This window comes from Limanda limanda, chromosome 8 (genome assembly GCF_963576545.1).
Source record: "Limanda limanda chromosome 8, fLimLim1.1, whole genome shotgun sequence".
NCBI classification, from domain to species: domain Eukaryota; kingdom Metazoa; phylum Chordata; class Actinopteri; order Pleuronectiformes; family Pleuronectidae; genus Limanda; species Limanda limanda.
In genome coordinates this window covers 18,030,790-18,102,878 of record NC_083643.1, presented here as the reverse complement: position 1 = coordinate 18,102,878, position 72,089 = coordinate 18,030,790, and the positions used below count along the sequence as shown (strand labels likewise).

General features: G+C 40.5%; 3 protein-coding genes across 4 annotated transcripts in view; all 3 read left to right on the top strand.

Annotated features, from left to right (window-relative positions):
- The first annotated feature begins 12,775 nt into the window (after positions 1-12,775).
- LOC133008636 (tumor protein p53-inducible protein 11-like) lies at positions 12,776-54,838 on the top strand. 2 transcript variants are annotated; one of them, XM_061075881.1, is made up of 9 exons: positions 12,776-12,908; positions 17,181-17,218; positions 17,873-17,942; positions 35,186-35,325; positions 45,517-45,575; positions 45,706-45,754; positions 45,970-46,066; positions 48,497-48,598; positions 52,234-54,838. In XM_061075881.1, exons 4-9 carry the CDS (start codon positions 35,197-35,199, stop codon positions 52,365-52,367), a joined length of 570 nt encoding a protein of 189 aa, XP_060931864.1. In that variant the 5' UTR covers positions 12,776-12,908; positions 17,181-17,218; positions 17,873-17,942; positions 35,186-35,196; the 3' UTR covers positions 52,368-54,838. The 2 variants fall into 2 exon arrangements, with proteins under 2 accessions (XP_060931864.1, XP_060931863.1); XM_061075880.1 differs by lacking the exon at positions 17,181-17,218.
- Positions 37,402-40,953, top strand: LOC133008635 (tripartite motif-containing protein 16-like). Its single transcript, XM_061075879.1, has 2 exons — positions 37,402-37,428; positions 39,130-40,953. The coding sequence occupies exons 1-2, from the start codon at positions 37,402-37,404 to the stop codon at positions 40,777-40,779; spliced, it is 1,677 nt and encodes a 558-aa protein (XP_060931862.1). The 3' UTR covers positions 40,780-40,953.
- Positions 54,839-59,438: 4,600 nt separating the features above from the next.
- cd82b (CD82 molecule b) overlaps positions 59,439-72,089 on the top strand; it is a 21,391-nt gene continuing 8,740 nt past the window's right edge. The window contains exons 1-4 of the mRNA XM_061076051.1: positions 59,439-59,546; positions 64,672-64,744; positions 66,163-66,235; positions 71,408-71,532. Of these exons, the coding sequence (XP_060932034.1) occupies positions 64,682-64,744; positions 66,163-66,235; positions 71,408-71,532 (261 nt within the window). The 5' untranslated portion in view covers positions 59,439-59,546; positions 64,672-64,681. The remainder of the gene's footprint in view (positions 59,547-64,671; positions 64,745-66,162; positions 66,236-71,407; positions 71,533-72,089) is intronic.

The window sequence follows — 72,089 nt, the reverse complement described above, 5'->3', positions numbered from 1 at the left end:
GGGAGGTGCCAGGGATTCAGTGTCTTGTTCAAGGACATGTGAGTAGAAAGGACTCCGGCTGAGCCTTCAATCCTGTATGACCAGTTTGATCTCAGCTTATACCCTTCAGCCCAGAGCCTAGGATGTTTTTTTAATATGTGCTAATGCTAGAGCTGCGAATCAGTCAGATAAAAAAAAATTGTTGTGGATACTTATGGATACCCCTATCTATATTTAGATTTAAGTCATCTCACCGAAAGATGCACTTGTTTTAACTTCATTTCCTGTTGATCTGAAAATTCTTTCCGTTTCTTTGAGAACAAGTAGATCCAACATGAACTGCTTCATGGTAACCCTCTAGGGTTTAAAGTGCCAAATATAGAAATACAAAATGAAAAACTTATCCCCTGCCATCTCTCTGACAAAGATACCATCTTTATTTAAGAGAAAGATAAAGTAGTCTCAAACTTTTGGTCTGATAGAAAGCAGTGGGGAAAGAAACCAGCCTCCAAACGGAACACTTTTCAATTTTAACTGAAAAACTGATGTAGTAGTAGTAAATGTTGACAGGATTGGATTTTCCTTCCCTTCTTTATTGGCTTTATTTTTACAATAATCTCTAAATGATATTAAAAAGATCTATAATGTCTGCTGCACCTGGCTGCTCCACCTCTCACCTGAATAATGCAGAGGATTATTTTCTGTTGAGAACGTGAACTCGCTGCGTTGTGCATGTGTGAATGGCAAACTCTGGGTAAACTCTGTATCCAATTTTCCGGACTTTACCCACAGGCCATGTCTGAAAACGGCTTTACTTGCCTCTTGGGACTCCCTCATCTCCTTTGTAGGATTTAATGATATGGTATTTGCAGAGATGAACTGAACCAGAGATGAACTGAACCAGTTCTGAAGCTCTAATCGTTCTGCAACTTCATTTTCCACACGGGCACGATTGGGATCTCTCTCTGCTTTCAACATCTGATGTTTGTGCCTTGTTTTGGCCAAAGATGAAGGTTTCCCATCCCAAACAGAGCGTCATTGTGTTTTTATTATTTTAACAGTGCTGGTTGATTGTTTTCTAACGCTCTGCCTGAGGCACTTATTGATGGATAAACAAACACGTCTCAGCTAAAACAACTATTGATGAGACATTATTGTTGCAGCCAAGGACCCAGTGTTGCTGTGTGTGCATATCAGATGAGCTCACTCATGTCTGTGAGCATTAGCAGTGTCTCCTGTGTCTCACTACACTTCCATTCTGGCAATAAATCAAACATTGGAGTGAGGATGTCAAAGTTGATTATTTCTGTCTAAGCTGTTTAAAAGATGGACGACATGTCAACACCCAAAAGTGAAGCTAAAGCCTTCTGATCTCATCCCCTGGTGGCTGGCTGCAGCATAGGTCATAAACCTTGCCGCCTCCATGTGAGTGGATGGGACATGGCCCAAACTAACAAGTCAGAATACATGCCAAATACATTTTTGTCAAAGATGGTTTGTGTCATTTTAGGGAGTTTTTATCACACTGGTGTTTTGTTTAAAACTACTTTTTCTTCCGGTAAATTCAGTTTTAGTTAGATGCCGTAAAAAACGGGTGAAATGTAATTTTTGAGAGATGAAACTGACTCACGATTGGTCAAGCGAGTGTATCGATGGGACCGGCTCCACCCACTGATCCCTTCTGCACAGACTCTTGCTCAAAAGTTGCAAGATGGCAGCGTATGCATCCGGAATCTTTTAGCTTTATTTCTGCATAGTGGGAGGAGGTTGACATATCATTCTAAGGTACAGATGCATTATAGGGAGACAGTTACTGCAGAAGTTATTGTTGATGAGAGCGTTGTTACACTGAACAACCCCCTACTGGCTAATGTGAGTGGATGCATGTCCTTCAAAAACCAATAAACAAGCATTTCCACAATATCCACAGTTTGGTTATATGGACTCAGTAAGGGTTAGTTTTGCATTTGGTTTAATAATATTGCAGAGTGCCACAGGGAATAATGAAGATCCATTAAGCTGTACCAGTGCAACATGCCTCATCATGTCGATCTCTTTATTGCTGCTGATTAATGAAAAGCTGTAAATGAAACAAGACTATTAACATCCATCTACTGTGTGACAACGTACGTTTTACTGGCGACCGTGGGGAGATGTGTCATCACATTTATCCTCCCACCCACACTGTCAAAATGTCAGCCAGGAGAGCTCTTGCTCTCGCCCCAAGCAAATGCTAAGGCGCTGAACTTCAGTGCGAGACGAAAGGTTTGGCATTTGCACAGCAGCAGCAGCAGCATCATTGTGACTTTGAGAGCTGAAGCAACCTGAGATCATCAGCTCTGCCCAGTGCAATCAGGCCCTTTTGGTGCAGAAGTATTCCACCCTCGATGCTCTCATCTCCAGCCCTGCATTCCCCCTGAGCCTACTGTCGGCTGCCTGGAATCTTTTTCTATCACCCACGTAGAAAGCAAGCTTTACTGATTTCAAGGTAATTGATACGTTACTGTTTGAGCCCACGGATGAAAACGTCTTCTGACATTATTGTTTTTGTGAAGACTTGCACATATTCCAGTGTGGGCATCTTCGGTCCAGACGCTATAAAATCAATTAATCATTATGTATTGGTTGTTTTCATTGGCATTACCTTGAGCAGGCAGTTGCTTGTGGTCTATTGTTATTTTGGTGTGAGAAAAAAAACCTTGAACTATGTTTTCCACTTATTTTCTAATGAATCCCCAAATGAAATCTTACTACAAGACTTTCCTCTGGTGCATTATGAAGTCCCTCAGTTCCCTCCCTCACCCTGTCTTCCTCTCACACTGTCATTTGTCTCCCACGAGCTTTTGCCTACATGAGTGATTTATTCTCATCTCATATTCAGTCTCATGGTGAAATGTGAATTATGTCTGAGTCCCTGCGGGGCAGCTGGCTGCTCCCAACAGAATACAATGTGAGCCCCTTCTCTCTGTCCCTGCTTGTTATTTATGTCCTTATTTTCCTTGAGTATGGCGAGAAACAAAGTTAGCCCTGACTAATGTAAAAACATCAGACTTGACACCAGTGAGGTTCCTGTATATTAGTCATTTCAGTTCTGCAAAACCCATCTAAAAGTTTTACTTTCGGTGTGCTTTGTTATGTAAGTGTGTGCGTGGTGTTTCCTGCAAAAGCCCATCAAAATATTACGAGAGTCTAAATGCATTGGGTGGGATCATTTATGTTAAAATAATGTACTTCACAAAGCACTCGTCAGAATAAACACTCATCCTCAAAGCCTAAATGATAAAGTGGTGCTGTGATAGAGAAGAGTTTTCTATCTTCCAGTGTGGGCGCTTTTAATGTGATACCTTCTGTGAAATTCATGTGTGGATTCTGCTCCGCACAAAAAGATAAAACAGAAACTACATCTTAAAAAGAAGCATTTGTTAAGGAAAAGCTTGACTCTCCGGTTATCTACATTTCAGTAGAAAACACGACCTATGCCACATTCAGTTCACAGGGGAGGGATGATAAAGATGAGAAAGAGTCCCATGTGTTTGCAGGTGTTTATGTTGTCAAGACGATGGCCGTGGAATACACAGTACACAACAGATGAGGCTGATGGCAGTGTCATTCTTTTTTAGTATACAGGCCTGAACCAAATACCTGAAATAAATACATTTAGATCTGAGGACGTAGCTACAGGAAACATCACAGGGTCACCAAAATCATGTAGGGGTCATCCTCAGGGGACCATGAATGACAGAGATTTTCTGATATTTCAGTCAGGTGAATGGTGAAGTAGTGAACCATCCTGACCATCAGGTCGAATTTAAGCTCACCATTTTTTCATTTCTGTACATTTAAATCCCAAAATAATATTGAAACATGAGTTTGCTGCTGCATTACTGCATTTTTCATAAAATCTTGACTCTCAGGATCAAATTCTCAGCTGCTGAGTCTCACCGCCAGTTTCTGAGTGTAGTTTTAACTTTTGACAGACACAAAAAAGTAATAGAGAATTAATTTAGCATTATTTTCTACACATTATCAGAATTATCTACATGAACAGTTCGAATCATTGATATTTAAGATGGTATATTCTAACCAGGCCCTATAAAAATGGAGATGTACAAATAAATAGTATTTTATAACCACATTTGGATTCCACTTTAAATGTCTTTCTTTCTCACCAATAAAATAATGGAATTGTCTTTCTGGGTCTTTGCTAAGAGTCTGGCAACACTACACATATTTCATCTATGTAGCAAAATATAGGCATTGCCCTTTGAATGACAGCATTAACCTGAAACAATTGCAACAACATTTTGAAGGAGCCCATCACACTGAGGTTGCACTTTTAGCTTTTAGCGTGTACCAAAGGAGAACATGACCTATTGTCCATAGACCAAGGACTGGAGGCAGCAGGGTGAAGTGTAAGAGAAGTCGGCTGTCCTTTTACCAGAGAGCTGTCGTGTTATCACCAGGCAGAGCTGAGACTTGAAGAGTGTCAGCCTGGGTCTCATTTCCCTCCTGTTGGACAGGAAAGGGAGGCAGAGCGCTCTCAGTTCTCTCTCGTCTCATCAATCCAATGAGCAGCCTTTCAGCAGGGTATGGGACAAATCAATATTTGCCTTTACATAAGAACGTGTTTGATGAGCTGAGGCTGTCTGAACCGCTCTCAGCTCGATGTCACGGCTCTAGATGAACAAAATGCAGAGTGAAAGACTTTTCTGCTTTGATGTCTCTTAGAAAATCCACATTTTGAGTTGAACACATACTCAAAATATTGCAAAATACTGCAATGCAGGCCAATCACTACCACTGTGTTCCACTGGAGGAATTCTGCCCATTTATTTGTGAGGCAAAGAAAACATCCTCTTTCATTTATTTTTCATGCTCCTGTTTTTCTTGCCTCCGTGGCTGTGAGGTGTTTGTCGAAGCGTGAACCTTGAAAAAGACGAACCCGCACACAGTAGACTCAGCTTTAATCTCTCAGCTTGCTTGAGATTTGGCCCAGGAACTTTAAATCCGCCTACTCTATCATTGGCAGAGTGCTGGACACATTCTGCTGTACACACACACACAAACTCACAAACACACACACACACACACACACACAGCTCCCTGGGCCACAGTTCAAGTTGTTTCTCAATGGATAAATCATACTGTATAGTTTTACACTGGTCCCAAAGGTTTTCACTCAGATTTCTAGGAGTGCTGCACATAGTAAATATCACAATATATGGTCATTGCTAGAATGATTTATTTCATTTCTATCAGGTAGTTCATCCTTTATCATATAATAGCTGTTTATTATTGACATAACAATGATTATAATCAGATTCACCATCATAATTTAGCATTTTTGTGTGCTAAACTTCAGTAATTAGCACAGAATTACGCAGCAACTGATCTATTGAGGGCACTACATGAAATGATTGACTCATCAAAGTGACTGCAGTTTATCATGAGGACATGTGTCTGCAAACAAAACAAACCAAAGGGACAAACTTTGGATTGGACCTAACACATGAGAGACACAGAAATGAAACACCAAACAAATATCTCCTGGGGGAAAAGCAGAGACATACTCGTTGAAGACGTCAAGATGTCAAGAGAGTTTGTGAAGATAAGAGCCGACAAGAAAATCTTGTGATCTCCACTGTGGAGTTAATACATCACTTCCTGCACCCGGCTCCTCTACCGCTCGCCTGAATAATCTGGAGGATTTTGTGGTTGTTGTGAACACCTGTGTGCAAATCTCCCGGTGCTCCAACAATTTTCAAGACTGTCTGAAACAGCTTAAAAATCCACCTCATGGTGGCACTGGAGGAATTGAAGGGAATCCTCCTCTGGGTTTAATGTCTGCACAAAGTTTAATGGCTGTCTATTCAATTTGTTAAGGTATTTTTGTCCACACCAAAGTGATGGACCAACTCACCAGCCAACAGCTAACCTAATTTTTAATAATGCAATGAATAAATACAATTAATTTACTAATAAGATTGTTTATACTTTAAGCTAATTAGTTTTGCCATTAACATATATTTCCCTAAAATATTAAGAGCATATTATATCATGTGTTGTTCTGTTTTAACATTTATAAAATAAAATTATTTCTACTTAACATAGACAGTCTTCTTGTGGGCAAAATAAATTCATGATATTTCGTGCTACTTCATATTGCAGATATCTCAATAAATACTACAAGTCTGTGTTGCACCGGCAAAAGAAAGGTGTATTCAAACTGTGTTCGGTTTGTGTGAAGTCTGCAGTGTGCTCCTTTGTGTATTCTCATGGGTGCAGGAGAGCATCCATCTTCACTCTAAAATTAATCTCCTCCGTGGCTAAGCAGTCTTGTGCAGCCGTGTGCAGGAAGACATATGTTAATTCTAGAGGCTGAGGGAAACAGGCCTGGATCCAAGCACCGAGCAGATGTGGTTGTAATAGAGGCGGGTTTGATCAATCGCCCTTGCATTGATTGGTAAAAAAGATTCAAGCACATGTTGCTGTTTTAAGAATATGCAGTCTTGTGCATCTCGTCAGAAGATGACACGATCAACCGCTCTTTTCATTTTAAATATGAATTGATTAGAATTAATGTGTTTTTCAATTAACCTATTAGCATTTCTTATAACAGGGACTTGTTAGCACTGTTTATGTTTTTTTTCTTCTTATCTATATATACAATATGAGACACCATCCAGCCTGTGAATCATTTATGGGACTTTTATACATAATGTAAAATCTAATTTGGCTCCTGTTGAGTCAAACACTCGGTGCTCGGAGGTGAAAATTTAAAAAATTCCCCAAATCTGCATTACTCTGATGTTTGGGTTAATCATTTTGCTCCTGCTTAGATCAAATAAAAGCAAGGTTCTCAAAATAACTCTTGGCTGAGGCAAGGAGGAAATTGAATTATACTTGAAAGAAAGAGCAGTATTGTTTCTATAAGAAGTGCAGCTTAGGTGCTACATATTTAGTTTGATCCCACGTAGCAGCACAATGTGCCAAAGCCTCAGTGTTCTCCTTCATATCAAACCTATTTACATTTGCTTAATCGTCTAGAATATACCTGATTATGCAATATGTGCAATGTTCTAGAATGCAGATTTCCCCGAGTGCATTTTTAACAGAAAACACCACAAAGAAATCGCTCTCCTTCTATTCACGTATCTGTTCTTCTGTTTTTCTGGAAGTTATTGAGTGGAAAGGTAATTGGATTTGCATCCTGATTGTTATTGGATTAGCGCGTTCTTTAATTCTAATAATGATTAATCTCAAATTAAAGGATGGCCCAAGGAAATGATTAACTGGCTGTGCTCTTTCTGTGGAGTCGGGTTGAGGCCGGGCCGATGAGGCTGCATGCAGACAGAGTGGGGGGGTGACAGGGGCTGCGGCTGGAGTCTACTAATACCTGACCTTTGCTTCCTTCATTTTGAGCAACTGTTGTGCTAAAGCTGAGCCTCATGGGAGTTTCTGGTAAATAAACAGCCAAAGCAGGGTGAACATCTGACTTCTGATCGTCACCGAGCCAGCACCTGCATAAACCTTTCCAATCCTCATCTCTGTGTTTGCATGTGAAAGAGCGGGCGGCCTCATGCAGGACAGTTGATGCTTCCCTCAGAAAACACAGATGTTTATCAACTGGGGTCAAAATCCTCCTCTCCATTTGTCCAAACATCCAGGAATAACCTGTCATCTTCCCATTTTACAGCGTCTGATCCAACGTATCCCTCCACATGGCACGCAGTCCTGGCAGTGGACAGCATTGCTGATGATCCTTGCTCTATTCCAGGAAGTTGTCGTCCTCATCAATTTCACACAGTCTCCCTGTGGTGATGACTGGCTTCAGTTTCCTCAGCCTGCTGGCAACAAGCTTAAATAATCCATTCCTTTAAATGAAACAAATATGACAATCCTGCTCTCCAGCAGCATATCCTGACATCCCCAGGCAAGGGAGGATTAAGAGGATACGATTTTTTTTTTAGTTTTAATAAATGTTTAAAGCCACCTGATTAACACATGTGAGAGATAAGTCATGCTTTAAAAACATCCTGGAATCCTGGGTCGTGAAGTGAGATGAAGAACAGTGGGGGGGCTTTAAGTCCAGTGCCTGGAAGGCTGTCTAACACGATCAGCTGAAGAGGTAAGAATGTCTGTGGAGAGCTGATAACACGACCTTGGTGCCACTGAGGTCCACTGACGTGTTAAATACACCGAGCTGATGACCTGCTCCTACTCTTCATCCATGCTGGGTTCACCTTGCTGTGGAGGATTTGTATTCTTTTAGAAAAGTGCGAGGACACCAAAACCAGTTGGATCCCATATTTGAAGTTGGAGATGAATTCGGCGATGAATTTGGATGCTGCTGGTTGTGCTGCCTGTTGTATGTTTGACAGGTTGGAGTGAGGATGAAGACAAAGAACACATGCCTCCCACATACCAGCCCCTTTTTCAGAGCCTGTAGTTTAGCATGTGCTGCTAACACTTCAAGTGCCGCGTGTGCACATTCCTCTGTCCGCAGGCCAAATATGGTGAATCGTGAAATAATTCTTGTGTCCTCCCTAATGTCGTTTCAACCAAACTATATCTTCTCCCTCCTCATGTGCTCTCATTACACTTTACATGGCGGCTTGCCCGACTTCCTCTCCTTCCCTCGCTCTTACAAAGTACCCCCCCCTCCCCCGCCTGCCGTTCTGTACCATCCTCACCTGTGACATTGACCCGCTACCATCTGTTCCTCTGAAATGTCACTGTTTTCTTTGAGTGTCCAATACCTGATTAACCACTGAGGGGTGGATGTCACGCAGGTGGATGGAAATGCCACTGCAACCTGATTACAGACTGGTCTCCAGTCCAATATCCTTATTTCGGTTATTTCCAGTACTGCGATCATTAATTAACAAGAACACACTTCTCTCAGGGTTCCCCCATATTCCTGCAAACCCTGGAACATTAGAGAGAGCTTTCTCAAACATGGACTCAACCTGGAAATTAATACAAATGACAAAATATCCTCTAAATTTGAATTGTCCTTGAATATCTTTAATGGTACTTTAGCCCCTTACATAAATTAACCACTTAAGTATGTATTGAGTTTGAAGTTTGTATGAGGGAGCTGTTTAAAGTGACTGCCACATTTCAAGTAAGTGATAGTAATTTAAATAACAAAAACATTTACGTCCAACAAAACAAGATCATGGTCGAGAAGTTATATTGAGCAGTCGGAAGTGATGGATCTGGCCATTACCTGTAATCAAGACATTGAATCATCAACCCTGCATCACTGAGAAGGAGGAATTAAATAGGTTGTCGCTTTTCAAAAGAAAGGTCCTGGCACATGATTTCTCAAAAAGAGAGAATCTTGTTATATTGTGCAAGTATAGTCGCTTTCAGACTGAATGTAAACAATTGCTGGAAGTGGACATCGTGGAATACAGAGGACTTTATCTACATCACACATATTCACAGCTCACCCTGTTGAGTCTGTTTAACGTCAGTAAATCTGTTCTTTCATAGATTCTTTCCTCTGGAATTTTGGTGTGATTCACTGCTTGAATCATTAATGATTAGACTGCTCTTAATGCAATTGTCCCCGAGTCATCATCTTAAGTCTTTTTAACTGAGCCGGATGTGCATCAATATCAGTAAAAAAAATTGTAACAGTTAAAAGCATTACAATATAATGTTGAAATGCATTTTACTTCTATTAATGTCACAGCCACATTTTCCAGAAATCCTTCTTTACAGGCTTTTCAAAACCTGCACTGATGATAGTTTCCTGCACATAAGCAACAGTCGTAGAAAGTATATAACACCTCAGTGTCCCTTCAGTGAACCCCCTCATTACAGTTTTACTCAATCTTCACTCGAAACTTAGCACAGAGCTACGAGAATTTCAGTTTTGGTTAAGTACAAATCAGAAGTGTGTCTGTATATATGGACCGTACGAATATACGACAAAAAAGGGATTTTATTTAATGTGTTGTCTAAATGATGTAGAAAATTTGATTTGTTCTTTGTCTCTGTGTTTTTTATTGTGAATGCTGATAAATACAAATGATTTGGTTAATATGGATGATGTGCAAAGACTGTGTGACTGTTAATTAGACATTTCTCTGGAGAAAGCCTGGGAGAAGAGCAAATCGATATGTATGCAGATATGTTCTGCAAAGCTTAGGTTCGTCTGGAATTGCCTTAGATTGTGTGTATCTTCTCTTTTTCTTTTTTCTACATGTTTTGTAAATGGGATACCAGAAGAAGATGTATGTTTTTGTAAATTAGGGACGACTTTTGTGTCATGCCAAATGCATTGGCATGACACAGATATAAAAAAATATGTATGTATGTACACGAAATTGAAAAGCCAAATATGATTTGGTTGACCTCTACCTGCAATGTGAAGTCACCTGTGTGATGTTTCTTCTGGAGAAATGTATGCAGATATCCTCTACTCCATCTTGTCACCAACCTCCAGGTGCTGCTCCTCCCCCTCCCCCTTTCATTCTGCCTCTGACAGCATTCCCTCAGAGGTGCTTCCAAACTCTGTTCTGAGCTGAGGAGCTGGTTTTATTAGCCCCTTTATGAATAAACTTGATGCTGTTACAAAGGCAATCAAAAATGAAAAACCTGGCTCTTTTCTCTTCTGAAGACAAAATGTGGGAATAAAAGGCTGTTGAGCTGAACCCGTTCTTTAATATGAAAAGAAGACTTTACGTTGAAGTACTAGACAGATACTTCAGAGGCAGCTGATTTCCTGAATTATTCATGTTTTTCTGAAAGGAAGAATGATATGAACAGTATGTCAATGAGCCTCATTAGAGTATATGAAAAATCTATATATAGGAACATATTCATATAGGCACCCACAGGATATTTGGTATCTTAGGTTCACTGTATATTTTTGGAGGGAATGACACATTCAATGCATTTCCTCTGAATAATAACTCAAAAAGCCTTAAGGCTCCATTATGCTACTCCGTAATCCGTTACGGACGGACGAATGGACAGATCGGACGGACACTTTTTAATTTTTACTTCTCCGTGTTGAAAACAATTCACCGCCAGAACAGTAGGTGGCGCAACGGAAGACAAGCTTGGAGAAGCCTACCTCACGAGTAATCAGAAGAAGTCCACTCTGTTTATTTACTTACTCCCCACTTGCACACAGTGTAGGCTACGATGGCAACTAAATAAAATAAATTGACACCCAGCAGGTCAAAATGCTGATGTAATCGTTTCTTAGCGCAGCGGTTCCCCGGTCTTGTTACCGAACTGTGTTGCTGATTCCACAGCTTGAAGCTCCGTGTAGCTTGAAGCTATACGGAGCTAGCTAGCTCCCCTCCCAGCTAGCTTCAACCCAGGCTTCCACACACAGTCAGCAGGGACTCCCGACACTAACTACTACCCAGTGTTTGCTTCTAACCTGACTGTATTGTAGAAACAGTGTTATGATAGAAGTGGAATTAAAGTCATGAGGGCGGGTTTTTGCACTGTTACCACCGCAGTTAGCATGGTGGCTAGCCCGCTAGCGCCGTTTTGAAAGCTTGTTATAACCGTATGTGACCGCGGACACATGCCGTCAGTACTCTACCAGCCACCGTCAGCCGGACCACTCCGCTGGCTTAACACACACGTCACATTAATCGTAGAATCGTAGTTGTGTTTGTGTTTATTGTGAAGCAGAAGGTTTGAGGTCTGGAAATGTGAAATCCGGAAATGACGTCGTAGGGAAATTATGTCGTCAGCGGACCAATCACAGGCAAGGGCTGTCCGTGGGGTCTCCGAAATATACACGGACAGTTAGAAAAATCAGAGGTGCACGAAAAGATGTCCGAGGCGCTCGGAGAGGGCGTTCCACGACGGATAGGGCGGTCTTATCTGTCCGTTTTTTCTTAAACGGAGAAGTATAAAGGAGCCTTTATTCAGCACACAAATCATAGTCACATCCATGCTGTGCTTCCAGAAGGGCTCTTCTTTACAGGAATGTCATTCGCGGTAATGTCGGGTTCGGTGTCTTTCCCAAGGACACTTTGACATGCAGATTGGAGGAGCTGGGAATCAAACCACCGATCTTCAGGTTAATTGCCACTCTAATCCTAAACCACAACTGCAAAAAAATTCAGTGATTGATTTTTGCATTGAAACAGATAGGAATAAGATCCTTTAAAAAATTGATTATCAAATCCTTATGTAACATGTTTGAATCTACAGCTCAATTTCATACAACAATATATGCATTTCTGTGTTCATCACGTTTATTGTGCACATCACAAAATGTCCATCACCTGTCATCACCTTTCAAACAAATGTTTGATCAGATTCAGTGGTCTGGTGCGGTCGCACAAAACTAATTCACAGATTCACGAGTAATCTGTCAATTAATTTCGTAACGTGTTCATCAAGATTTAATGTTATGTTGACGTTTGACGTGCAACTTGTCAGGTGGTCAAGATAATAAGTGAGGTCACCACCCTACAAATAGACTGTTTGTTTGCTTCCTATAAGACGTGAACAGCTATAGGATATTGAACCACTGACTAACAGTGACCCATTGTTTCATGAGGTTTTTATAGCAGATGTGGACCACATTTACGGCGCGCTTGTAGTTCACATATTACGGTAAAGGAAGTTGTGTGTGTGCTCTCTCGGGTGTTTACGGTACACTCGGCATTTCTCTCTCTCTCTCTCCCTCTCTCTCTCCCTCTCTCCCTCCCTCTCTCTCTCTCCCTCACCCCCCCCCCCCCCGCCTCCGGTTGTTGTCAGCGGCAGCTCCTGGTTTAGTAGTGATTCCCTCTCTCCCTCGCTCTCTCTCTCCCCCTCCCTCTCTCTCTCTCTCTCCCTCTCTCTCAGCGCTGTGATGAGACACCCTCCTCTCGGAACACTCTCCTCTCCAGCAGCGGACCTTCCTCTGTGAGACGAACTCCGAACACCAGCCCGCTCCCGCTGTGAGTTTCGCACCTTGTGCTTTTTGTTCCTGCGTGTTCCACCAACTCCTGTCTGACTCTGTCGCGCCTGCAGCCATGTTTTGCGTGTGCGTGTTGGGAGAGAGTTCGGTGACGTGTGTGTCAAATATAACGCGAAAGAAAAACAACTCCGTAAACATGTTTGAAAGGAAAACACCACACATGAGGTTATTGTTTGTTCTTTTAAAAGAATCGTTTCCTATTCATTTATTTTCCACCTAAAGTACCATTAGTAAGTTATTTGCTTAATAAGTAAGGTTGGGTAATGATTGTTTTTCATTTATCAGGCTAAACTAGAATGGCACATTCCTCCACTGGGGCCAAACAGCCCCCTGGTGAAAGCATATTTAAGATCACCAGATCTGGATTTTTATTTGGATCTTCACTAAGTTGTCCACCTTCATAAATACCACTCCCCTTCAGGTCGCTTTTTAAAAATCAAGTTCCATCGATTATTCTCAGAGAAAACTAATAAATTATGAAAAAACGCCCCGTCTCACAGTGTTAAAGAAAGTGAAGGGACATTTTCTTGATCCGCAGCCGCACCAAAATGGAATGGGTTCTTTCGTCACCGCTTCCTCATCCTTTCAACAAGTTTCGTAGGAATTTGTCCAGTAAATTTGGGTAATCTTGCTCCCGAACAAACAAACACGGATGAAAGTGTAATCCAACAGCTTGGCCGAGGTAAACACAACCTCCTTGGCAGAAGTAATAGGTAAACAACTTAACAACTGTGTGTGCTCATACCTCCAACAAGGCCAAACAACAATTCTAAAAGTCCAGCGTGTAAGATTTAAGTGAAGGGGATCTATTGGCAGGAATTGAATATGAAATCCTCCTTGTTATGCCTCAACTAGAGCTGCATTTGTGATTAATAACATGATGTAGCCTCCTATAATGAGCTTTAGTTCAACCTGTCTGCACTGACTCTGAGGCCCCACTGTTGTGGAAACATTTGCAATCACCAGTCAATAAAAACATATGGACCTATTTTAATTCGCCATGGTGCACGGAATGTGACTGTGGGCCTTTGTTAGGTGACAGGATGCGTCTGGTGCATCTGGAAACAGAGAGTGATTGAGATGGAGTGGATGTGTTAGCGGCGAGGAGGGACTTAACAAACTAGACATTGTTTGAAACATCCCTAATGCTTCCCTTTAAGGAGAGTGTGTGCCGCACCACAGTGTAGTGTCATTTTGGTGAGGTCTAATTCCGCAAGTCTCAGAGAGAGAGGAGGGAGGGAGGGAGGGCGGAATGGGGACGTCACAAGGTAAATCTGTTAACTCTTTATCACCCATTCTGAATAAATATTTAATTTCATAGGATAAACCTATTTTAAAGGGAAGGATACAAAATATATAACTATCTTTGGCCGTTCAGCTTAAGTTACCATGGTGATTTACCCCGATAAGAAGTGAACAAGCTTCGTAGGACTAAAAACCCTGAAGTAAACCTGAAGTTACCCCAATAACTGCAAATCCTGCTTCGTAGCACAGGCCCCTGGAGGTTTGGTAACATTTGCATATTCCTGCTGACATACAAGTAAAGAGGGAAACAAACAGACACAGGTGAAACCGAAACCTCCTCGGTGTATGGGATAAACGATTCATCATTGTCAAATCTAAATTAGCGGAATAGATTTGCTTATAAGGGCAAACAAAACCCGCAGCTTTGTTTTTCCTATAAACATGGCCACATAGACGGTAGTCATCATCATGAAGTGCAGTATGGCTGCATGGCTTTTGCTTATGAATGGGAGGACAGACACATCTGGGTGATTACTACTTTAATGGTTCACCGTATTGGAAGCATCGCTGCTAGAATTACCCACAGATGTTGCACGGTGCTTGCACACATTTGCCATAATGCTTCCACACAGAAGAGCAAAATGATGCTGGAGGTTCCTTTAACCATTGTCTCTGTTTGACATTTCCAAGACTGTCTAACCGCAGCAGTAGACATTTCATCAGACATATTACTGCAAACTTTCACTGGGTTATTGCCTCAAGGATCTATTTCCCCCATTCACTTTTTTCTTGATTTTTTTTTTTCCTGCACATTCTTAATAGCCCATTTCAAATGAACTGGAAAAGACATAAATGCCCATTTCAAACTAACTGGAAAAGACAAAAATGCCCTAAACCGTGACCAACAAAACAAGCTGGCCAGTGAGCTGTAGTGTTTGTATGAAAATGAAAGACGTTTGTTTCATTTGTACCTTTCCTCTCCATTGAACTTTAAAGCAACATTTTGTCTATCTATCAAAATGAACCCACTGTAAAGGTAGTGAGGACAGTTGGTGGAGTAGGTCATGGCTGCTCTCAAGAGGCATGAAGCCCTTGGTGTGAGAGTGTTCTCAACACCTAATAATTCAGGTTAGTGTTCGACATGTCAAGACTTGTCTAAAGTGCAGTTCAGCAATAATGCAGCGCTCTCATGAACACTCAAGGTGTTGGTGTTGTGAACTGAGCTGTAGCTGTACTGTTCACCAGTCCGCAGGGAAAGTCTCAGTCCCATTTCCTGTGAGGTTAGATGACCGGATGGCTGACATGTACGTTTAACTAATTTTACCACCCCCACCTGCCCAATTTGTTTACAGGGAAGAAGAGACCGTTGTAATTTTCCCTTCAAAATGACACAACTGCCTAATGTACATGAGCTTGCTAATGTTTGTAATGGTACCAGCACTCCAACACACAACAAAGACCAGGCCCAAGGTGCAGGCTTGAGTCGGCCAATAACATGAGGGAGGCAACAAGGCAACAGTGGATGTCTGTTGAAGATAGTGGCTAGAGATGTTTCAGTACCATCTACCCGGACTATGACCCAATTTTAAGTACGAAACTTACATTACATATTTTGTAATTACATACATAAAAGCTGTATGCTACAAACTCTGTATGGAAGTGATGATTGCCATCATTGCTGTATGGCCTGGCTTAGGGTACATCCAAGCTGAAAAACAAATTCATAAGCAGAATTAATGCCATAGAACTTATTATATTATCTATCTGTCTGAATTATTGTCAAATTGTCTACATTTTAGCTAGCTCTGGCGTCTGCTACACTACTGAAAAAACGCCACTAAAAACATTAGTTGCCAGTGGCGGTACAGGGCAACTGCTGTTATCGAGGAGTGAATAAGTAGTGATGATAAGACCAATGTACTTTAAAGATGTGGTATTGGTTCAGTAGATAGATTTGCCTACTCGTCAATGCCCGGAATTTTCATCAGTATCTGAGGCACGTCTGAGGGTGGTATCAGTATCTGAACATCTGTAAAAGTGGCTGCACTGAAGCAGCATCAGCAATTTTCCCTTCTTGTGTATGTGCTCAACAGCATCACTGTCATCTTATTCAAAGCAAGCATGATAAAAACATGAGGTATTTTCACAGAGTTAATACAGTAACACTTCACTGTCAGAATAAAAAAGTGGCTCTGTTAAATGGGTCAGATCTGACCTGATAACCTTTTTTTTACGCTTTTAACGATTGTGGCTGCGGGATATCGTGCTGCCAGCCAACAGTCAGAGACTCTTTTAACCTTTTCTGCAAACTCTTCTTACTAATGGTCCTCAGGCTGAACAACAGCACTGCTGTATGTTTCACATTTACATTAGTAACACCGTCATACAAGTGCACTTTAAATATTACACTATATTATGGCCTCCTTATTCAAAGCATTCACAATCACTGCTGGGTTTTATTGGTGGGAACTGAACTATATTTACTACCAAACGGAGTGAAAATGGATGGAGACTTGATCTGTTCTCAGTGGAGCTGGACTGTGAGGCTGGTATGATCCTTGGAGAGTTAAACAGTAGTACATGAAGATGGTTTTTTGTGGTTTTTGTGAAGAGCCACTGAAGCAAAGACTAGCACTGGGTACAGCTCTGGGAATCCCCACAGGTCTTTCCCACACTCCTGGCATGCTGCATGCTGGCTAGCCAAGCAGATGGTGACCTACTGTTTGTTTTAACTTCCCTGTGTTTTATTAGAGCTAAAAACCGAGCCCACCAATGGCACAACAAACTGTGAGCGATATAATTTTATGTTGACTTTATATTTCAACTCTGCCAATGTACACTTGCAGGCCTTTGTATTGTGAGGGTAGTATGTTCACTGCCTGGGGCACTTGTTCCTGACAGATCAGACACAGTAACACTGTGAGTAGCTGATGAGCATCTTTGCCACAAGACTTTCTTGTTTATTTATATACGATAATTTAATAATGGATATGTTTTTTTCCCCAAGACTCACTACAGTAGGAATCTTCTTCTTGTATTGATTTGGTGAGTATTGCTTTAGATTGAGTCTAAGAATAGAAACAAATATGTTTTAGCTAAGCAAGATGGTGGTCAGCTATATTTAGTTTAATCTTCCAGCACTCGCCGACCTTTGGTCTGTCTCTAAGGACCAGCAATATTGTTCTGCCATGGAGGATGGTTTTCTTCTTGGCATCTTTGCTTTTAATTTCCTACTTGCTAGTGTGACAAGGGTGTAGCTTTAGGCCTTAATGACGACCCCACAGCACACACGCTAGTGTTTATTTCCAGTGGGCAAGATTAGAGAAGCTAAGACCATATGCTGCTTTTCAGACCTTGCTGTTTTATGGCAGCAGAAGCAGCTCAACTCATTGATTGTATCTGGGGAACTGACAGAAAAGCAATTCCAATGTTGAGTGGTGGGACAACATTGTGGAAAATGTCTGTGTATATTGGGCAAGTCATTTCACTCAAAAATGTTATCTAGGATTCATCCTCTTTGATAAACTCTTTCCTTCCAATTGCAATGCTTCAAACATCTGCTGCCTTCTTTCCTTGGACTTGCTCCCATCCACTTTTATTTCCTCAAACAATCTCTGGTTTATTCTTCCAAGAGATTTCAGACCATACGTTTGTGTTTTTCATTTCAAAATATGTTATTATTTGATTTTCATTTGACAGGTGAACTTCAGAGGACGTCGCAGGATCTTTGGAAAAGCAGGAGCATCATCAATTGACGGACCCAAATTAAGTAAGTCAAAGTTAGACATTTAAAAGTGTGTGGGAAAAGGCCTGCAGTCACTGGAAATGAGGAATATACCAGGCTGTGCTGGTCAGCTGGTGAACAAGCTCTGCTGTGGAGACTGGTTGTGAGGAGTCTGTATGTATTCATTCTCACAGTGGAGCATTGTGATTATTTTGACTGCTTCTCTGATTGCATGCACGGAACCTTTTTTTTTTATGGTTTCACATTCTCTCCATTTGCCATTTGGACAAAGTCTCCTTTCATTCCTCCTCAGCATAACGTATAATGCATGCATTATACGTCGGGTTAACTGACCCCATTGGTTAGAAATGTGAATATCTAAGATGTTAAGTGTTAAAATTTAGGTGGCAGCCTTGTCTCGTCATAGATTTACCCCATCAACTCAGAGCCATATGGTTTCCTCATCCTGTTGTCGTTCTGTCCTGTTCATTGACTCACTGATTACACTTCGATTTTGAAACCTAGCAGCAGCTCATCACTGATCATTTGGATCCCACTGAACTGCTGCTACTTTTGCTGCTCTACTGCGTGTTCTTTAGTGCGTCATGGATCACTTCCCGTTCCAGTCAATCTAGAGGTTGCTTCATTAAAGTAGATTATCTGTGACTGGAACAGAAATCCACTGATTTGGTGAGAAAAGTAGTAAAAGGGGGCTCACTGTCAAAGCAGTCTGTACCTTCAGAGCTTGTTTCTGTGATTGAGAGAGAGATATATTTTTTTGTCGTGAGAAGGGTGAAAAGTCTCTTGGTCTATTATGAAACATTATTTCCTTACAGCAAGACGGTTCTTGGTTCAGTTACTGTCTTTGCAAGGGAGAGCGCTAGAAACAACTGAATGCTAAAAACACACAGCACTTAACCATGGACGTTCAGCTACAGTAAACGTTTCAGCATTAGTGTTAATACAGTCACTGAGCCAAGGAGCAGCTGGAACACAAGTCTGTGTTGGGCACAAACACATTGGAACCCGTGATAAGCAATTTATAAGCAGTCTTTCTGGCTGAAAACAAATCTTATTGTGAATGATAGAAAAAAAAACAGCTGAGCTCCAAACAGCAACAGTGAAAACAGAGAGGAGGGACATTAAACTTTAAACTGTCTCAGAAGGTAATGTAAGCTGAACACAGTTGGCCAAATTGCTTACAAACCATGTACCTCAGAGAAGGGTCTCATAGGGCTTTGAAGAGTCTGACATGCACCAGAAAACAGTACAACAGACTCAAAACACCACTCGCCTCTTCTACCTGTCAAACAGTACGACCAATCGACAGATGAGAGCCACAATAGTACAGCTGATTGATTACAACATACGCCGAACTCAGATGGTGAAAGAAGCTTTTGCCTGTGGCACACCATATGGTAAAAAGATCATGAAAACACAGGGAGGTAACAGCTGCTGCTACGACATCCACAAAGATATGGCCCCAATTCACAGAGTTGAGAAAAGATGTGAGTAACGATTTAACTATATGTATCGTTATCTGCATATGAATTCTTATAGGGCTGATGGTAGACTGCAATATGAGATCATATCAGGTCAACTTTATTGTCTTTCATCCACATACAGTACACAGTATATAGCTGAATGAAATAGCGATGGTGATCTTTCGTGTGTGTGGGGGTTTCATTGTGTGTGTGGGGGGGAGCAGTATGTTGTGGATGGCAGCACGGTGTTTAAAGACCGTTTAAACCAAAATCTGTTAATTTATTCTTAACATGCTATTCATGTCAGTAGGTGCTTACTGAAAACATGTGAGAAAAATGGGAACTATGTAGTACAGAATTGTGACATTTGACCGTTTTAAAGCATTCCTTGGTTCTAGATTTTTAGCACAACGTACAGTTTATTGGTCGACATGCATTATGAAGTGCGGCCCTCATTAGCAAAGCTTGCGCCCTAAGTATATAAGAGTTAGCAACGGGGGATCCCCCACTGGATTCAGTGGAGTTGGGGGACTGATGGCACTTGGTGAAAAAGTGATGTCATACACAAAGACATGATCACATGCTCTCAGCAGCGGAGTTAATTCGTCACTTCCTGCCTCTGTCCGTCGCACACGGCTGTCTATCTCTCGGCTGAATAATGCGGAGGATTTGATGCTGTTGTGAACGCGTCTGTGCAGAGAACCTCCCACTGTATTGTGCATGTGTGAAAGGCAGTCTACAGGTAGATTCTGGAGCCAATTCCGTTTGTCATGTCTGAACATGGCTTATGTTACTAATAAAATTCAGACTCGCATACCACAGCTCCTGTTTTCTGCACTTTCACACCTGGTGTGCTGTAAAGAGTAACACTTGCTGCTGGTACCAACACTAAACATCCCTCATACCTCCATCATTCTCCATATACTTAAGGGCAGAGGATGTCACCCCTTGTTAAAGCCCTGTGAGACAAATTGTGATTTGTGATTATAGGGCTATACAAATAAAATTTGATTGATGACCGATTGATTGATACTCACATGACTGTGGATTTCAAGTTTTTGACTGCGAAAATGTTTCTATTATTGGACAAATAGAATAGTAATAAATCACACTTCCTGAAGGATCAAGCATATTTAATGCAAATTAATGCAAATGCATGCTAACAACCCAACCCCACTGTTGAGTTAAATGATTGAAGCCCAGGGTAAAACCCTAATTTAGCCCGGAAGTAGGGTTGCCACATTAGCCTGTGCTACTTGTGTTACACAGCGTGTAGGAACACATGACTACATAACTTGCCCACCAGCCTAACGTAGGTTTATCTTTTTTGTCGGCCCAAACGTCTTTTGGTTTATCGTAACTTATTAGCGGTAGTGCCCTTGCTCTTTAAATAACTTAATTTTTACAATACTATTATTGTTTATTTTAAATAACTGCAGTCTGATCCTGCAGTGATGAAATGAGTGTTTGTCACATCAGATGGTAGCAGAGACATGAAGAGAGTGGACCAATAAGCTGCATGTGTCCAAAGAGCGTAAAATGTTTTGTGGCTGTGGGCAACCACAGTTTCATTATAAAATTGACAAAATGTTGAATGCTTCTCATAAGGTAAAAGATCTATGATCCTGTATTTGTGCCATTGTGTTTGTAGAACCGTGCACGGTGCCTTAATTTGCTCAGTCCCTCCTTGCTGAGTGTTTCCTCGGCAGGCAGGAAGAACATTGCATTGGCAGTCTGTACTTTAGCTGTGCACGTTCCTGTGCCCGGCATGCAGGTCTTGGAGGCGTTGTGCCCAGCGTGCTGAGTGCGTGGGCCCGGACTGTACTCACTGACCATTCACAACAGATACACAGATAGATAGTTAAAGAATCTGAGTATATGGGAAACACACAGTAACAGTTATCCATTATCTGTGGAGGTTTTTGTTGCAAGATCCACTTGCACGTTTGCTTCCTTGCCTAAGGACACCTTTGAAAACACCGAAAAACAATGCCATTTTTAAACACCATTTAATCCAATATTGCTGCACAGAAACTCCAGACCATGCTCACCTTTTCCATTTTAACAAAATCATTTTAATAGATAGTGTTGCTTATTTTCCCCCCGCATTCATGAAATTGAAGACCATCTTTCTAAAACAAAACCTTCAGTACTACGACAACACGAGATTTCCCAGAGCCTTAATGGCTGAGGTAGCCCTAAAAAAGAGCATCTTGAACAAAAACAACACTAGAATTTATAAATCTTTTCTGAAATATTATGTTGTCAAGCTTATTACAGCAAAAGCAAAATATATAATGGGTAGCGAGGTTTAAATTGACACCTTGGAACTAATAGTTGGCCTTTATTTAATTAAGAAGCTCCAGGACATAACTTGCCAACTGGATTGGTTGTGTAATTGTCTGTCTACCAAAGCTTTTTTTAAAGTCACAATAATAATCAATAGATTAATCTGTATCAAATAATTCTTAGTTGCATCATTAATTAAAAACCTATAACTGAATTATTAAAGTGTTTTATATTAGTATAACGTTTCTTTTTTTTATAGAAACAAACAATGAATTATCAATAAGAGTAATTTTTTAAACTATATTGTCCAACCTCTATGTTTGCTTTTGTTTATATGTGGATTTTGTACAATGGCTGACTGTTGAATGATTTCTAACCTTAATGAAGCAGGGAAGTGAGAAACGTTTTGCTGTTGAAAAGATACATTTTCTTTTAATTGATTCAAATCCTCACAACCAGACTCTTGCTGAAGGAATAACCTGAAGTTAACAGGTCCAGGAGACAAATCCTGCCTTTTTCCAGGTGTCTTCCTCATCACGCCTGAACATTAACCATTCTGTGCAGACAACGATTTGCTGTTGGCTAAGGTTGATTCCCTCATTTGTTTCTGTGTAAACTCAGCTGAGCCCTCATGGCATTTGGGTGCTCTACACAAACCTGATTAGCAAGCTGTGTGGGGGCGCGCTCACATTTACCAAGACACAGCCTCAGTATATGTGGGGATGAGTTAAACAATATAGAGAGTGACAAAACTGGCAGTAATGATTATGTTTTAAGGGAAACCTTCTTCTCCTGGATGTAAGTTGGTTCTACCTCACAGCAGAGACATCAGTCAGTAAAAGGCTTTCTTGAGGTGTCGATAAAATTGCCGGAATGCTTTTAGGGCAGAAAGTGTGATTTACGTAGAGAACATCAGAGGCTTTGCACGCATGCCTCCAAACACACAAACATGCCTTGCCAGACTTACGAGATATTTCAGAGCTGTATAGGACAAACACATTTTGCTGCTATACAACAAACAGAGACTTTATTTACGTCTCTCTGCCTTCTTGCAAAGTGAGCTGTGTCTACTGCTTCTGTAAACCTCTAGGCTGAACAAAAACATATGATTTCCCAGAAGAGTTATCATCTCAAAGGAAATGACTGAAATTATGTTGTCAGTTGATTATTTTTGTACAACTTATTGCTGCCCACCAACACAAGTATACATAACCACTGCTATCCCTGTAATTAAAACTAATTAGTGCTGAATGACATGCTGTTAGAGGTTCCTAACATTTAAAGTCTGTTTTATAATTTCTGCAGACAGTCTAGACTAAATGAGGGTTGAGATTTGAGCGAGGTCACAACAGTCAATGTTTCATAACCTTTACTATTTGCACAGTGTGGGAGAGTGATGGACACATAAGTCAGAGTCTGAATAGTAACAGGAATGGTTTGTGTCTGTGCTGCTATGGATGCAGCTGTTTGTATTGCACTGTTTATGTAAGGTGATCTGCCTACTGATAAAGGGCATTGATTCAAGTATTTCTGTCATCGGATCTGAGCAGGGTAACAGAATGGCAGTCTGAGGAAAAGATGAATGGATGAAATGAGGTTTCTTTGTATCAGACAGGGGCCTATGGCTTGGAAACGAGGTGTCTCACAGAAATAAATCTCACGAGAGAAGACTTTCAGCACGGAAATAATTTGAATGTATTTCTTTTTTACAATTTGTATAATGTTGAAGTAATCAGTCCACTAGTTACCTTCTTAGTAGGATTGAAGTGTTAAGTCGGTCTTACAGGTGTAACACAGTGTCATGGGCCCACTGTCAATTTTATTTTCTTTAGTCATAAAACCCAAACAGTTAATTTTTTGCTGTTTAGCTGCAGAAATTGAGTTATCTGACTCAAAGCAAAGCAAAAAGCAAGAGCGCCTATTGGGCAATAATACTGTTTGATAAGGGTAGATCAATGTGATCGTGTAACATGCACCCACCACGCTCTCATGTGCAACCGCTTATAAAGGGAGACAGAGATTGGGGCAGATAGTGCTGCACACAGCTTTACAGTGAAGCACTGGTCTGAAACACAAAGTTAGAGATTCTTCTGTGTTATGAGAAGTGTCAAAACAAAATTGCATCATTATTAAACTGTGGTGTGACAAATTAGACTCTGTCAGACTGACACGGTCTCTATGGGAAACACTGCACGCATTTTCAATTGCATAACAATAGGCTGCTCTATTGAGACAAAATGAGGGCTGAGTAGCAAACTGCAGTGCCTGAGCACTAACCTCATTGTGTCTGTAGTTTTGAAAATTGATGAGTGTAATACATCGAAGGCTTGGTCAGATTCTTAAGTAATTTGACAGAAAACTCGGCGTGGTAAAACAACAGCAAGTGCCTGCAGTGTTGTGGGCGTGTTGTACCAGTGACAGGATGAAATAATATCTAGGAAGACTGGCTTGAGTAGTAAATCAAGGAGTTTTTTAGGCCTCGCTGAAAGAAAGATGTGTTTTCACAAATGAGATTTGGAACACAAAGCTTTTTAAATGTCACGGTTCCTGCGGCGGTCTTTAAATCCATTAAAGCAGAGAACAAACTGTGAAATATCTCTGGCTTACTTGCCTAAGTCTCTACAACCAATGTGTCTTCTAAACTAAATAAATGGCATATCCTGGTAATTGCTCTCATGTATTGTTTGATATTTTCTTCAATTTGTATGCAGTGTGAGGTACACAAATTGTGTTTTTTCCACACAGGCCAATTAGGAAAATTACATGCTAATAAAATGGAATTAGTTGTTCTTGGTCTTATGAGCTTCTGGCCTAACACTTGAGAATTGACGTGTACCTTCAAACTAATGTTGATGTTAGTGGCTTTTAGTGTGGAATACTCTTATCTGCTCATCTGAACTTTATAAGCAAAGAAGTGTGTTTATTGCTGTGTGAACCAACCTCCGTGTGTGTGCATCAATTACCACTATCATGGCTAGAATGATGAGCCCTGGAATATATGACCTGACTTGATTACACATGTTCATGGGAGGAGGTGAGATGGCAAAGAATAACATTTTTATAATGACACCATAAATGGCAATATGGTGGATATTTCAAGGATCTCTTTTTGACCTTTTTATCTCACAATTATTTCCACATGAAGTAATCCCTAGTGACGCAGAATGATCCTGCAAGTGAGTCGTCTTCGTCACTCAGCACGGCTGCCTAGCAACCAGGTAGCACTCCAGCAGGCTGAGCAAGGGTGAACTTGTCATATTGTTGCACCTCATGGATCAGTATTCTCTTTAAGTAACACCGTTTAATTAAAGTTAAACTGAAACTGGTTGATTTGTTCTTAAGACAGTATATCTACAATCAGAAGCAGGTACTTTCACAAGTTCACTAGGGTATGACTTAAAAAAATCTGTGACTGGCTGTATTTCCATTCAATGCTGTTCTTAGTCTTGGGGCTGTTCAATCAGTTGCTTTAACACTTAATTCACTGATATGGAAAGAAAGAAAAATATCCCCAACCATGAGGATTTCCCCTTAGTAACACAAACATGTTTACTCTATTTGTAGAGTTGTAGTAGCAGATTATCCTACTCCCTGATTAGTTCTTCTGTCGTCATAAAGATCAGCGAATAGAAGAATGCCTGGAGGAAAGTTAGAATAACAGCTTAGATTAATTAAGTAGAAAGTTTGAAAACAAAATTACAATGCTTTTATATCATAATATAATAATAACTTTATTTGTATAGCACTTATCTAAACGTGGTTACAAAGTGCTTAGTCATATCGGTCATATACAGTAGTGTGGGACATGGTTTAGAATTATATCTGTGGTCTGCTCGAGTAAACGTGAAACTGGCTAAAATACTTCTCCACTGGCCCTAGAACTGCATAATTCAGTGTTTTCTGTGGGTGAAGGGCACACTGTAACTGTAGGTAGTGTAGAGTATTACTAAATACTAGTTGGATTAAGAACATTTTCAATTGAACAATCTTAAATTTGTATCATTTATTAATCATGCATGGTGTTTTTTTTATTATTGAAACAGAGTGTTTGACATATGGTATAACCAAGCCATGAATATTGAAACACTATATAAATATGGGTCCCACCCAGTCTCTCTATATTGGGATTTTGATCTCATCTTTCCCTCCGCCCTGTCTGCACCTATTTAAACGTGACTCAGTTAAAGCTTGCGGATTTGTTGTTGGGAGTGATTTTCTCCTGTTGTGTGAGATCAGTGCCAGCATGTTGCTGCAGCCACAGATAAGTGTATGCCATTAGGGTTAGTCACAGTACTTGGACCTGTGAGAGTAAAAACAGACCTTCCAACTATCTAAACGCCTGCCAGAGCGAGTCACCAGTATTGGATTAGATGGTTGATTGGTTGTATTGATTACCCTACAAACACAAACACAAACATGCACACACACAGTACTCATCCAGCAGTATATAGAACTGGGGCGTTGGTCTGCCTGCCTGAGCTGCTTGCGTGTTGCACAAATGCCCACAGTGAAGTGTATACAGACTATGCATGCGTGTTTTGTTGTGGTGGGCAGCTGCGGGAAATAATAGCAGCAGAAAAACTGATAAAATACCATCAAAATATCACTTCACACTTTATAGGGATTAGTGCCTGCTGCTAGGTATGTGTATGGTCGACAGTAAGAGTCAATCAAAGAAGTGGAAAAATAAGTTTGATGAAGTGCGTCTACAACAGGAACCCACCAATGGTGACTAAACTCATTTATTTTGATTTGCTAAAGAAGAATTTTACTTGCATTTGGTGAGTGGTGGATGCTAATTTGGACCCTTGTATGTCAGTACAATGTACCTACAGGCCCAGATGTATGGGTCAGAAAGCCAGACAGTCTTTTTGTTTCGTTATTTTCTTGAATCTCTTAACCTAAGCTATGGGCCTGTTGCCCCAGGGTTTTTGTACAGGGATTTTTCAAAGCTTGTTTCTCTAACCATTCCTCAGAAGGTGAGGAAAACAGTTTTTTTTTATCTGCCCACAGTGGGCTGCTTATACATATATCAATGGAGCTGTTGGTAGCAGAGACTGAGTTCCCGGGGAGCTACAGAACACCAAATTATGTTGTCAAATGTGATACAATTGAAATAATCCATTTTTGATTTTTTTTCTTTGCAGCAGAGACACATTAAGAAAAAACACATTTACCACCATTTATAAACAGCAGTGTTCAACCACTGCTGAGATTTAATAATGTTGCTTTTACTGATCATTACCAGTTGCCATCTACTTATTATACATAATATATTTGTCACTGCTCTTATTAAGATGCACTTGTACATTCCATACAACCACATAACCTTAATGATTCCTCTGTTGTTCTGCCAAGCACAGTTACCACCACTGTGTCTGTTGCTAGTGCATTTCAAGAGTAATGCAAGTGATAAGTGTTATTGTGACCTACAAGTGAAAATGTAGAGCATTGTAGCAGTGCAGGTTTAAGCTAAATGTAATTTGCTGTAATCCACAAAGTGCAGTAACACAACCACTTTCACTGTCACTGCACCACACAACTCTGTGATGAAGTGTTTGTGGTTCCCCCTGAAATGTTAAGAAGTCTCCTGTAATCTCCCAGCAGTCCTGAGGGGAAAGTATTTGGGTTTGCAGAGTTTTATCCGCTAATAAGCACTTGTTGTGCGTCATTAAAGAACGCTTCATTAGATGGTATAATTGGTCCTGGTGAACAGTTACCCTGGACGACAAGCTTTTGACATCTGGTATTTCTGGGTTTGACTCCACTAAACCTCCTGTGCCTTCATTGTATGAGACTTTACCCTGCTGAGTTATGAACAGTGTTCATGCTATTAGTCGAATCCTGCAGTTATTCAGTAAATCCTGCCTTAACAAAACTGATGGTCTTGATGACTGGGTGTATATAGTTAAATTATTTAAAGTCCATAGCTTTCAGCTTTGACATGATTTAAAATAATTTGTGAAAGTGTTCTAGCTTTGGTTGATGTGTCATTAATTACAATAATGATGACAGGATCTGCTTTTTAATCAGATTTTCTGTGTAATTGTAATTATCACTCATCTTAAAATCACTGTGACACTGAAGTAACAGACCATGGCAGAGATGAGCAAATCAGATTAATTGTGAGTACATACCTTGCTGATTCTGTTCACTGACTAAAAATCAACTGATATTAGCCTTGACAGACATATTGGTATTTGTGGTTATGTTTACTGATCTGAAAACTTTTATTTTTACTGAATAAACAATGCAGAAAATATGTTTTTATATTTTAAATGAGGGAATAGTTTACTATCTTGATGGTTTTGCTTCTGGGAGGAGATTGTTTACCTCCAAGCTGCACAGCAGCATTAACAGTCTGCTCAGCTTAAGCTCAACATGTCTTCACTGCTTTTGACCTGGCCTCACGGTGAGCCTGGCATGTCAGGATGCCTCCAGAGATGGAAACATCAAACAGTCACTGGCACCCCCACCCCATTTCTGTACCCCACATGAAAAATAAACCACCTGGCTGTTTGACACACCAATATATATATAAGTGCATTGTTTGTAGAGTATAAAGTATAAAGCAGTGTCAAGTCGTACTGCAGTCACTCACTCTATGATTTGTGTTTTTCGTACTGGCTCCTCCAGAACGAGCTTGGAAGTGAAAGTGTTTCAATATGGGTCGTTTGTAGCCTTTATTTTAAAGGTTACCAAGTTTCTAGTGCGTCTAAGTTTACATGTAAGTTTAACACAACTGTGTGCAAACCAGCATAGCAAAAATAGTGTGTTAAATGTGATATTTTCCTCCTAGTGGTTGATGTACAAAGGAGAAGCAGTAATGCCAGGAGGGATGGTGGGCTGCCTTCACTAGAATGAGAGACCCGCAGGGAGTCAACAGAGACGCAGCTGGACTGCAGTCCTGTGAACCCTGTCATTATCCACAATCCTTACGGTTGAGTGGATTGGATAGTGCTTGAAATAATTGTTCAGAGATCCACGTTCTGACTGACAGTATCTCACAGCATCAGGATGTTAATTTTATCATTGTAAAATCATTGTTAAAGCCTTGCCTTCATAGATGCTGTGTTAAGATCATATCCCTGGATCAGTTACTGCTTGTATACTCTGCTTTGTGTGTGACTACCCAAAGATCTTCAGTCATCACTCCAGCAACACGCTGCGTAATCACGTCAGAGTAAGTCAGGCAACAAGAGGGTAAATTCCCTTGGTTTAGTGTGATGTAATAACTGAATATTAGACAGGGAAACTCCTTATCTTTGGATTCATTAGGGCTAGTTCGTCTCATGTCGAACGTCCCCAGATGATTACACAACAGCATTAATCTGTTTGACTCACACGCACAATAATCCATTCATTGATGGTAACTGAGGAGCCGTTAACACAGACCGCCTGCATTTCCAGATCTTTTGTGTTGCGTAGAATACGGTTTCCAGGCCATGTATTGGTGGCCTGTTCAAGTCAAGACCTCAAGACAGGAACTCACTGCCTCCTCCATTGTCTTTTGTTTATTGCCGCCAGCTGTAATAAGCTCTGCTTTCTGTGTTCATCAGTTTTCTCTTTATTTTACCACAACTGAACCTCATTTGTAATTTCCACTACATCAGAGCCAGCATCTGTCAGGCAGGGAATCCATTACTTTAGCTGATTTAATGAAATCTGAGTTTCATCACCCCTGGATAACTGGAAACATCAACAGGATCAATCTCTCATTTTGCATTATCTGATGTATGCTATATGTGCTCACACTCAACTATGCTGTACTGATCAAATATGTGGTCATGGAGCCATAGGGAGAAGACTTGGGCCATCTTAGACTCTTCATGTTTATCTCTTAGTTATCTGTTTCTGATCTGACAACAATAACAGGGACTGACTAAATATATTTTATAGAGGTTTTTGTAGTTGTGTTAGAACTGTGTTGATTCAACTCTAGTCAAATTTGAGGATATATTTTATTAGTGCAATTGATATTATCTCATCTTGACCCTTGTGGGCAGAAGAATAATCATAATTAACACTTTTCACCTTGTATTGACAATAGAAAATGGTGGCAGACGAATTAGATCTGAAAATAAACGGCACCAAATCCATCATCAGGCATCGATTTGTGAATCAGGAAGATGTTGAAGAATGGATGTATATCTGTAAAATATTCTGCAAAAGGAAGCTGTACCACATATTAGTTTGACTGTTTGAAATGCCACCCGCTACGAAAGAAAGGAATGGCTGAAACTCTTTATGTCTGCATCTCCCATTGAACTGTTTTTGTTGAGCTTGTTGCAGAACTGAGACTTCAAAGTAAAGTTTCACAGTTACCCACATCCACTTCCCCTGGGGCACAAGACAGTCATGTTATTCTGGATCAAGGGAACTCATGCCTTTGTCCTCTTCTCAGTGAGTAGATGTGGTCACACATAATTGCATAAATCCATATAATAGATTGTCAGAGAACTATGCAAGTCGGTTCAAAAATGTGCGTCCATGCATCTCATAGATGTAAAGGTAATTCACTAGATAAGTGACAACTCCGGTCAATTGGAAATGGGAACCATTCATGTCAGAGTATAAACTTTAATGGTATCCCTCCGATATTTTTCAGTCACCAATTGTTTTCCAACCTCAGGGTTAGTTAAGTCAGTTGAACCAGTAAGTCAAACAAGCACCTCCTTAGCACTGTTAGGACATCTGTAATCCCCTGAGAGTCAATGATGCTTGTTGTGACTCCAATAGAGCACGGAGACTTGATCCTCCCTGTCTTCAGCTTGAAAGCACCCTGTGTTGAAGCTCCGATATTCCTCAGGGCAATGAGAAATCCACAACATTAACACTAACCACGAGAGGCAATACGATTACTGAGTTCAGTCAATCATTGTAAGTGCACACAAGAGAAAGACATGTCATTCAGGACTAACTGCCCTCGCTTGTTTCTAGAGTCTGTTGAGTTCAATTGGTGTTTTTTTTTCCATTATCTCGGCTCTACATAGACCTGCTCGAGATCCCAAACATGGTGGTGAAGGGATTTATAAACTATTGGGCAACTGAGTCTCTGGTTATTTATGGAAAAGCGGAGGGGGTGAGCAGGCTGTAGAGTCTGCTTTCTTATTTTGACTAACACGTTTGTTCACAGTTGATCCTCTACACCCACGCACTGCTTTTGTCCCTGTGATCCAATTATTCTTTTTTTCTTCCTTTTTTTTTTTTTTTTTTTTTTACAGAACATCTTTCTAGGGAGTTCTCACCTCAATTCCCTCAATATATCTCCCCTATGTTTAGCAGCTTTTCACATCCACAGCACATGTTCTGTCACAAAGGCTGCAGAAAGAACAGAGAGAGAGAGTTGTGATTATTACTGGTACATCGTTTTCAGCTATTGGTTCATTCTTCTCTCTACTCTCCAGAGTATTAAAAATCTGCAATAAATGTCTAGGTGCTGTGCCTAAGTCGTCCAATGGTAAAGAAAAGCCTGTATGTTACCGGACCATTTATGCTCTCATTCATAAATGTCCCTGTAAGTACAACTATAAAGATTTTGTCAATAGGACTCTAAGGGTTTTGAAACAGTACTATAATAGTAATTCTCCAAATCACCCCTGTAAACAGCTCCCACTTATTTGTATACTCATATTTTCTATCTTGACAGCATCTCAATTCATCCTCTGTGTCTGTTGGAATTTTAATCTTGGCCACCCATAGTGGACTGCTGTCTCCTTTTTTCAGCTCCTAATTCATCTTTTTCTAATATTCTTAGTATCTGAGCCCTTTATCATCCAAGTGCAATGTGTTTGGGTTCACAAATAGAGTACATATGTATGTCGCCATAACATAAAGTAGTAGACTAACTTTCACCTCAGACGGGGTCACAATCACATAATGTCATCACCGACTTAGATCATGGCAACTGTCAAGAAATGCTGTTGCAAGTGCAACTGGAAAAGGGCAACACTGCATTTTTATACTGTGAAAGGACAAAAGCCTGACATCTGAATACACTGGAAGGAGAGAGAGTTCTAAAGATATAAAATAAAAGGAGCTGAACGTCTTTGCTATTCTGCAACAACTTGAGGCTTACATTTTAAATTGTAAATATGTCTATAGTTTAAATTATTTTTTTCATGATAAATATATTGCTAACATGTCTCCATTTCTTGTAGTTCTTTCTCAACAATAGATGTATACAATGGTGTGATAAAATTACATATAAAACCAACATGGAACTGATAGCTGAATGCCTACAAACACCCCGTTCTGAATTTCTCTCAGTAGGCTCATCTTGGTTGTGGGACAGACTCTGGATACCGAGTGTCTGTTCCTTCAGTTTGCGAGATAATGTGACGTTTCAAGGATTATTCACTACCAGTCTACTTCACTTTATCTTCAATCATGGGGAAGTATAAGTAAATCTGGGACTCGATGTCCCTTCATATATGTCACAATTCACATATCTTAAAGTTAAATTAATTACATTAAAATGAATTCATCATGATCTTAAAGTCATAACTTTAGCTTTTTGAAACCTTCAGAAACTTTGTGTGAACAGTTCCTCTCAAAATGGACTCTTGCAAAGTCTAGTTGCAAGTATCAACATCACTGACATCAGATACCTCAAAGAGAAGCAGTTCTAGCCTGACCCTTAATAGGAAAAATGCTCCCCAGCCCTGGTTTGCCTTTTATTTTGAATAGAAGCCACTCAACAGGAAAACATCTTTATTTATCCTAAAATGTCACTGGTGATAGTAAGAAGAGTGTCTGCGTAAAAGCACTGACTCTCAGCAGAAACCTCATTATCAAAGGTGGTTAGAATCATAAAAGCTGCTTTCAATATTGAAGAAGCTATCGTTCCATTGGCAGTTGCTAGGCAACTACAGCAGCATTGCTGATGAGTCGAGGAGCAGGGGTATGGAGAGGCAGAGACTTGCAAGGGTATTTTAGAATGTGAGAAAAGCGTGTGATTTACCAAGGCAAACAGTGATGTATCTTATTTGGTGTTTGATCACAGATTTTGATGGGGTCATGGTAGTAGAGCATAACAAGAAGGGAAACATGCAGGGTGGGTATTTAGGCTTTTGGAAGATTGTTGTATTAAAGGGATACTTCACCAAAAATAAAATGTACTCATTATCCACTCACCACTATGCCGATGGAGGGATGGATGAAGCGTGTGAGTCCACAATAAACTTTAGGAGTCTCAGGGGTAAACAGTGATGCAGCCAAATCCAATACAATTGAAGTAAATTGCGACCGCTTCTTTAGACGTAATAAAACTACAGAAAAAAACATAAAATGCTTCTATACTGCTCGTGTGGTGTCATCCAAGTGTCCGCAAGCCCTGACATTAATAATCGACTGAAAACTGCATCCTTTACATCATGTTTTTTAGCCTTAATGTACTGCGTTCACGTACCCTCAGGCACACCATAGTTTGGCTAATGGCCACTATCATAGCCACTTCCGGTAGAGAACATATATCATACTATCATACAGAAGCTTCACAATTCTGTTATAGTAATTGACTGCTTATAGTGATCAATTTGGCCCGAGATAAGCATTATCACTATACACGGTTTCAACTGTTTGTATTCAACGCTCATCTTGTGGCTCCATCTACGATGGTACACTTTCCATTTGTAGGAAAAGTGAGCACTTTATGTTGTTTCCTGGTAGCACTTATTGTTTTTCCCTCGGTTATCTTTTAGAGCTGCCTCATCCACAGGAGAGTGGTTCAATAATTGCTCTTGTTTAACTCCTCTACAGAATTGCCCTATGGCGTAAGGCTGAACAATTAATTGTTTTCGAAATAGTAATATGGTAAAATGCAATGTCTGGATTGTAGAGACAACCCAGCCTACAAACCACGCATTAAGACCCCATCACCATCATTGTTATATTTTTCAGTGAAAATTTAATGAAAGAATTACTATCGGCACTAAAATGTTTTTTGTGTATTGTTTGATCCTACTGTGGAGTAGGCATCACTTTTTAGAGAGGTCTGTTATTTGGCTGTGTGTGTGTGCGTGAGGACAAAGTGGATGGTACATTATTGATTCAGTGATTCCCTCAATTGCTTGTCCCCTTTAACTCCACAGGCACTATTCACTATTCAGCCCAGTTAAACTTTAAACCACCATGTGATGTGATCACACCTGCCGTGACACCTGTCCACATCCTGACGTACTGATGAGTACTCATTCTTTATTACTATATAATTACAAGAGTATGTGGCACTCATGGGTTGGACCAACCCCATTTGAGAACTTGGCCTTCATTTTGATATAATTTACAAACTTTTGCGGTGACAGACATTTTTCCATTATCACGTACACACAACACGAGATGTGCTGCCTTATGATGAAATTCAAATAATATCAAAAATCATTATGAATTATTATCAATAATTTCTATTTGTTAGTGTGTTTGCTGGAGTAAGCTAAAATTAACTTTTTTCCACGAAATTAATTACAAGGATGGGACGTCAGCCAAATAATAACCTATTCAACTTTGGTATGGATCCTGACAAAGGTGTTGATAAAGGAATTTTTGTATCCTTCTATTGTGGTTTTTGGACGATTTCCTTCCTTTTCAGGGAATGATTCATGGATCTTAATGGAAAAAAAATTGGCATATTAAGGGGAGAAATAAGTTGCAGTTTTATTGAATATAAGGTTGGTCCTTGGCGCTGATATGTGCTCTACTGTGTGACTCCCACTCTATTTTATAGTGGAATACTATAACTGCTAAACAGGTGCAGTTGCAAGTTGGAATCATAACCTTATTGTAAAGATTGAAAACTAGTTTTGTAACCAAAAGAGTACTTTTATAACTCTTTTGTCATAAAAAGCTTGTTGGCCGAGCACCAACGTATCTTTAAAGTCTTTTAATCAATTTAACAGTTGGGATAAAACAAGTCATTGTCATTAGTGTTGTGTTGAGACATTGAGGAGCCATCTTAAGCGAGACATGAATATATCTTTAGCCAAGGTCAGGGCATATTGCTGTGTAGGCAGTACAAGCTGACATCGAAACCATTGTCCCCTTACCGAGTCCCATGTTGTCAGTGGAACTTAATCGATATGGAAAGTGAGACCCTCAGGTCTGTTCAATGCATTGACTCATTGTGGAGGCACCTACATCTGTTGGTCTCCTGACAGACCCACAGGACGTCTGGCTCCTGCTTCTAGTTTGACTTGAGGGGAAGGTTTTATGGGTTGCTGCTTGTATTTGCGAGACACGTGTTATGTAATTGCATTGCATAAATCAAGTCCTCGAGGGGATTATTTGTATATTGGTAACTGCATCTTCCTGCCTCTGCTCTGGAGAAGTGTCTGCTTTGGAGAGGGGGATAATCACAAAAGAAATACTCAACTGATGATTTTTACATAATGGAAATCCCCCCTCTCTTTGTATTCCATTTGTTATCCTCTACTGCAATATGCAGACTCTGCACACATTTGCTTGTCATTCCAGCTTCTCTAACCTTGTACCTTTTTTTTTTATCACCTCCTTCGTTAGGTGTGTGCACCATGGTGTCTAAACCTCACCCTCCTCTAATGAAGAAGCACAGTCAGACGGACTTGATAAGCCGCCTGAAGAGCCGGAAGATCCTTGGAGTCGGTGGTGAGGATGATGATGGTGAAGTTCACCGCTCAAAGGTCAGATAACAACACATGAACACAGTCCAGTCATTTTTAGCCTTTTTTAGGGGGATAATGCAGATACCAAAGGCAAATGGCTTCTGCATGAGTACAACAAACTGCTTAGTTATAAATATGAGCATGTATTAAACCATAATCAGATAACATTAATGCAGGTTATAAACAAGTAAATGCACTCAACCACAGATGCGGGCACTTACCCAGAGAAATGGATTACTTTTAAAAGCCTAAATAGGCTGCTAATTGGCTCATCACTCACAACCCATTGTGTGCTTTTGATCCTCATGCTTCAGTAAATCTAGATCACATTTTCCCATGAGTCCACACAGTTCCACTGAAATGGGACAGTCTCCCCAGAGAGACTCCCTGCCTCTTGCTTCCCATTTATTATATCATCCCTACCATACATTTGCACATTGGTGTGAACAGTGTACAGTCATGTGTACACCAAAACAGCACACATGCTGGTGCATATTAGTAGTCACACAATCACCCATCATAATCATGCATGTGGAGCACAGTTGCAGACTGATGAGAGTCTCTTGTCGGGGTTCAGAAGGCTTACATATCACGATTCGACAGATTTTTATTGTATCATTTCTAATCTGATGGCATTAGAATGAGCACAGGCAGAGCAAACACTTCCTCACTGAAATATTAATCAGGCAAGTGGGAGCAGGAAACGGAACAGAAGGAAGCAGGCATACGGTGGCTGATGGCATGTGATGAGATGTCAGCACCCTTTTCTCAGCCCTCCCGAGTGTTTGTTTTCTCTCTTAATGTCTTAGCAACTAGCCGAACCCTGACATCTGCCGCTTTGATCCCTTTCACAGAGCATTGGGATGGAAAAAGATAAATATAAGCTGCTTTCAGACATCCACTGAACTCCGCACAATCTCCTGACATTTTCCGAAGGGACTGGGTGTCTGAGATGTCTGAATCATTTGCTGTTGACATTCTCCTGAGTTAAGCCCAAGTTAGCCTTCTGAATCGAAGCTACGCTGTAGCCTACACGCAGACGTGACTTCACATCAACACTTGCTGTATTCTCATCAGGGTTTTTCTAGGGGGGTGGCTGGAAAATTTCAGGAAAATGTCTGAAGCAGCTGACTCAGACATTTGCATTCTCCCAATGGAAAATTTCAGGAAAATTGGGCGACTTTGCTGTTTTAAAAAAGTGAGCCTCCTAATTTTAGCTGTGACTTCGATTGTGACATTGACTGTTGTTCTGAGAGTGTAGTTGTTCCCTCTCTCTTCTACATTGTGCTGGTACTTGAGTCGTTCCATTTATCCTCGCCACAAGTGTTTGTGAATATGAAGTACGATGAGCTGCTTATAGTTGGTTTGGAGGGGAAACAGTTGACTTTATCCCTGTGGTACCTGTAAACAAAGGAGGGAAGTCCAGCTGCGCTCCACTGATTGTTCTCTTCCTGCTCCTTCTACAGTCCAGAGATAAGAACGCAATTCCTTTTGCTCATAGTCATAGTTAAGTGAGAGAGAGGTTGGTATTCATGCCACTGTGCTGTATGAGTGCAGCTGTGCTGGAGGCTTCTTTAATCCACTGGTAGACAGACTGCTTTAGTGTTGAGGTCATGTATAAACAATCAAACTCTGACAGCTCGAGCTTCGGCCTTCATAAATAAGAGACATAACAAAGTGTATGAATAATTTGTGGCCCAGAAGATGTCCACTGAGCCATAATTTATATTTGTTTTGACTGTGCAACATCCATCAGATGTTCACACTGACATGACAAATTGTGAACTGATTATTTTTCTCCCGGATATTTTCCTGCCCTCTGGTTGAAAAGTTTCACTTTGTTTACTTTATGCATCGGACTGAGAGATTGATGACAAATCTGGGTAATCGCAGCTGTGAATAAGCATCTCTTCCTGCAAACAGCATTGTGTATCGCTTCCTTTTCCTGTTTCTCCCTCTCTGCACATCTCCCTTCTGCTTCTATTCCACCCTGAGCCGGTCCTGTGCCATCGGTTGACGCTCGGCTCCCTTTGAGTCTTTCTTATGCCAGTCATGCATATTTATGTGATCTTGTCACAATCTGCCCCCGAAACCATGGCACAGGAAGGAGTGAATCACTCGGTCACGTGCTCACAGCTGGCACCAGAGACCCTGTTGGGGAGGTTGAAACACTGGGAGCTCAGCCCAGCCCAGAAATCTTTAGATTCTGCCTGATATTAGTGAAACGATTATAAGACATGAGACAAAAGCTTTTCTGTGCTGTAACCGACGCCTCCAGTCAGACGTGGAGGCTGACTTTCACAACATGAAATCCTATATAACCAAAAAGAGGGCAATCTGAATCTCATTCAAATTCATTATTAGGGCCCGAGCACCGAATGGTGAGAGGCCCTATTGAAACTGTAAGGATTTTTATTATTTCCCTTTGGGGGGCTTTTTCAGGGTCTAGACATGCTCAAAAAGTTATGAAACTTTGCAGGAAATTCAAGGTCTACGGATATTTTAGTATTCTGGAGTAATTTGAATTGGGCGTGGCAAAATGGCTCAACAGTGCCCCCTGGAATGCAGCCCCTAGGTTTCCCTTTGACCGATCTTCACAAAAGTCGTGGCTCACGTGTATCATGAACGGACAAAAAAAAAGGAGCATTATGAAAAACGCAACAAGAAGCCCGCCATTTTCTATTTAGTGGCCATTTTGGCCATATTCCACATTTTTACTTTGACGTACTTGTCCCAGGGCTTTCATCAGATCAACTTCAAATTTAGATGAGTGTCATCACAACAAGATGGAGATAAAAACTGATTTAGAGATTTTTCATCACACCGTGTGACCGTGGCGTGGCATCAAAGTTTGATTAAACGCCATCAAAACACGAGGTTCTGTATCTCGGACATATTTGGTTCAATCGAGTCCAAACTAGACATGTGAGACAAGAGTACCGGCCTGATGACATGTACACAAAAATCATGACTTAAAATCACAGCGCCCCCTGGTGGCTTCAGGAAATGTCTTGTTTTTTGCATGTCTTACACTTGGATTTATTCCACCTCATCCACTGACCTCAACCATGTCAAACTGTATCAAATGGGTCTCAAGACATTGAGAATGAAGACATAAGATTACTGTGACTTTTCATCAAGTGCATTATTAATGGAGTGGCATCAAAGTTCATCAGCTCGCCATGACACACAAAATTGCTGTAACTTCCGTGTTCATGGGTCCATCTCCCTCAAACTACATGTGGGTATTAACAGCCCCCCCCCCTGAAGATATTCAGATGGTTTTAAAGAATGGATGTGGCAAAATAACTGACTAGCGCCCCCGAAAGGGAAGCCCCGGCACTACGATTGGTCTACATCTACAAAAATCGATAGGGACATGTGTCTTTACATTACCAAGAAATACGTCTTTTGGATACATATGCTAGACCAAACAGGAAGCCCACCATTTTGGATTTGGTGGCCATTTTCAGCTTTTTCAGGGCCTAGACCAGGGGTGTCCAAACTACGGCCCTGCGGGACAACTGCGGCTCGCCATCCACTTTTAATTGGCCCGCATCAAATTCTAAAAATACAACAATATGTCACACTGTTTAAAGGCAGCTACAGTAAAGGCCGCTGCACTAAAGGTAGCTGCCTTTAAACATTTTGACATAAAGGCAGCAGCTGCTGAAGGACCATACTGTTGCTCTTTTCAATAGTGTGTTAAAACATGGTAAAAAGAGGAAGTGAAGGAGAGAAGGAGGAGCAGAGATCTGTTTCTGTTCGGAGGAAGTGAATCTGTTCTATAGTCTCTGGCAGCTGCTGAAATGGAGCAGCAAGGACAGAGAAAGATTCTGCTGTTTGATCTTTCTGGATCTACTGGAGGATCCGGTGGCTACTGTCTGCGGACACAGCTGCTGTAAGAGCTGTATTAACACCCACTGGGACAAAGAGGAGGAGAGAGGAAGCTACAGCTGTCCTCAGTGTAGACAGACCTTCACACCGAGGCCTATCCTGGAGAAAAACACCATGTTAGCTGTTTCACTGGAGGAGCTGAAGAAGACTGGACTCCAAACTGCTCCTGCTGATCACTGCTATGCTGGACCTGAAGATGTGGCCTGTGATGTCTGCACTGGGAGAAAACGGAAATCTCTCAAGTCCTGTTTGAATTGTTTGGCCTCTTATTGTGAAAAACACCTCCAGCATCATCTTCAGTCCCCTCCATTGAAGAAGCACAATCTGGTGGAGCCCTCGGAGAAGCTCCAGGAGAACATCTGCTCTTGTCACGACGAGGTGAAGAAGATGTTCTGCCGCACTGATCAGCAGTGTATCTGTTATCTCTGCTCTGTGGAGGAACATAAAGACCACGACACAGTGTCAGCTGCAGCAGAAAGGACTGAGAGGCAGAGAGAGCTCGGGCTGAGGAGACAAACAATCCAGCAGAGAGTCCAGGACGCAGAGAAAGACATGAAGCTGCTTCAACAGAAGGAGGCCTTCAATGGCTCTGCTGATAAAGCAGTGGAGGACAGTGAGGAGATCTTCACTGAGATGATCCGTCTGCTGGAGAAAAGAAGCTCTGATGTGGAGCAGCAGATCAGATCCCAGCAGGAAACTGAAGTGAGTCGAGTCAGAGAACTTCATGAGAGACTGGAGCAGGAGATCACTGAGCTGAAGAGGAAAGTCCATGAACTGAAGCAGCTCTCAGACACAGAGGATCACAACCAGTTTCTACACAACTACCCCTCACTGTCACCACTCAGTGAATCTACACACTCATCCAGCATCAGGATCTGTCCTCTGAGGAACTTTGAGGAAGTGACAGCAGCTGTCTCACAGGTCAGAGGTCGACTACAGGACATTCTGAGTGAGACAGAGACAGAGATTTCACAGATTGTGTCTCAAGTGGATGTTTTACTGCGGGAACCAGAGCCAGAGACCAGAGCTGACTTCTTAAAATATTCACAGAAAAACACACTGGATCCAAACACAGCAAACAGACTTCTGTTATTATCAGAGGGAAAAAGAAAAGTAAAACGTATGAGTAAACAACAGTATTATTCTGATCACCCAGACAGATTCACTGTTTGGAGTCAGGTCCTGAGTAGAGAGAGTCTGACTGGACGTTGTTACTGGGAGGTGGAGGTGGGGGTGAAAGGAGCAGTTTATGTAGCAGTCACATACAAGAATATCCGCAGAGCAGGAAACTCAGATGAATGTAGATTTGGATTCAATGATAAATCTTGGTCATTATGTTGTTATGGAAACTTGTATAGCTTTAATTACAACAGCATCAGTATTCCAGTGCCAGGTCTTTGGTCCTCCAGAGTAGGAGTGTACCTGGATCACAGAGCAGGTGTTCTGTCCTTCTACAGCGTCTCTGACACCATGACTCTCCTCCGCAGAGTCCAGACCACATTCACTCAGCCTCTCTATGCTGGAGTTAGGCTTCATTGTTCTGGATCCAGAGCTGAGTTCTGTAAACTCAAATAGACTTGAGTCATTAAAAGCAGTGATTTAGATTCTATGTGTAAATCTTTAACTTCTTTTGTCTCCATGTTTGTTGATCAAAGTTCGTCATGGTGACGTTTCTGCTCCGCACAGAGATCAGCTGTCAATCAAACACTGACCTTCCTTTATCACACATATTTAGTTCTCACTTTGTAAAGACAGAAATCTATAATGATATTAACATGAATGTGTTTGAAATAAGTAATGTTGCTGTTGTTTTCTCATTAGAACCCGAGCACCGAGCGGTGGGAGGCCCTATTGTATTTTGAAGGATTTGAATTTCCATTTTGGGCTTTTTCAGGGCGAAATTGCTGTAACTTCGGTTTTCGAGTTCAACTTCCCTCAAACTACATGTGTGTAGCAACAGCCCCAAGTTGTGGTAACATTGTCCAATTGACACAAAATTGCTCACGCTACATCAGAGCGTCTGCTTGAGCAGATCTATATGTCGGTGCGTGATAATAGTGATGGCGCCACCTACTGGCAACAGGAAGTAAGCTTTGTTTTACAACTATCATTCAATTTACATGAAATTTTCACATTGCGATAGCTTGGACCGTAATGAGCAATTAGCAGGCAAGGATCGACATCGTGTGATGGACACAGGAAGTGAAGCGTTTATCCTTGCCGCAGTGTGCAAAACACATGCAACGCAGAGACGTGCGCTTGGTCATCGATCGCTCTCTCAACCAACCGCTACATGCTTCAACGTGCGGGTGCTCGGGCCCGCCAGTGCTACAACGTAGCCCTAGTTGTGTTTATTTTCAGCAGCAGGAGTAGAACTCTCAGAGAGAAATAAAAACCTTGACATGGATGAAACCGTGATGATAGATTATATGTTGCCAAAGCTTTGTACAGTTCTGTCATATCCGCTGCTTCTGTCCTTGGGTGACGGCTTCTTTTGAACTGTGACAAATTTTAGATAGGACAAACTGCTTTAACGCTATGTATCATGTCTATCTGATACTTACCTCTTCACCTCCACAGGAGCTCTCTCTTTTCTTTCCTCCTCTCTGCCACACTCCTCTGCTCTCTCATCTTGCCAGGGATGCAATCAGCATATGCCAAAAAAATCGAAGTAAATCTGTCCTTTTTTGATGTGATGACAAGCTCATCAACACATCCCTGCCGAGAAGGTTATGTTTTCATCTCCATTTAATTGGCTGCCAGCAGGATTGCTCAAAAAATACTGGTCCGATTTCCGGGTGGGGCATGATCAAAGGAAGAACCGATAGTTATTTGTTTGTATCGAGCATTTTGTTTCTTCCAAACATGGCGATAAAGGGCTTTAGTCAGTGCCGTTCTAGTTTCTAAATGTATTTTGTGCATTGACTTATCCAATCATTTGAACACGCTTACCAATATCAAGATTATAGAAAAATCATTCATGATGTTTTCTATCCCAGAGGGATAGTCATCAATGGTCATTATTCCATATGGGGGGAGAGGCGCACAGCACAACAACACTATTGATCTCAGCTAAAGGCCAATATTCAATGCAGCAACAGATGTACAACAATCACTATTTTGATTACTCACTGTCTTGTTATCATAAGATTCTCTGCTCTCATTTGATTTCATCCCTTCTTCTGTTGTGCTCTTGTTGCTATTTCAAGTTTCTTTCATACCTTTTTTACACCAGTGAGTATACGCAGGTTTATTTTAACGCGGGTAAAAAAGGTGATGGAATTAGTCTTTTGCGTTCTTTTTCTATCCCGGTGAGTGATGCCTGACGTCTCCAACCATGCTTTCTTGCCAGTGTTGCATTTTGCGTGATTCATTAACATGCCGATGCCTCGAGGTCCAATGGAAATGGGATTCAGAAAACCCCCTGAAACCCCCCTGACCTGATCTATCTAGTATTAAGTTTTACTTTGAAAACTCACAGACTTGTCAAGCAGAAAACTACTTAGCAACTTACAGTAAGTTCCATGTATACGCTGCTGCCCAAAAAATCAGACACCTGTTCTGTATTTTCAGTTTCAGTTGTTTGAGAAGAGAGAAGTTTAATGATAAAGGGAAATAATTGAAAGCTGTGGGTGAAGTGGTTCAACTATTCAGCTCGGTGGGGTTTCGGTCTGGCAGTTTTCACAGTGGCATGAAAGTTGCATACCTGGTACATTTTCTTATTACCGGTATTGAAAGGAGAGCATGCAGGCAAACCTAGACTCTCCCCTACACATGCTTGTCTCCTTGACTGACTCTCAACTCCACCTTTACATGTAGGGGAGAAAGTAGCAGAGAAGCAAGAGAGATATATCCATCCCTTAAAACACTAAATCAAAATCTGCAATGTGGGGTTACTTTGGTCATTTTATAAATTAATGCAGGCTTGTCTTTAAGTACAGGATCCAGTTTCAACAAAAAATGTGGATCCAAAGTGGCTGCCAAAGGAGGAAACGCATATGACATGTTTGTTCTCTGTGGAGAGATAGGGTTCCTCAGAGAAGGACAAAGATTGGGTGTCCTGGACATTGTAAAGGTTGATCATAAAATGTACTGACAGGTTTCTAATTAGTTTTCCACATCTGGGATCTTGGCTTCATCTGTGTTGTCTGTCCGTTTGCTGACCTCTGACTTAGACAACAGACACACACTGACCTCAGTCTGACCCCATTGAGAAACATACACACAAACTTTCCTTGCTCCGGGGGCGGACATGTGTGAGTGTATTCAAGGCTCGGACAGATTCAGTCTGGCTCTCCTGTCACACACATATCATTTATTGGAACCATTTTTTGATTATTGTTCAGGAAATGTGACAATATTGTTTTTAATCAGTCAATCAAACAATCAATCAATTAACAGAGAAAATAATCAAAATCGATTTTCAAAAATGTAATTATTAGTCACTCGACTAACTATTATATCGCATTAGACACAAACTATAAAATATTTAACAAACCCCATATATATATATATATATATATTTATATATATATAATGTCTTGAGTACTTTTAATGCCTGGTACTTTTAATATTGTGGTGTTAGTACTGAAATAAAGGATGTGAATACTTTCCCAACTGGTACCAACAAAAAAACTGCCTGGTTCAACCATAATTAACATTCTGTTTTCAGCCCCAAGGCTCATTGTTGCTGATAAGAGCAGTTGGAAAATTCCATGTAGCATAAAACAGGATGCTTTATGTGACTGATATCGTCTCATGAAAATATTTTGCTGAAACCCTGCTCACAACCAACCAACATATATAATTCATGAATATAAAAAAAAAACGTGGTTGACTGTCTGCTCTGTACGTAATTTTTTTCCACTTGCCCTTTTTGTGGTTTGCCTCATTGCTCTTGTCTATTTGTAGTCTGAATCAGATTGTATCTGCCCCAGTAACATGCTGAATGTACTTCTGAACATCTTTTTTTTATATTTATACAGAAACTCTAAGGGGGATTTCCCAGGGGGGTTAATTAAAAGCAAAGGATGTGTCAGACACCTTTCTTTAATTCCACCACTTAATAGAATCAAACACATTTACATTTATTCAGGGTCCATATTGATCGTTTAGCGTGACTGTTGGATCTTAATCTAACCTGGTTGACCTTGGTACATGCTACTCTACTACATCATACCAGCACTAATACAGTTTTACATTCATGACTATCATGCTGGCAACATACTATGACTGAATGGTGTGTTTCAATCCTTAGTAGCTGCCTAGAAAATCAAGTTGCTGATTACTAACATTCCAGAATCTTCTAGCATCTGCGATAAGAGATGCTTATCATAACAGCTATGAAACATGTGGGTGTGTCTTCTCAATATTGCTTCATTCCTTCCTAATGACTTTTCACTAACTATTATTTGCCTTTTGTATTCAGCTGTGATTAAAAATGGGTTACTAAGGAACAGCGTGGCACACTTTGCTTTCAATTAGTTGAATAGTCCCCTCACCATTTGCTTCAGGCTTTAAGGAATATAAATAGAGTGCTGCGTGGTCCTGGCGTTGCTAAGATTAAGTTAATTTGTAGCTAAATGTTTTTTCTGTTGCCAGAAACATTTGAGTAGGTCGTTCATCCTGAATTGACTGTAAATGTTGTTATGACATTCCGGCTTAATCCTCTGGGGCTGATTAACGAGGTGAAGACATTCACAGTCTCTAATTAACATCCTAATAGGTCCTACTTTGACACCCGTCTTTTCTCTCCACCTCTTTATGTGCTTCATTCCAGGAGCTCGGTAAAGATGAGCTGGTGACGTTAAGTACACAATCCATGAAGAGTGATTCATTCGTGGTTAGGCGGTGCTTTGTTAAACATGTTGTCATAAGAAACCGTTTCCACGTATGACCTGCCCGGGCCTTCACACATGCACAACAAAATCAGAGATTGTCTGGGCGAGAGGAGTTCACACCTACTGGAAAAGCTCCCTCTGGTTTAGCTAGGGGTTGTCGACAGGGTAGCACATGCAGGAAGCAGGATATGAACACGCCCACTAGGTGCCTGTGATTTCCACGGGCAATTATCTGCTCCATTCACACATCAGCTCAATCGGACATTCTTCACTTGGCACCGATTAATCTCTGGTTCAACTAATTCTTCACTTTAGGATCATACACAGACAGATCCTTTGGGTAATGTCTACAAAGGTGAAGGGTTAGAGTGCATGTGTGAAAGCAGCCACTGATTTGTGTTAAGATGAAATGATTATTGTTACATTGCCTGTGTCATTTCCTTTCTCCTTATCGTTCCATGTTCTCTTGCAGATCAGTCAGATGCTGGGAAATGAGATGAAGTTTGCAGTGCGAGAACCAATCGGGCTGAGGTGAGATTTCAGCTGCTCACAGTGAACACGGCAGACTGTGTGTGTTTAAGTTCAACATCTTCTAAATTCTGAGAAAACAAATATGTATTAAGGGATTATACTCAATTTTAAGCCATGTCTTTCTTAATAGGGTGTGGATCCTCATCTCTGCAGTGGGTTTCACAGCTGTGGCCTTGATGGTAAGCGTTGCGCTGCACTCTTTATGTGAACAAATCCTGTTTTAAACCCGACAGAGCTCAATATCCTCTGTGTTCAGGGGCAGCACACACAAACGGGAAGACTCTTTTCAGTACTGGTGCATTCTGGGGCTATTATGGGGGCGTTGGGGAAATACAGAATGTTATCCGCTTATATTAATTTGACGGAACTGTGTTGTGCTTGTTTTCTACCGCAGGCCCTGGTGTTCCCTAACCAACTATACGAAGTTGCTTTTGAGGAGGAACTCTCCTCGCCCAGCATCTCCATTCGCCTTTATGGAGGAGCTCTGCTCAGTAAGTCCTCACTTCTATGACGCAAGAAATATACACAGATAATAAATTCATGAAGCTTTTCATGATTCCTCATGCATAGCTGCAGTACAGTGAGTATACTGGGCATACTAAAGTAAATTCACTGTACTGCAGTGATACTGACAATGTTTTCATATTGATTTACACACTGCCTAAAAATATACACTGGTTTACTGCTGCTCTTGTGTGATAAGGCCACTCAATGCATTCATAACAAGTCACACACAAACATTCAGATAATGAACAAAAACAAAAACACCTCCTGCCGTAACATCAATATTTACATTTACACGAACACCAATATTCTGATATTAACCTGATTAAGATTCTCATGTAAACAGCAGTTTCTGATAACTTAACTTGAACAAGGTAATACTCAGAATTAGCAATAATCGAAATAAGACTTAAGAAGGTGTATTCTGATCAAAGTAGGGCTGGGCAACGATTAAAAGTTTTAATCGCGATTGATCGCATGATTTCCCTGATTAATCACGATTAATCGCATTTGTATACGCAAAATCCAATAATGAATTAAAAAGGAGTGTATTTTCTTTTTTCCGGTTCCGCAGCAGTCAGCAACAGACTTTGACAAAATAAAAGCCTGACTTTCACAATAAAACAATAAATAATCAAACCTGAGTTAATGCGAGATAAAATAATTAATCGAGTTAACTCATCACTTGAGTTAACTCGATTAAAACGAGTTAACTTGCCCAGACCTAGATCAAAGTTGTTGTTGACATGTACAAATTAACTTTTCAGGCTTTTTATTGCTTCCATAAGAAATACACCAATCTCTACCACAGCAGATATGGTGATAGCATTTACAAAAACACAAAGTAAAATTATAGATGTACAACATACTGGAAGTTGAAGTATTCCAAAAAACAGAGCAAACAATCACCCCAAAAAAAATGTCTGTAGATTAATAATGAATGGAATATTTTATTAGCAACTTATGTCAACATCATAATCGAAATATTGTCTTATTCTGAGTATGGTTGTTAGTCGGAATATTGGTGTTCACATGAACACAGTCCTTCCCTGGACATTTAAATTCCACGAAGGCTTAAGAGGCTAATTCTCCAGAAGACTCACAGCAGTCGCCTCATATACCATGTCTATTTCTGGTGGAAACACAGTGGGAGACGTTAGAACAGTGTATGTACAGTGTGTGTGGGGGGTCTGATTTTATTGGAGGTAGTTTAATAGTCTGCATTCAAATTTTGCAGCTCGCTCTCTCAGTCATGCATTAAATGTATAATTTTTACCCCCCCTTGTCCGTGTCACGCCAACAACAGGAGACTATCAACGCTCATAAATCTGCCAGGTGTTTGTCGCGTTTGTTGCTCCGCTATTACGGAGAATTTACATTGTCATTATTTTAATGGCTTTAGTTTAAGATAGGACTTGTCAGGCAAGTCAGTGAGTCAGTTAGTGATTACAGGATCTAGGATGGCTGTGAGGAGAACAGCACGCCTGTGGCAGAGTCGCAGGTAGCACACAGCTTGTTGCTCGATGGGAAGTAAAGAAGGGAACAGAGGGTGAGAGCCCAGGCTTAAAATATATCCAGTGAAATTTCCAGGGCTGTCACTTTCAGCTCAATCAGGCTATTACATTTCACAGAACGTTGATACCTCGACCGTATATACCCAGAGTAACACAAAATATCTAATCTGTTTTAATATGTTCGCCTCCTCCCTCATGACATGAAGTGAATACTAAGGAATCACCACTTCCTGTCCTCTGACACGTCGTATTCAAATCTTAACAAGATCAAATAAAAAAATAGCCCTCTATCATTACTGCATTGCCTGGAGAAAGATACAACCTTAACTACATGGAATTGTGGATAAAGATATGAATGAACCAGCTTTCAATCTCATAAAGCCAACAAAAGACCGGCTCCTTTATGTAAATGTCAGCAGGGCTGTGGGGATTAGGAGGGATAAAAAGGGCGATGTCTTGCGAGACGAGGGGCGGTGAAGGGGCGAAGGATGGGGGTCGCATCTGCCACACAGATGGAACCTGGCAGGGAGAGGATACAGTCCATCACCACTCCCACCTTCTCTGCCCACCCCTGCTCGTCTCCACAGCCTCGTTGGTGTGCGTGCGTGGGCGGAGTGAAATACAGGAAAGTGAACGGGAAGAATGTCAGGGAATGAAATAATTTTGTACAGGCTATTATCAGAATCAATAAGTCAGGAGATTTGGCACAATCAATAGTCCAATTATCACCATGTGCACATGTCATAGATTGCAGTTTGTTAACTGCTGCAGTGAATTGCCCTCATAGTAGTTTGATGGTGGTGCTGTTAGACATGTCTTACGGCTTCTTTGCTGAAAAGCCTCTTCTATTTCGTTCTCATTGCCTCTACCTTATAAATTTACTTTTATCACGTCCTTTTCCAGGCTTGTCCCTCATCATGTGGAATGGTCTGTACACAGCAGAGAAGATCATCATCCAGTGGACTCTGCTCAGTGAAGCCTGCTACTTCGCCGTCCAGTTTCTAGGTGATTACACTTATCCAACACATAATTTGACAGTGATTGTTGTGTCTTCTTGCTCCAACCAGCACACAACCCCTGATTTCTATCTCTGGTATTGGCTTGAGTTTGTGTTGAAATGAAACTACAAGTCAGAAGGGATTCTGCCAGTGTTTTGAATGTGCGGTGATACTGCCCTCTTGAGTTCAGTAAGCAGAGTTGCAGCATTGCAGTTTGTTTCAGGATAGATTTTCTTGTCCGTAGTCCAGTGTTCACCAACCTTTTCAAGCCCAAGATCACTTTTGAATTCTAAACGTAAGTCTAGATCTTTCACCCTGATATTTTCCAAAAAGAACACATAGGAAGGTCATGTTTATTAGTTTTCCAATTTCTGTTAAAGGCTCAATGTACCAGCATAAATATACACAAAGAAAGGCAGTTATGGGATAAACTGAAATTCGATGTACAATATTATCCTTAATATCAATTCATATTTACAGCATGTGTTCAATGCACATTTTTTAGCTTATACATTTTTTTAACTCAGGTGAAAGAATAATTTTCTCTTTTTGTAGTGCTGTTTATCTCCCTATGTCACAAACAAAGCCATTTCAAAGTAAAAGCACTCCAGGGTTTCACTTTCTGAATCCATTTATTTGTTCTAACATTCATTTGTTTTTATATACAGTCTGCTTCTCACAGGGCATTGATTGTTATTGACAGACCGGAAGATGCATGTCTTCATACCGTAGAGCGCTGACATTTAGTTTGGTACATAATCTGACTTGTATTGAAGGAAATGTAGGAAATAAACCAGTTGTTCCTCCGGCAGTATCGTACACGCTGCCAGTGAGAACAACAGACAACCGACACTGTTGAGCAACCGCAGCCCTGGTTCCAAAGAGCCAAAATTCTTTGTTACAGAATTCCCTTTTTGTATTACTGTTCCTGCACTACAGCTGAAGATACTGTTCAGGGAAAAACCAAGAGGGAATTTCCCACCAAGAATAACACTTTGTATTTCCTCTTGAATTGCCTCAAGGCCCTTGTACACTCAGATTTTCAGGTCTCTGAATTGACAGCCACAAGAAAAACAAAAAAGAAATAAATAAACATCATTTGTATAGCACCTTTCATTCTAGAAATGTCGCTCAAAGTGCGTGACATACAATATAGATAAAAATAAAAACATGTTATTATGTAATTGATATAATAGAACAGATTTTAAATAACATAAAATGTTTAAAGTTTTCTTTTAGAAGAACTAGCTTCTCTGATAGCTAGCGGCCATCTCTTTCACATCTTTGGAGCGTGGTTTACAACAGCTGCATCTCTGACTTATTTTCGGCGGTTGATGGGAACCTCTAATAGACTTGCTGCAGATGAACTCGGTGCTCTAGAGGTGACACAGTTAACTAGAGAGTCAGCTCTCTCCTGGCCCATTCAGAACCTTGTATGTAATGAGGACCTTAAAGTCAATCCTGTGTGTAACAGCCAACTAGTACAGAGCAGAATTGGACTAATGAGATCTCTCCTCTTGGTTCTGGGTAACAGCAGAGCAGCAGAGTCCTGAATCAGCTGGAGTCTTTCTATTGCTTTCTTTGGGAGGTCTCTAAAAAGGGCATTTCAGTAATACAGTCAGTTGACTAATGAAGGCAGGAATCAGCTTTTCAGCATCTGCATAATGGCAGAGCCTTTGCTATGTTTTTTAGCGGGAACAATTTGTTCGTGTTAATGTGGACCTTCAAACTCCGAACCGAGTCTAAGATAACAAAAATTGTCAAATCTGTGTGATTCAATCGAAACATGTGGTCCAGGCTCAGACGTCCTCTAATGACCACTTGGACCTTTGGCAACCGAAAACAACAACTTCTAGTGTGACTTGTGCTACAACCCACATCTAAAAACCAACCAGTCATTACCACAGACAGTAAACTGGCAGTAACTGCAGTTTATACATATATATGAGCTTGTGTGACTCTGGCAAAGAAGCAAACCTTGTGCAGCAGTATTTTCAAAACAAAACCTAAGAGCGGCGCAGATGGACGACTCAAGCTGATGATGTGTTTCTACTCTCACATTATAAGCGTTTCACCCCTTGACCCCTCATATCTATTGACTAAACTGTGTGAAGTCTGCCACTGTTTTCACCCTGCATTAATTTGTTTCTATTCATTAATCAAACAATTTCGTACTTTCATATCTGTGCACTTATGTGTTTTAAAATGTGCTCTAAACATACAGAATTCACTCTGCTTGACTTGACTTTTGTTATGAATTAGGGCTGGGCAAGTTAACTCGTTTTAATCGAGTTAACTCATCAGTTATTTAACTCAGACAATTATTTTCTCTCGCATTAACTCAGGTTTGTTTATTTATTGTTTTATTGTGAAAGTCAGGCTTTTATTTTGTGAAAGTCTGTTGCTGACTGCTGCAGAACCGGAAAAAAGAATATAATTGGTGGATAAACAACCATGGATAAGGGTACGGAGCTTTTACATGGCCATTTTCATTTTAAAGTTCTTCCAGACGGCGGAGTCGACAGAACCAAAGTAATTTGTAGCCACTGCCAAGGTGAATTTTCTTATCACCGGAGTACTTCCAGTCTAAAATATCACCTGAATGCAAAACACACAGTTGATATCAGCAAATCACTCAACGAAACAGCGAGCGGAGCTCAATGCCCTGGCAGTGGCATTGAGCTTTAATTTTGTATTTGCTTTGATAACATTGTTAAGTTGAGATTTACACTGAATATTTTATTTAACTGATACTGTATTAAATGTTGATGTTAAAAGTGTTTGCATTGAAAATAAAATTGCGCTATACACTACTTTTTAATTCATTATTGGATTTTGCGTATACAAATGCGATTAATCGTGATTAATCAGGGAAATCATGCGATTAATCGCAATTAAAACTTTTAATCGTTGCCTAGCCCTATTATGAATACATCATATACTCATTCATCTCACGTCATTCATCTGACATGCCTTAGACTGGTTGTTTGATTGCCTGACACAGTTTCACACCAAGGTTTATTAAATTAATTTCCCACATCCATGTGGCATCCATGATCTTTGCTGCTTCCTACACCTCTTTAACACCAAAATTAGCAGATATATGTCGTTTTTTTCTTCAACGTCTCAAACGTGCCAGAAGCAGAGATCTCTCAAATCGCTTTCTAGCCAGTGTTGCCTCTTGCAGGTTACGAAGAAAAGAGAAAAAAGCTTTTGCATGTTGTTCCCAAGATGTGAAAAACAATAATTACACGAATGTTCATGGCTATTTATGTGCCGACGCTGGAAGTTCAATGATTGTCATAACATCGTGCCAGAAAAGATGCCGTGTCAGCCAAAAGCTGATGAAACCTGTCTACCGGGGAGTAACTTGACCTGGGAGTGAATACTGATTGTAACCATTCCCATTGCAGACAAAAGCCAGATGTTACTGGGGTTTTTGACCAGTGAATAGCACCTAAACAGAGACATACACTTGTAGTGACCAGTAACTCTTTCAATATACATCTATGTATGTGAGCCGACTTGGAAAATATGAACCTATAATTTCAGATCCTCTTCCCATACGTTAAAATACATTGTGCCTTTCACTTATGGTAAAAAAGTCATATTTTAAGCTGTAATGTTGCTCTGTGATTTCAGTGACATCCATCACATTAATGGAGATTGGGATCCTGCCCCATGCTGCCATGATCCTGCTCCTCAGCCGAGTGTTCTTCCTGGCGGTCACCATGGCCTACTATTACCACCTGGGCCGTAAGCAGAAGAAGATCTGAGCTGCCTTGTGTGATACTTCCAGGGAGGGGACAGCTGGGCAAAGATCACAAACGTGTGGGGTCAGAAGGTTGGATTATTGTTTGACTGGGGCTTGGAGCATCTCTTTGCCAGTGGATGCCCCCTGCCCCTTTCTATGGCACATAACCTATTGTGACCCCCGAGTATTCAACAGATGAGCACAGTCTCCCATTCCAGAGTCCAAAAACAAGGAAGAGAAACATCATAGTGAAAGTGAATTGCTCTCACTGGACTGTGAGGTCAAGCCCCTCTCGACATACATTCGTTCCTTGTGCAGTACTGAGTGCTGTTAGCAGTATATAGTGCATTGCATTCTTGTATTACCTAGTCCTGTGATTTAATATGTACAGTACAGAGTAATTTTAAACATCTGACTGTGTTCTAAATGTACAATTACACGATTTCTAGAATGGGTATTTCGTATTAATGTTTGGTTAAAAAAAGGCATCTGGACACGGCTTCTTGATCCCACTCAAGGACCAAGACTTTGTGCTTTAACGTGTTTCCTGTTTGCCGTTGATGTTAACACACACTGTACGTATTCTGAAGTGAAGCCTCGATGTGTGCGCTCTCGCATGCGCCCCTGACAAACTTCCCACCAATCGCACTAGATGGAAAAGCAGCATCTGTGATTAGTGTAGGATTCAGGTGCAGTCAGATGATCTAAACGCTTGTTGAGTGACAATGAACCCTTTCTTATACTGCTGAGCACACCATGGGAACTCCCTAAGATCAGTTTATACCCTCAATCGCGCCCATCAGCCGTTCACACTTAGACTTACCCAAAAGGAAATGCTGAATCCAAACAATGTTTTCAGGGAAATTGTGACTTTTTTTATTCTTTGAGGTATCAGTCATCAGATTCTACCAAAGTGAACAGGAATAGTTTTGTACAGAATATTTACACGTCTGAGATTAATATATGTAATGTTGATGAACGCACACGTGAGCTGACTCGAAAATGGGCGGTTCTCTCCTTGTTGTGTGTGCACTGTTCGACAGGACAGAAGCCCAAGTGATCTTACAGAGAGACTTTTACATTCTGACCTTAACTGTAGAGCTAGTGTCACATGTCAGGGTAAACACACCTGAACTGGTTCCTCTTTAGTGATGTAGCACAGTTTTTACACAAACCATATCCTTAGTCTTGCCTTAAAACTTCTTAAAAACAGTCATTAACACTGCAACCTACTTTTTGTATATATGTAAATAAAATTATTTACCATTTTGTGGTGTTCTTGTGAACCGAACAGGGAATTTGTTCAGTATTAGTTAAGATTTTTTAAAGTGACACTTGTGTTTCGACAACTTGCATGCAATATAATCCAGAAAAGTCAATAGCTCAGAAAGTGTAGCAAGCGACCAGCAACAGGAACGTAAAGCTGATAATAAAGATGGTAAATGTACGGATTATCCAAAAATGACTTAAATCTTGAAAAGGCAACATTCATTTATACGGTAGTTAAACTCCCTGTGCTTTAAAATTCAGTTAACACCCGATCAATATGTTCGAAACATTTTCTATCTTTGCCCTTAGGTACGTGAGGTCCTCACTCTGGTTCAGCACGCCAGCAATGCTTACTGCGGTTTCTGCCGCTAAAACTCTGCAGCACATCAGGCCAGTCAAAAAGACAGTTGACTCGTACAGTCAATTTAATTTGAAACATCATTCTGAGTCAAACAAGAAACGCTCTGCAGGACGCCTCCAAAGGTGGTCCATATTGTTGCAAATGACCACGTTGAGTTCTGCCCCAGAAGGGAGTGGTCCTGAGGTCCCAGTGATTGTGGGTTTGCAGTCGCAAGTCCAGCGTCGAAGGCAGATGTGCTTGTTACTTTGGGTGAGTTTTCAGTTCAGATAGGGAACGTGAAACATGGGTGAGGTCTTCCTTACTCCTGACAAGTAGTAATTATCCTTTTTTTCTGAGTGTTTAATTAAATGCAGCTCTCCTGAGTGACATTGTATGCCCCCACCTACTGCTCTGTCCTGGCTGGCACGGTAATTATTGAGTTCAAGAGAAATGCCGTTCCATTTCCGTCGATATTGCAGGCTTCAAATCATCAGCCTTGTGAAATGTACAGAAGTCTGTGAAGCTGGTTATTTTAGGAGGGATGGGCAACGTCGGGGGGGATTTGCGGCAGTAGGGAGACGAAGAAATGGCTCTTTCATCCTCCGCCTTTTCTGACGTAAATTAGTTGAGATATTACATTGGTAAGTTCTGTCCTTTAAATTTTAGAGGAATGGTAAGTTGAGCTTTTCATTCCCTCATGTTGATTAAAAATATATTGTACTATTGTGACTCGCATACCAGGTCAAACTGTTCCAAGTTGTAGCATTGTGTTTTTATGTAGCCTATATTTGTGCGATACTGTACCTCAGAAATGAATTGTTATGGATTTCCACTATTTAGTTTGAAATAAAAAACATTATTGTTTATTTTGAAGACTTTAAAAATGTTTCAATCATCTTTGTTCCCAGTCGTCTTGTCTGATGGAAATATGTTATATATAATATATTATTTTCTGAACTCATTTAAATCACAAGAAATCCAGTTACAAAAACTATATATTTTCACTATCACAACTTCTTAAAGGAAAATTTTGAATCTTTAAATCAATCTGTGTCCAACCAAACCAATATAAACACATTCAGTTTAGGAAAAACTGAAAAGCCTCATGTTGCAATTAGAAATTGTTTTAAAGCCTTAATTGAAAATGGACCACAGTGATTACATTTTTTTTCAAATAGTTGCTGATTAGTTTTCTGCAGGTCAACTAATTAATTAATCAATTAATTAAATGTTTCAGCATCAGAAATATATTTTTCCTGCTAAATGCTGAAGCCCTCAAGTTCCAATTATGCAAAATGTAATGGTGGTATAAGGCTGTTGTTCCTGCTTTAAAGATTGAGTTTGTAGAATGAAGTGGTGAAGTTGCATGTTGCAGTTGAATACCCCTCACCTCATCTCACACTGCCTTCCAAACATGAAAGAGAACCTGTGGCAGCCTTCAGTTGTCATAAAATCTCAAAAGGTGTTAAGTTTGTCCAGTCTGGGTTACTGTAAAAATAATGGAGGCCTCATTAACAGGACTCGCTTCAGATGTAAATATAAAGAGCTCATTCTAGTTTAAAGAAAACCACAATTCGCACAATTTAGATGAAACACTAGTGAAAACCAATTGGATTATTTTATATTCACTTTCTGCCAATAAATCCCTTTCACATGAATCTTACACACTGAACTTTGCTGTATTTCAGAGTATCACAGCTAGAATGTCTACTGGAATGGTAACAAGCTCAACCCACGCTCTTTTAGACATCAAATAAAAAACAATAAAAAAAAAAAGAAGGTTAACATACAATTTCAAACAAAGCAAAATACCACAGATGCCATGCCTGACGTCACAGGAAACAGAAGGGGAACAGCGTTCTTCATCAAAACATCACTGTAACAGTATTTGCTCTGATTGAAAGTGGAGAGACTACCATAAAATGTCCAGTCAAATTCAGCAAAATACGCGACAATAAAAAATGTGCGTCTTTGCTCTAACGTGTCTCAACAAGGAAACTTAACAGCTGTGTGGTAATGTCACCCTTTGTTTTGTGTTTATGTTTGGAGGCTGTTGAACGTGTCACAACACGATCATCTACAGGTTTTTCACTAGGATTCCTTCAGTGAATTTAAATGAATGTACCTGGTGTATCCTGCCACATAGTCTAACTTCACTCTTTCCACACACACATACACACACACACACACACACTGGGCACGCGGTGAAAAGGAGGATTGTGTGTCACAGGAAATGTATGTGTGTTTAAGGTTGTTTATAGGCAAAAGGGTCCCACGTGTGTCTGTGTGTATGCATTCTTCCCATACTTTCCATTTAATATATTGAGTCCTGGCTTATGTCTTCAGGCATGGTGGTACGCAGTATTTTAGAATGGTTCACAATGGATCATTTATAATGCTGTGTAAACAATTGGTCCGGTTTAACCAGCAACGCCACATGATTAACATATAAGTAAATAAAACATTTGCATCAATTCTCAGCAGACTGGACTGGAAGTTTCTGTTCATATATTTATGTTGTGTCTCATCATCAAAAATAATTATTTTCTGAGCTTAAAACCAATGGTTTCTCAACCTTGGATAATGTTACCGTGACCTAAGTAAAAAGATTTTAAAATGGGTCAAGTCCTTGTTTCTGAGCCGAGATGTCATCCCTCCTTGAAGAAAGGAGAAAAGCATGCTGGGAATCGAAGTCGCTCTCTTGCTTTTAGGCATCTTAGGAACAAATGCACGCCTACATTAAGAAAGGCTGAATCTGACTATTATTTCTTTCTAATCCTCGAATCGTATTCAGCTCCAGCAAAATTCTGGAAGGCAGCAAATTCTGTCAACCACAAGTGTTTCCTTTCCTCATCTTAACACAGCTGATGACTGTTCAATATCAGACCATAAACAGACGTGTGCAGCTTTAAATAAACATTTTTCATCTGCTGGTGATGTGTTTGATCAAAAGTATACAGTGCCCTTTCTTTCTGTCATTAATCCTGACACCTAGCCAACTCCAAGCCCTTGTCTTACATTACAACTATTCTCTTCTGCTGAAGTGACCAATGCCTTGCAAGTTAAAGATCTGAAGAATTTGGTTGGTCAGGACAAACTTTATTTATTTTATATTCAGTATAGAGTATTTTTATACTTTATGGGATGTTAAATATATTCAATCAGATATTGTTTCTAAAAATACTTCATATTAGTTTTGATTGAATTGCTTACAAATGCTCTTTACGTTACCTTATGGACAGACAGCTGCTTCGGATTATTGAAAATATCAATTCAGAATTTATATAAAAGGTGTTCTGTTCACTCTATGCTGATGATTCTACCATGTAATGCATTTCAGAAACTGATACATTCTGCTGTTAATTATTTACAGAAGTATTTTGTTGACTTGCAAGTTGCACTCAAAACTAAATGGAAATATAGTATAATTGAATACCAGTCATGGAGTACAAGTATGCTGGAATCTGGATGGATGACAGCAAACTAAGCATCCGGAGTAAATCATGTTTCTGATGCATAGTAGAAAGGTGTTTATTGGGACAACTTTCTTACCAGTACTGGATTATGGTGACTTTTTTTTTTGACACGCCTCAGTTATGACTCTGTAGCCCTTGCGACCTGTTTATCATGCTACATTAAGATTTATTACCAGTGATAATTATAATTTTGCACTGTGTGCTAAGGTTGGGTGGCCCTCTCCCATTGTGAGGCACGACAGACTGGGGTTTATTTATTTACTAGGCCTTTACTGTTTTTTACAACCATATGCTACTTTCGTTCTGTCTTTCAACTTTGGCTCCTCCCAAACACGCTCAAATGATTGGATGTGGCAGGACGGTTTTCACTGAACTTTGAGAATCCATTTTTTCTCTTTATGCTCTTGTAACCTGAGCATGTAGACTCTGCAGCCCATGCTCCTGTAACCTGATATGCTGAACAATCAAAAGCTTCCCTTATGTCTATCCTTAGGGCTTCTGAAATATTTAATTTAACCTTAATTCACTTCCTTCCCCTCTGTGAAGGAGCTGAATCAGTTGTTTTTTCACAATTTTACAAATCTGACTCACTATTTTTTTCTATTTATTGCGATTTGTTTTAATTCATTCCTTCTTTTGTGTCATGTTCCCTTTGAATCTTTGAATCTTTTGTTCATTTGTTTCATCTTGGCATAAATTAGGTCTCTACCTCAATGTCTTTCCGAGTTAAAATAAAGGTTGAATATAAGAAAGTCTCTGTCTAATGTTTGACATGTGCTGAGTATATAGTCTAACCACATAAAGGTTCTTTCTAACATTTCTATATTAAGGACTAAAATTACTACTGTTGACTACCACAGGCTGCCACTACTATTTCTACAGCACTATACCAAGACTCATAGTATGGATTTGATGTAATCAAGTAGTTTAAATAATACGTCATTAAAGAATATAAAGCAATGTCTGGAAGAGGTTGCTCATTGTCTGCTGATGATTTTGCACACAGCAATGTCAGATTTTTACTGACGAGAAGGAAACAGACAATTATGTGTCATCACATTCGCCTGGGTGTTGTGGGACAGGAAGTATTCAGGTTTTTTATGTAAGTACAAGTAGTAACACTTCGCAGGAAATAAGTATTTAAGTATCAGAAAACTTTACTTTAGGTATAAACTAAATTATTAGATCACTGTTGGCTATGCAGTATAAGACAAAGTAAAGAGCTCAGTGAAGTGGTTGGATGGGCTTTTTTGTTTAACAATATAGAACAATTCATTATGGATTTAACTCCTAAATGAATTTGCTTGCAAAAAATTCAGAAAGAGATGCTCATCTCAATTACCCTGAGCCCAAAGTGACACATTTACATTCTCAGAATAATTATAAATAGATGAAAGGAATTCAAAATAGAATTTAAAATAATTAAGGATAGAAAATCTAATCCAAATACTAGAAAGAAAAGCGAATCCTCACATTTGAGAAACTGTAATCCATGAAAACACCATCGAATTGAATGAATTGATTAAACGACTCATCCCATTGCTGTTGCACTGATTGTTTTAAAATGCATCAAGCATTATACTAGCATTACTACTAATACTAATATATAGATGTATAGAGATGTGTCTTAAGAAGTGAGATAATCACTTTATATGTGGTGTATGCACACCTCTTTACTTTGAGTGGAAATTAGTGGAAATGAAATTACCATCTGAAGAATAAAGTGTGATTGTAATGTGTCAGTCATGGAAAATACAGTAGATGCCGTATATAATGCAGTAATACAGCGGATTACACGTAGATATGAAGGGTACTTTTACATCTTAGTAAGAGTTTCTCCACTATTGGACAGGAGAGGGTTAAACACACACACACACACACACACACACACACACACACACACACACACACACACACACACACACACACACACACACACACACACACACACACACACACACACACACACACCCACGCTCGTCCTGGAGCTGCCTCACACACATACACACACAGACACACAGACACACACACAGACTCACACGGGGCAGTCACAGTGAGGACAGCTCAGGAGACGGTCGACCCTCAGATAACTCTAACCTCCTCCGCTGAAGTCCCGGTAAGTGTTTTCCTCCTTTTCACTAAGTTAGCTGCCATTTTATTTGTCTGTAGGAAACTTCCTCTAGCCGCGGAACAACAGCTGCTGAACAAACTCACTTTCTGCCATGTTAACGGCGGTTAACAGCTTAATGTCGGCGTATCGCTAGCTAACGGGGTTAGGGTTAGTAAACTGACGTGTTAAAACCACCGACTGTGTGTTAAAGGTGAACACGTAGAATGTGTTTGGACGTAGCGTCACGTTATCTGCCTCGGCTTCACTTTCTGACACTTGCTCACAACACATTTCCACGTAAGTCGTAAACAGTTGGTCAGGTGCCCGGCTCCACGCCGTCAATACTGCCAGTCCTCCCAGTGTAGAGGAACCAGTACGACGCCACTCCACAGCGCACCTCCAGTGGAAACGATGGGGACATATTGTGTCTTTTAAGCCCTTTAAACCTCACCTCTACAAGGTTTTACTCAAAGGACTTTTAGATTTAAAATCCATTTAAACTAGTTTGATAACAACTTAAATCAAGTTTACAGTGGGTTTTACCATCACTCACATATAAAGATCCTTACACGTCCAGTAGGAACAGGTGGGATCAGTACAACAGGTAGAGACATTTGTCTTTGTGTCAGGGACCTGCTGATGTTCTAAAAGAGCCGAACCTGAAGGACCTCCAGGATCAGCCTGACTCATCTGTCCCAGACGGAGAAGTGGTGGAATGTCATTATTTCACTTCTTAGGGAATAAAAGTCCTCTCGTCATAGCGTCCAGTGGTTCAACCTAGTGTGGGAACTTTAAAAGTCCCCCCCACAGTCCCTATATGAGATTGTTTACCCTGAGTGACGGAGCTAATGGGTTTGAGAGCAAATGCGAAAACACAGTGTGTGTTGTTTGCTTAAAGGACAATAGAATCAACACCCCTAATTTGGATGAAATTTGTTTATGCTGCAAAACAATTCGAAAGTGCGATTGTTTGCAGGTTAACGTTACAAAGACTTTGGCACAGATGTCTCATGGTTCCTTGTAGTTACGGGACAGAGACTTATTTTTGACAGGTCATCATATGTCCCTATGGTGAGCTGTACTAGGGTTTGTCTGTGGCAAAGCTCTAAAGAAGTTATGTGGAAGGCACACATCCAGTCCGCAGTACTTTTGAGTCCCTCTTGCATCAGTTGCATTTTTAAGCAGCATTATGGTTTACAAGGAGAAACAACTCTTTAAAGCTTTCCTAGCCTTGACTTGAAGAAATACATGTCCATAGAAAAGTGGGCTTTTGGGTTAAACACAATGTTCCACTTGGTCTCCATTAGCGTTCAGCTGGCCATGTATTCAGCAGCTGCTTGTCGTGACTATATGAACTGCAGTATATCACTGGATTACACAGTCTTTAACAGCTCATATACAACCACATGCTGTCTTTTGGAAAGCTCTAGTAGAGAGCATTGAAGGTGAGCTGATACTTTTTTATCAAATATGTACTTTGGCTTTTAGGAACATTGGTTTGCTTCTGGTAACTTGGAAGAGACATCATTCTTTTTTGTAAATTATATGAATAATTGAACAGATGAGCACTGACATTCAGGTGGCACATGTGCTTTGTTTTACCATGCTACAGATGCTTCATCATTTCCACTGGGTGTTGGAAAGTTCGCGGGCACTAAACTCCAGTGGGGGGGGGGGGGGGATTTCCCCCCTCTATGTCATATGGTATTAGAGTCCCGTTGATGGGAAATCCCGTTCATCCCACAGAATTCGTTAAAGCTTTAACTCTTCAAGGATTGTCTAGACCGCAGCTTTCGCATGACCCACATGTTTGAAAACATTTATAAAGATAAACAATAATCAGATAATAAAAAAAAAATAATCATTGCTTCCAGCTTTAGTCCTCTGGCAGGAGAGCGGAAAAGCTGAATTAACACAAGTAGCTGTTTGTGGAAATGTACGGTGAAACTCTTCCCTCATTATTTCTGTTTAGTCACAAACACAGCTGTAGGCTACATCCTCTCTGAACAGATGGATGAATGACATCGTAGCAGATGTTTAAAGCAGGTTGCTGACATGGTATTAAGGGTTTAGTACCAAGACGATGTCGGCAGGATCATGGACGCACGACGACCTCACAGATGTGACAGTGAATTCTATCTGATCGGAGGTTGAACTTGGAGGTTGGCACATGGCCGGGTCCAAGCTGCGTTCATTACAGACACAGTAGGTGCTATCACCCACCCATGCTGTCTTCACAATCATATCTGTGCCCCGCACTTCTGAACTTGTTCTTTTTACAGCGAACAAACACAGATTTCAATGGAACACCTCAGTGTAAGAGGTGTTTAATAGTGTAATGGTGATCACACCTTTGCCAAACCACAAGGAGGGTGATTGGGGCCGATGAAGGGGAAAGAAACATGGCCGTGTGAGGTCACAGAGTTTGGAAAGTTCAGATGACTCATTTGCTCAAGCCTCCTCTGGCCTTTCTTCTCATGCCCCAGTCCAAATAAACTGCATTGTCTCTAATACCAGTAGCTCTTATCCAAGGTAACACTGTGCCATTTGAATTTCCATCGCACTTTCCCGTCTGTATTTGCACTTTGGAAGAGATTTGTCTTTCACTTTCAGGGAGCCAGAGGAAGAAATTAATCTTTAACGCTGCAGTTTATCTGCATGGAAGTTCTGCAAAAATCGTTTGGCTGTTTTTACGGTTTGGCTTGGCTCTGCTCTCAACCTCAGTATTTAGTTAGCTGCTTCAGAATCAATTGGGCTGGGCCTGTTCGCCTATTTAATATGTCTTTAGAAAAATATAATAAGTAGCACTAAAGCATTTTTAGGAGTTGCTCTCACATGGTCAGGGCTCAGTCAACAAACAATGGTACTCATAACTAAGCCGTTTTTTAATCTCCACTGCTGTTCACTATCTAGACAGAAAGGCCAGCAATCTCCTTTTAGGATTATCTACTTTACAGTGGTATGTGCTGTGTGGTTTGGGCTTTGTGCTGTTTTCGGTTTGAAAACATGAATTTTATAGTGGTATTTAGGTTATTGAGTGAATTTAACAGCCATCATCTGTCTTTTTAATAGCATCTACTGAAACTGTATCGTCCACATAAAGAATAAACCCAACCAAGTCTGTTGGATGGGAAATATGTACAGTATTTATTTGTTCATATGTTGGTTGCACTAAAATAACTAATGGTGTTGTGATCAGACTTTGTGAATCCTGATTTCATTATAAGCTCTTTTTGCGACAGATGCAAAATGGAAAACATATTTCTCCTGGCGAAAAAAACACAGACGTAGATGTTTCGACAGTTTGTGGTGATAAGAGCTGACAACTGCGTCAGGGCGCTGTCAACAAAATCACTTGATCTACGCAGCAGAGTAAATACGTCACTTCCTGCCTGTGTCTCCTGCACCTGGCTCCTCCACCTCTCGCTTGAATAGTGCAGAGGATTTGTTGCTATTGTGAACACATCTGTTCAGTAAACCTCCCGCTGCATTGTGCATTTGTAGAAAGACGTTTGGTTAGCACTGCTAGGTCTAATTACAATTTTGCTAGCACCACATTAGCGGCATTGCCCAGGTCAGGCATCACCCAATATTACTTGGAATACCATGTTTTCTCTTGATGGAGACTTTATCGCCACCTACTGGCCCCGGCATGCTTGTTTGAGCTCTTGTTGTCGTTTTGTGATATATTGTAAAATCAAGGGGAACGTTTCTATTAAGAAAATATCCGCAGTAGTGTAGCAAAAGCCTAAATTTGAGAAAGAGTATTTGAATTTTGTATTTTTAATAATTGAATTAAGTAATTGTAACATGGATACAACATAAAGTAAAGTTGTTAGTTAAGTATCAAGTAAACATGATGGAACATTTACATCTCTGTTGTCTTTTTTTAATACCTTTTAAAAACCTTTTTTATACCCTTTTTGGTCATTAGAGTGACAGTGATTTATTTCCTGTTGTGACAACGCTTTTATTAAAAGGAGAAGGAAACCAGGAGGTTAATGCTTCACTTGTCACTTGCATGTAAACACAGACACACTGCTGATGAGAGGGATATTTGAGTCTTGCGGTTATAAATGAGAGGAGTTATTTTGTGATTATTTGACTGTTTCCAAGGTGACTCAAAAGTTATTTACTGATAATACAAGTAAACATACAAGTCCTTGTTGAATGAACTACACTGACAAGTGACTCATTTTACTCACAAAACATTACTTTACATAACTTGTCTTAACCAGCCCGTTCCTGCTCTGCCTTATTAACACAGCATTAGTTTCAGTGCCATGTGTATTTAATCTACATATACACAAGAAATCTACAGTTTTGAAAAAGTAGTTCCTCTGAGATCTTTCAAAATATGAGAGTTTTTGAAGGACTGTAAGAAACACATGATAGGCTTTGGGTAGAACCTGCAGCTGAGATATTCCAAGAGACAGAGAGAAGAGAACAGCTTGTCATCTGTTTCACAGGGAGTTGTCTTCATGGGATATTTACAGACTCCTGAAACAACCACAATGGCTGGTTATATTTTCAGTTCTTCTCTGAAGGGAAAATGTCTGGTTGTGGTAAATATTTTCTCTGGACTTATGGACCATGTTGCCAGAGAGTTTTCATAACGTCCTTCTATTGTACTGCAGTGTGGTGTGGTGCTAGCCTGGCCTGCAGGTGTTCTCTCTAAGGAAAGTGTTATTCACTGAATGCAGCCATATGAGTACACACACCAACACCAACACACACACACACAGAATTTCATAAATGGACTGAGTCTCTAACCTAGCCCGTTGCTGCTAATAAAATTACATTTGCCTAGTTTCCCCTCTTCTTGTGATGACAATAGCACACCTAACCACATCTGTTGTCATGGAACCCAAACAGTCATCATGACTAAACCACTAGCCACTTTGAGGTGGTCTTCCCTCCAATCTGTCTCATTTTGGTGGTTACTCTTGTTTGTCAAGAATAAAAAGAGCAAATGTGCCTTCAAAACTCTACAATACAATACCCCAAAAAAAGAGAAATGTCCCCTATCACTGTTTTGTGTCTTTGTCCATCGTGTGTCTTTCTAATCTTTCATATGACTTATTTCTATCTGATGTTTAACCTTTACATTTTGTTCACTTCTGTCCTCCAGAATCACAACCATGGGGAAAGGATGCATCACAGTCACCAAGTATTTTCTGTTCCTCTTCAACCTCCTCTTTTTTGTAAGTAAACTCATTTCTTCATCCCTGTTTAGTGGCCATCTTGCAGTAACTGCACATAGCATTACTCCTACTTACTCAGCAGCTTTGTTTACTCACAATAAAAAGACAATGTATTTACTTTACAGTATATACAATACATCCCTTGGTGCATATATATATATACACTGTATCTTCATATATGTCGGGTTTGTTGATCAACTTCCCAGCAATGTACTTCATAACTAGTTAGCCACTTCCTGTGATGACACTGCTCTACTCAGCTGTGTACTCTGTTACATGTGCTGCAGACAAACCTGAGAATACTGTTTGTATCAACATGTATTGGACACTTTAAATGCAGAAACCTGAATATCTGTGATCAGGCATCTGAGGTCGACATTCATGACACGTTGAGCTCTGTGTCGGGTTTTTCAGGTTTTTATTTGAATATATGTCTTCATTCAAATATCATGAGAGATAAGTTGAGATACATAGGGAAATGTTGCTGCAGCTCTGCCTGAAGCGAGTTCCTCATCACAACCTGGTCTAAACAGTTGCAGGTGGTTTGTTTCTTCCTCTTTACATCAGCCACAACACAAAGTCCAGGGATTGATAAAACCCCAGACTCCTAAACGTGACTACGAGGATGTCCAGACCTTTCCAATGAGTGTGCGGCTGTAAACCCGACGCAGACCTTTTGATGTGAACGCTCAACTGGTGTCTAAGAGGAAGCATGTGTGTCTGTGTCAGTGTTTGTCCATGTGGACACGTTAGACTAGGGGAAGCCAGGAAGTGGTGGGCTAATGATGGCTGCCGGGAGCTCAACAGGCCCTGTAAATGAGCAGTTCTTAACCAGGGCTCTAATTACTGTTGTAGATTAGGGGCAGGGGCAGCGAGACAAGGGGGAAGCTGGTGAATCAACAAAGCCTCTCATCTATGAATTTCGCTCCCTCTACAGTGCCCCACAACTTCCACACAAGCACCCTCTCAATTATGTAAAAGTCCTGCACTTCATTACCTCATTACAATAGCACAAAGGGTTGAGCTGATCATTTTCAGACGCTAGTGACAAAATGTCCCAGTCTAGAAATCATGATTCTTCTCATTTCAAATAGTCTCGACCCGGCTATCCTCACTCAGCACTACCGGCTGTTAAATTTGATAAAAGCCAGCAAAGTGGCGATGAGAAAAAGTTGGGCTGTTTAAGGCTGGGGAGATCTGTGATATTATCCACATCCTCTTTCCATCAGTATCTGCTGTGAGAGAAAGCGACAGGAAAACAAAAAAGACAGAGAGAAGAGCTAAGATCTGATTAATACCAGATGTGACAGACTGAAGAAGCAGAAATATGCCCTGGTGTTTCAGACATCCAGCACAGATTTTGTGTTTTACTCCCATGAGATTTGGTGTCTGACTTTTGTTTGTTTCATCCTCCACAGATATTCGGAGCCTTGATCATGGGCTTTGGACTCTGGGTTCTCTTTGATAATCAGAGCTTCATTTCTGTACTGCGTAAGTGTTTGTAACACTCACTGAAACACACACACACACACACACACACACACGCTGTAATGCCACGTCCTTTACTGATAACACTCACGTCAACAGACATTCGGCACTTTTGACTCAGCGACTCCCAGCTCAGTGGAAGTGAAAATAGAGATTGCAGAGTGTGCTTGTCAAATCCTAAAAGCCCAGACCTACTTTGTGCAGTCCATGGGATTTGTATCTCCCAGGACTAATTCCAAAGAAAAGGATGTTTCCAAAAAAACAAAAATATGACTCACATAGAAACTGGATGACTCTCTCAGCCACTCAAAAACTGCCCTGTGGACACACACACACAGACATATGTTGAGATCCATGGGAATAGATTTGTCAGGGGAGTAGAGGGTTTATCGATTATCAAGGCGATCAAGCTGTTTCAGCTTGGGCTGGAGAACAGCAGGTTTATTTCCCCACACTTTCCACAGAGTCATACTTTGAGCATGCGTGTTCTCTCCGTTCCCCAGATGGTGGAGACGCACAGAAAGAATCTCCCACCCTCACAGATGTTGCCACAGATCTATTTGTATTCACGGTTTTGTAAGAGAGACAGCAAGACTCTCAATATCCTGCTGAAAGAGGCAAGGGTATCAGTTTTGTTAGAGACAGCAATGTGTCTCCCTGATGTTATTTATTGTGAAGAGAAAATGGTATGAAACCCAGTTCCAGGCCAAAGAACAGGGAACCAAGGATGGAAACTGTTAGTTGCCATAAATCTAGTTATGAATGCTTTCAGTGTATTCTTCCCAGATGGAGCTGTGCTGAGGCGAGCGGAGAAGTTTTCTCCCAGTTTCTAAATAAGAATTCCTACGGTTTATTATCTCACAACTTCGTACTTGTTGGAAGTCAATTTTTACTTTTTTGTCTGTCCTATAGGAGATGAACTTAATGAAGTGGATCACAGAGCTAGTAGTTCTAAGTTGTTAACACAGTCAGATCCGCCTCATATTTGGTTATTACCTGCAACACTGGGGAAAGGAGAGTGAGAGTTACTGCTCTTAAGTAGACATCATCTGAACAGAAATGTATTGAGCTGAAATCAATATTTGATTAAAATACATTAATTAGTTACTAGCAAAGCAAGATAAAGCTTTATTTACATAGAATATGTAATTCCAGGTGTATGCATAGATTGCTGCACAAAGCATGAGCCACCATGGAAGTTGTGACCATACACTTTGTGGAAAGTATAAATATAAACATTAGACAGAGATTAAAACCAACACAAATATTGAAAGTAGGAATGAAATATGATTAAACAAAATAATAATTAGACTCATAAATAAAAAAGAATAAGATTTTTAATAATGGGTTAATTAAAACCAGCTAACCAGACTACTGAAAGGTGCCTCTCCAAAGTAACGTTTTCAGTTTTTAGAAGATGAAAGCATTTGCATCTTTTAATGTGGTAGCATATTCCAGGTGCTTACAGCATAAAAGGCTAGTTTTCTTTGTTACCGTAAACCTAATGTATTTGATTTTGGATTGTTGATCATAAAAAATCTAATCAAATCTGAACACATTATTTTGAGCTCTGGAATAACATGATGTCTGGAATTTTTTTTTGATAAGAAAGCTCCATTTGTGAGGGCCAGGCACTACTAAAGAAATCTATATTTAGGCTGAAGCTTTGTGCTGCTTTGACTAATGAGTCGTGAAGAGGCAGTGATGACGAAGACCCCACAGATCTGACCTTGTGTCCTGAACACTCCAGAGACCTATTTTCTTATTTCAGCTCTCGAGGTCACTGTCTAGGGAGGAGTCACTCCAAGATTATCACTGACCTGAGTTTGCTTATCTCCAGTCATGCGTTTAGAATCTAAAGACAGTACAGTATCCATCATCCCAGCCTGCCCTAGTCTTATTGTTACAATAATCCAGCTGTTCCTCCAGAGATAGCAGAGAACCTGCATCATTGCTACCCTGAGGATATCCCTTCCTGCTGGATGCGGGACATGATGACCTTCTCTCCTCCATGTCTTTTGTTCCATGCACTCAGGATGGGTCCGACCTCAGCTCCTCCCCGTGTCCATGGATTGATATTCTCACTGGAAATCTCTTACCGCTCTGTAAAAGAACAAAAAAACCAAATCAGCACACAACTATGTTTATTGACTCAGTGCGCTCCTCAGAAGTTGCACCATTGCCTGGCCATAAACAGGATATCTGTGTTTTCAGTTTCCATTCTTTATGAGTGATATTAATAGAGGCCTCTGCAGCTGTCCCACTGACTCCCAAGCAGGGGAACTTTGGGGAATGTCTTGGTTTCATGTCCTCTGTTTTTAATTTAAAAGGCCATATGCCCCTAATTAACGCCCCTCGATGTCAATACAATGGTGTGTTAATAGTTTACCGCAGTTATATAAAATCCTGAGTTGATGTTGTTGGCTCTTAACAAAAGTCAGCCTTGGAAAGTAGGTCTGTGAGCTGGAGAGTTTGCCGAAGCACAGAGTGGAAATATGCTGCAGAGTAATTCAGAAACTTTCCATAGACATGAACAGAGAGAAGATGTTTTTTTCAGATTCAACACAGAGCTGTTTACTTTTTAAATCAGAACAACAAGACTTTTCTCCAGCTTTTTGTGTCTCTTTGGTCACGTTTACTAAACAACAGCCGTCGCTCCCCCCACGGCAGCTCTCTTGAAGTGCTCCATAATTCTTGCCTCTTTAAATGGAAAGTTCCATGGAAACCACCCAAGGATCTATTTTAGAAAATCTAGCAAAGACCTACATGGAAACGTGCCATAGTACATGACAGAACAGCACAGTAACCGGGCGACCACATGCTGAGTGTGTGTTTAAGTTTGGCCACGGAATAATACAGATGTTAGCTTTAACAGCTGGACACTTGTCAAAATAGAGTATCTGTTGCTCTGTAACTCAAATACACCTGAGAGGAAACACCCTTTAGAGTTTTACAATACTTTAATTTAAAGAGTGTAGGATATAAACAACATGTGGGACATACGAGTCTAGTTAATAGTGTTTTCCTGTTGCTATATGATCTTAAAGGAAATAGCCAATCTAGAGAATTCATGTATTGCTATGAAGCTCCAAGAATATTTGAAATCATCTCAGATGTAAACTTGAGAAGTGGTGTCAGCAGATAATGGCTTTTAGGTTGCATTAGTGTTTCATTCTGTTCTCTCTAACTCCAGACTGAATGTTTTCACTGGAACAAGTGTTCACAGAGTTACAGGGGAATCTACACAGAAACATCCATCTCAATTTTAGCTCCCACAGTTAATCGCCATGGAATATGGCCTTTTGATTAAATGCTCTACAAGTGCAGTGAAATAGCTTTTATGTTTTCACCAAATATTAAGACTAAGAACTACAAACAAAATCAGAAAGAGCAATTAGCAGACAGTTCCATTTCAGAGCAGAGACCGTTTGGCTTCATTGATATCAAGTTGTGAAGCCAAAACATGACGGATATGAACGCTGATATGCAATGTGATAAGAACTTGCTAAAATGACAGAAATTATGTAAATACATTTTGGGTAAGGCTTTGGCTTCACTGTCACTCTCACGTCTTTCACCTTTGTCTACAGTCTACGGTTCAGCACTGACATGTGTCACTTAGTTGTGTTATTTATGGCACCAAACAACCATAACTGTCTCTTGCAACGGTTTGGTCTGGTAATCATCAACAAAACATTTCATGCCCCCCTCCCCCAAATTCTGGTAATTCATTTTTCAAGGAACTGTAGACAATTGCACACACACCACCTGCTTTTGCAGACACTGCCTGTTTGGGTGGGTAAGAGAGAGACTGGAATAACATGCCTCAACAGTGCTGGATATAGAACCTACTGTATGCTTGTCTTCCTCCCTTTAAATAATACCCTGTAGCCACATAAACATTCTGCATATGTTGACCCAAGTACTTTTAGCTTCCAATTATTCTCAAACCACCACGGCTCTGGTAAAACATGTAGACGCAGCCTTGTACATGCATGTAATGACATATTTTTACAAGCTTTGATGCAAGTTTACATCAAGAGCATCGTCAGAGATGTTTCAGGACACCACATCTGTGCATCAAGTATAAGTATATATCAAATTTGTGTTTTGCGTCGAGTTACAGCTACGACTACTTCTTTTTAGCAGTTAATCTACAGCTTATTTTCCTGTTTAGAAAATCAAACACTTGGTTCATAAAATGTAAATGTCGATTATAATTTCCCAGGGTCCAAAGTCATGTCTTAAATCATCGATCCCAGTCCTAACAGTCCAAAACCAGATATTAAGTTTTCAATATGAAACAGGAAAAATCGTACTTAACACTGTCTGTGAAAATTGATGTTATAATATTTTAAACAACACCTCTCCTAATTAGGCCTACACTGCATAAAACATTTTTGATGAATAGTATAATTAGGTAAAAGTCATGGTTTGAACTGGTTCCTTCATCCATATATTTCATGTTTAAATATGTAACTGACATAAAAGCAGAAGCAACGCTGCATCATTTTCACAGGGCAGTGGTGAAGCAGCTTCTGTGTCTGTCAGCTTCTCCACTGAAGAGATGATACTGAGTTTTCCGAGAGCGCTGGCTGGTTTGTTTGGCCGAGGAATCTTTAGAAGCTGAAGCCATTTCACAGTTCTCAGATTCTGGCTCTATCCACACACTGAGCACTGACACTCTGGAGCTCCTCCAGCCAAGATAACACAGTCACATAATGGCTCCAGTTTATCTCCTCTCCAACCTTCGAAACTCCCTTCTCAGCGCCAGCCCCTCCTTCTGGATCTCCCCTGCTCTACATACCGAAGAGGGAACTCAATTAATCTTGCCAGACATTTACTTGTCTTGGTCCAACTCTCTTTGGTGGCCTATTAAATAATTTTTGTGGGAGAAAAGCAGGCGAAAATTCTGATATCAGAGGAGTAGAAGGTTTGTTACGTGAAGCATTTTTGGCTCACTGTAGCCCTCTGCCTCAAAATGGGTTATTAAGTGAACGAGTCCTTCCTCTGAGCTGCATTAGTTTGCAAAACACGCTGTGGTTAAAGCAAGAAAACAAGATTAGAGTTCAGGAGCCTGTTGCTCAGATTTTATCATGAAAAAAACATATTTTTATGCTAGATGTGCAGTATGTATTTGCAGTTGACGTCAAATTCTCCCTTTGTTTTCACCAGAGGAATCGTCTCACACGGTGAAAGTGGCTTCATACATCCTGATCGGAGTGGGTTCACTGTCGATGGCCATGGGCTTCTTCGGTTGCATCGGAGCCATCTACGAAATCCGTTGCCTGCTGGGTCTGGTGAGGAATCACATTCACTTTTAGCTCTAACACAAACGTACTACAGCTCGGCTTCACACACGGTTAACACCCTCGCTATCGCAGCTGAATAGGAAATGCGCGTGAGAAACTCCTGTAAGATGTTCATGTACAACCACACAGGAAACTCAATGTTGAACTACATGACAAAAAAGATAAATAGGTCTCAAACCAGAACTTGAACCTGATCTTTCTATTACAAAGACGTTAAATGCCAAAAATATATAATTACAAAATACATTACTTGATATGTCAGTTGCACGTACAGGACACTATATTGTTTATTTGAAGTTATCGCACCACCTTTAAAACAATCAAATACAGCACTTGTTCATCCAGCTAAATGCACCTGCTGGAAATGCCAAGCTTGACTAGCAACACCTGACAGATTCTTGCTGACAGCAAAGCCCTTGAGTATTTCCGCTCATGTGTGAGCAGCGGGTTCGCAGCATGTGTGGATTTACTGAGAGAGGAGGCCTGACAGGGATCAAGCCAGCGAGATGCAGGGGGTACAACAAGAGTGGGGTCAACTGCATGAC

What these genes read in the sequence shown, in the direction of transcription:
- LOC133008636 (XM_061075880.1), top strand. Translation starts at nt 35,197, where the DNA reads ATGGTGTCTAAACCTCACCCTCCTCTAATGAAGAAGCACAGTCAGACG. An exon ending in CGAGAACCAATCGGGCTGAG is followed by an intron (nt 45,576 to 45,705) that starts GTGAGATTTCAG and finishes CTTTCTTAATAG; the next exon opens with GGTGTGGATCCTCATCTCTG. An exon ending in CTTCGCCGTCCAGTTTCTAG is followed by an intron (nt 48,599 to 52,233) that starts GTGATTACACTT and finishes CTGTGATTTCAG; the next exon opens with TGACATCCATCACATTAATG.
- LOC133008635 (XM_061075879.1), top strand. Translation starts at nt 37,402, where the DNA reads ATGGCACAGGAAGGAGTGAATCACTCG. An exon ending in AGGAAGGAGTGAATCACTCG is followed by an intron (nt 37,429 to 39,129) that starts GTCACGTGCTCA and finishes TGGAGCAGCAAG; the next exon opens with GACAGAGAAAGATTCTGCTG.